Here is a 72,089-nt window from a genome sequence, read left to right on the forward strand (position 1 = left end):
TACAGAGTCACTGTTTATTCAGCAGGGTGAGGATCACTCACTGTGTAACTGTACAGAGTCACTGTTTATTCAGGGTGAGGATCACTCACTGTGTAACTGTACAGAGTCACTGTTTATTCAGAGTGAAGATCACTCACTGTGTAACTGTACAGAGTCACTGTTTATTCAGGGTGAGGATCACTCACAGTGTAACCGTACAGAGTCACTGTTTATTCAGGGTGAGGATTACTCACTGTGTAACTGTACAGAGTCACTGTTTATTCAGCAGGGGGAGGATCACTCACTGTGTAACTGTACAGAGTAACTGTTTATTCAGCAGGGTGAGGATCACTCACTGTGTAACTGTACAGAGTCACTGTTTATTCAGGGTGAGGATCACTCACTGTGTAACTGTACAGAGTCACTGTTTATTCAGGGTGAGGATCACTCACTGTGTAACTGTACAGAGCCACTGTTTATTCAGCAGGGTGAGGATCACTCACTGTGTCACTGTACAGAGTCACTGTTTATTCAGCAGGGTGAGGATCACACACTGTGTAACTGTACAGAGTCACTGTTTATTCAGGGCGAGGGTCACTCACTGTGTAACTGTACAGAGTCACTGTTTATTCAGCAGGGTGAGGATCACTCACCGTGTAACTGTTCAGAGTCACTGTTTATTCAGCAGGGTGAGGATCACTCACTGTGTAACTGTACAGAGTCACTGTTTATTCAGCAGGGTGAGGATCACTCACTGTGTAACTGTACAGAGTCACTGTTTATTCAGCAGGGTGAGGATCACTCACTGTGTAACTGTACAGAGTCACTGTTTATTCAGCAGGGTGAGGATCACTCACTGTGTAACTGTACAGAGTCACTGTTTATTCAGCAGGGTGAGGATCACTCACTGTGTAACTGTACAGAGTCACTGTTTATTCAGGGCGAGGGTCACTCACTGTGTAACTGTACAGAGTCACTGTTTATTCAGCAGGGTGAGGATCACTCACTTTGTAACTGTACAGAGTCACTGTTTATTCAGGGTGAGGATCACTCACTGTGTAACTGTACAGAGTCACTGTTTATTCAGGGTGAGGATCACTCACTGTGTAACTGTACAGAGTCACTGTTTATTCAGGGTGAGGATCACTCACTGTGCAACTGTACAGAGTCACTGTTTATTCAGCAGGGTGAGGATCACTCACTGTGTAACTGTACAGAGTCACTGTTTATTCAGCAGGGTGAGGATCACTCACTTTGTAACTGTACAGAGTCACTGTTTATTCAGGGTGAGGATCACTCACTGTGTAACTGTACAGAGTCACTGTTTATTCAGCAGGGTGAGGATCACTCACTTTGTAACTGTACAGAGTCACTGTTTATTCAGGGTGAGGATCACTCACTGTGTAACTGTACAGAGTCACTGTTTATTCAGGGTGAGGATCACTCACTGTGTAACTGTACAGAGTCACTGTTTATTCAGCAGGGGGAGGATCACTCACTTTGTAACTGTACAGAGTCACTGTTTATTCAGGGTGAGGATCACTCACTGTGTAACTGTACAGAGTCACTGTTTATTCAGCAGGGTGAGGATCACTCACTTTGTAACTGTACAGAGTCACTGTTTATTCAGGGTGAGGATTACTCACTGTGTAACTGTACAGAGTCACTGTTTATTCAGCAGGGGGAGGATCACTCACTGTGTAACTGTACAGAGTCACTGTTTATTCAGCAGGGTGAGGATCACTCACTGTGTAACTGTACAGAGACACTGTTTATTCATGGTGAGGATCACTCACTGTGTAACTGTACAGAGTCACTGTTTATTCAGGGTGAGGATCACTCACTGTAACTGTACAGAGTCACTGTTTATTCAGCAGGGTGAGGATCACTCACTTTGTAACTGTACAGAGTCACTGTTTATTCAGGGTGAGGATCACTCACTGTGTAACTGTACAGAGTCACTGTTTATTCAGGGTGAGGATCACTCACTGTGTAACTGTACAGAGTCACTGTTTATTCAGCAGGGTGAGGGTCACTCTGTGTAACTGTGCAGAGTCACTGTTTATTCAGGGTGAGGATCACTCACTGTGTAACTGTACAGAGTCACTGTTTATTCAGGGTGAGGATCACTCACTGTGTAACTGTACAGAGTCTCTGTTTATTCAGGGTGAGGATCACTCACTGTGTAACTGTACAGAGTCACTGTTTGTTCAGCAGGGTGAGGATCACTCACTGTGTAACTGTACAGAGTCACTGTTTATTCAGGGTGAGGATCACTCACTGTGTAACTGTACAGAGTCACTGTTTATTCAGGGTGAGGATCACTCACTGTGTAACTGTGCAGAGTCACTGTTTATTCAGCAGGGTGAGGATCACTCACTGTAACTGTACAGAGTCACTGTTTATTCAGCAGGGTGAGGATCACTCACTGTGTAACTGTACAGAGACACTGTTTATTCAGAGTGAGGATCACTCACTGTGTAACTGTACAGAGTCACTGTTTATTCAGCAGGGTGAGGATCACTCACTGTGTAACTGTACAGAGTCACTGTTTATTCAGAGTGAGGATCACTCACTGTGTAACTGTGCTGAGTCACTGTTTATTCAGCAGGGTGAGGATCACTCACTGTGTAACTGTACAGAGTCATGTTTATTCAGCAGGGTGAGGATCACTCACTGTGTAACTGTACAGAGTCACTGTTTATTCAGGGTGAGGATTACTCACTGTGTAACTGTACAGAGTCACTGTTTATTCAGCAGGGTGAGGATCACTCACTGTGTAACTGTACAGTCACTGTTTATTCAGCAGGGTGAGGATCACTCACTGTGTAACTGTACAGAGTCACTGTTTATTCAGGGTGAGGATCACTCATTGTGTAACTGTACAGAGTCACTGTTTATTCAGCAGGGTGAGGATCACTCACTGTGTAACTGTACAGAGTCACTGTTTATTCAGGGTGAGGATCACTCACTAGGTAACTGTACAGAGTCACTGTTTATTCAGCAGGGTGAGGATCACTCACTAGGTAACTGTACAGAGTCACTGTTTATTCAGCAGGGTGAGGATCACTCACTGTGTAACTGTACAGAGTCACTGTTTATTCAGGGTGAGGATCACTCACTAGGTAACTGTACAGAGTCACTGTTTATTCAGCAGGGTGAGGATCACTCACTAGGTAACTGTACAGAGTCACTGTTTATTCAGGGTGAGGATCACTCACTGTGTAACTGTACAGAGTCACTGTTTATTCAGGGTGAGGATCACTCACTGTGTAACTGTACAGAGTCACTGTTTATTCAGCAGGGTGAGGATCACTCACTAGGTAACTGTACAAAGTCACTGTTTATTCAGCAGGGTGAGGATCACTCACTGTGTAACTGTACAGAGTCACTGTTTATTCAGGGCGAGGGTCACTCACTGTGTAACTGTACAGAGTCACTTTTTATTCAGGGTGAGGGTCACTCACTGTGTAACTGTACAGAGTCACTGTTTATTCAGGGTGAGGATCACTCACTGTGTAACTGTACAGAGTCACTGTTTATTCAGCAGGGTGAGGATCACTCACTGTGTAACTGTACAGAGTCACTGTTTATTCAGCAGGGTGAGGATCACTCACTGTGTAACTGTACAGAGTCACTGTTTATTCAGGGCGAGGATCACTCACTGTGTAACTGTACAGAGTCACTGTTTATTCAGGGTGAGGATCACTCACTGTGTAACTGTACAGAGTCACTGTTTATTCAGCAGGGTGAGGATCACTCACTGTGTAACTGTACAGAGTGTTTATTCAGGGTGAGGATCACTCACTGTGTAACTGTACAGAGTCACTGTTTATTCAGCAGGGTGAGGATCACTCACTGTGGAACTGTACAGAGTCACTGTTTATTGAGGGTGAGGATCACTCACTGTGTAACTGTTCAGAGTCACTGTTTATTCAGCATGGTGAGGATCACTCACTGTGTAACTGTACAGAGTCACTGTTTATTCAGGGTGAGGATCACTCACTGTGTAACAGTACAGAGTCACTGTTTATTCAGAGTGAGGATCACTCACTGTGTAACTGTACAGAGTCACTGTTTATTCAGGGTGAGGATCACTCACTGTGTAACTGTTCAGAGTCACTGTTTATTCAGCAGGGTGAGGATCACTCACTGTGTAACTGTACAGAGTCACTGTTTATTCAGGGTGAGTATCACTCACTGTGTAACTGTACAGAGTCACTGTTTATTCAGCAGGGTGAGGATCACTCACTGTGTAACTGTACAGAGTCACTGTTTATTCAGGGTGAGGATCACACACTGTGTAACTGTACAGAGTCACTTTTTATTCAGCAGGGTGAAGATCACTCATTGTGTAACTGTACAGAGTCACTGTTTATTCAGGTTGAGGATCACTCATTGTGAAACTGTACAGAGTCACTCTTTATTCAGGGTGAGGATCACTCACTGTGTAACTGTACAGAGTCACTGTTTATTCAGGGTGAGGATCACTCACTGTGTAACTGTACAGATTCAATGTTTATTCAGGGTGAGGATCACTCACTGTGTAACTCTACAGAGTCACTGTTTATTCAGGGTGAGGATCACTCACTGTGTAACTGTACAGATTCAATGTTTATTCAGGGTGAGGATCACTCACTGTGTAACTGTACAGAGTCACTGTTTATTCAGGGTGAGGATCACTCACTGTGTAACAGTACAGAGTCACTGTTTATTCAGGGTGAGGATCACTCACTGTGTAACTGTACAGTGTCACTGTTTATTCAGGGCGAGGATCACTCACTGTGTAACTGTACAGAGTCACTGATTATTCAGCAGGGTGAGGATCACTCACTGTGTAACTGTACAGAGTCACTGTTTATTCAGGGTGTGGATCACTCACTGTGTAACTGTACAGAGTCACTGTTTATTCAGGGTGAGGATCACTCACTGTGTAACTGTACAGAGTCACTGTTTATTCAGGGTGAGGGTCACTCACTGTGTAACTGTACAGAGTCACTGTTTATTCAGGGTGAGGATCACTCACTTTGTAACTGTACAGAGTCACTGTTTATTCAGGGTGAGGATCACTCACTGTGTAACTGTACAGAGTCACTGTTTATTCAGGGTGAGGATCACTCACTGTGTAACTGTACAGAGTCACTGTTTATTCAGGGTGAGGATCACTCACTGTGCAACTGTACAGAGTCACTGTTTATTCAGCAGGGTGAGGATCACTCACTGTGTAACTGTACAGAGTCACTGTTTATTCAGCAGGGTGAGGATCACTCACTTTGTAACTGTACAGAGTCACTGTTTATTCAGGGTGAGGATCACTCACTGTGTAACTGTACAGAGTCACTGTTTATTCAGCAGGGTGAGGATCACTCACTTTGTAACTGTACAGAGTCACTGTTTATTCAGGGTGAGGATCACTCACTGTGTAACTGTACAGAGTCACTGTTTATTCAGGGTGAGGATCACTCACTGTGTAACTGTACAGAGTCACTGTTTATTCAGCAGGGGGAGGATCACTCACTTTGTAACTGTACAGAGTCACTGTTTATTCAGGGTGAGGATCTCTCACTGTGTAACTGTACAGAGTCACTGTTTATTCAGCAGGGTGAGGATCACTCACTTTGTAACTGTACAGAGTCACTGTTTATTCAGGGTGAGGATTACTCACTGTGTAACTGTACAGAGTCACTGTTTATTCAGCAGGGGGAGGATCACTCACTGTGTAACTGTACAGAGTCACTGTTTATTCAGCAGGGTGAGGATCACTCACTGTGTAACTGTACAGAGACACTGTTTATTCATGGTGAGGATCACTCACTGTGTAACTGTACAGAGTCACTGTTTATTCAGCAGGGTGAGGATCACTCACTGTAACTGTACAGAGTCACTGTTTATTCAGCAGGGTGAGGATCACTCACTTTGTAACTGTACAGAGTCACTGTTTATTCAGGGTGAGGATCACTCACTGTGTAACTGTACAGAGTCACTGTTTATTCAGGGTGAGGATCACTCACTGTGTAACTGTACAGAGTCACTGTTTATTCAGCAGGGTGAGGGTCACTCTGTGTAACTGTGCAGAGTCACTGTTTATTCAGGGTGAGGATCACTCACTGTGTAACTGTACAGAGTCACTGTTTATTCAGGGTGAGGATCACTCACTGTGTAACTGTACAGAGTCTCTGTTTATTCAGGGTGAGGATCACTCACTGTGTAACTGTACAGAGTCACTGTTTGTTCAGCAGGGTGAGGATCACTCACTGTGTAACTGTACAGAGTCACTGTTTATTCAGGGTGAGGATCACTCACTGTGTAACTGTACAGAGTCACTGTTTATTCAGGGTGAGGATCACTCACTGTGTAACTGTGCAGAGTCACTGTTTATTCAGCAGGGTGAGGATCACTCACTGTAACTGTACAGAGTCACTGTTTATTCAGCAGGGTGAGGATCACTCACTGTGTAACTGTACAGAGACACTGTTTATTCAGAGTGAGGATCACTCACTGTGTAACTGTACAGAGTCACTGTTTATTCAGCAGGGTGAGGATCACTCACTGTGTAACTGTACAGAGTCACTGTTTATTCAGAGTGAGGATCACTCACTGTGTAACTGTGCTGAGTCACTGTTTATTCAGCAGGGTGAGGATCACTCACTGTGTAACTGTACAGAGTCATGTTTATTCAGCAGGGTGAGGATCACTCACTGTGTAACTGTACAGAGTCACTGTTTATTCAGGGTGAGGATTACTCACTGTGTAACTGTACAGAGTCACTGTTTATTCAGCAGGGTGAGGATCACTCACTGTGTAACTGTACAGTCACTGTTTATTCAGCAGGGTGAGGATCACTCACTGTGTAACTGTACAGAGTCACTGTTTATTCAGGGTGAGGATCACTCATTGTGTAACTGTACAGAGTCACTGTTTATTCAGCAGGGTGAGGATCACTCACTGTGTAACTGTACAGAGTCACTGTTTATTCAGGGTGAGGATCACTCACTAGGTAACTGTACAGAGTCACTGTTTATTCAGCAGGGTGAGGATCACTCACTAGGTAACTGTACAGAGTCACTGTTTATTCAGCAGGGTGAGGATCACTCACTGTGTAACTGTACAGAGTCACTGTTTATTCAGGGTGAGGATCACTCACTAGGTAACTGTACAGAGTCACTGTTTATTCAGCAGGGTGAGGATCACTCACTAGGTAACTGTACAGAGTCACTGTTGATTCAGGGTGAGGATCACTCACTGTGTAACTGTACAGAGTCACTGTTTATTCAGGGTGAGGATCACTCACTGTGTAACTGTACAGAGTCACTGTTTATTCAGCAGGGTGAGGATCACTCACTAGGTAACTGTACAAAGTCACTGTTTATTCAGCAGGGTGAGGATCACTCACTGTGTAACTGTACAGAGTCACTGTTTATTCAGGGCGAGGGTCACTCACTGTGTAACTGTACAGAGTCACTTTTTATTCAGGGTGAGGGTCACTCACTGTGTAACTGTACAGAGTCACTGTTTATTCAGGGTGAGGATCACTCACTGTGTAACTGTACAGAGTCACTGTTTATTCAGCAGGGTGAGGATCACTCACTGTGTAACTGTACAGAGTCACTGTTTATTCAGCAGGGTGAGGATCACTCACTGTGTAACTGTACAGAGTCACTGTTTATTCAGGGCGAGGATCACTCACTGTGTAACTGTACAGAGTCACTGTTTATTCAGGGTGAGGATCACTCACTGTGTAACTGTACAGAGTCACTGTTTATTCAGCAGGGTGAGGATCACTCACTGTGTAACTGTACAGAGTGTTTAATCAGGGTGAGGATCACTCACTGTGTAACTGTACAGAGTCACTGTTTATTCAGGGTGAGGATCACTCACTGTGTAACTGTACAGAGTCACTGTTTATTGAGGGTGAGGATCACTCACTGTGTAACTGTTCAGAGTCACTGTTTATTCAGCAGGGTGAGGATCACTCACTGTGTAACTGTACAGAGTCACTGTTTATTCAGGGTGAGGATCACTCACTGTGTAACAGTACAGAGTCACTGTTTATTCAGAGTGAGGATCACTCACTGTGTAACTGTACAGAGTCACTGTTTATTCAGGGTGAGGATCACTCACTGTGTAACTGTTCAGAGTCACTGTTTATTCAGCAGGGTGAGGATCACTCACTGTGTAACTGTACAGAGTCACTGTTTATTCAGGGTGAGTATCACTCACTGTGTAACTGTACAGAGTCACTGTTTATTCAGCAGGGTGAGGATCACTCACTGTGTAACTGTACAGAGTCACTGTTTATTCAGGGTGTGGATCACTCACTGTGTAACTGTACAGAGTCGCTGTTTATTCAGGGTGAGGATCACACACTGTGTAACTGTACAGAGTCACTGTTTATTCAGCAGGGTGAGGATCACTCACTGGGTAACTGTACAGAGTCACTGTTTATTCAGCAGGGTGAGGATCACTCACTGTGTAACTGTACAGAGTCACTGTTTATTCAGGGTGAGGATCACACACTGTGTAACTGTACAGAGTCACTTTTTATTCAGCAGGGTGAAGATCACTCATTGTGTAACTGTACAGAGTCACTGTTTATTCAGGTTGAGGATCACTCATTGTGAAACTGTACAGAGTCACTCTTTATTCAGGGTGAGGATCACTCACTGTGTAACTGTACAGAGTCACTGTTTATTCAGGGTGAGGATCACTCACTGTGTAACTGTACAGATTCAATGTTTATTCAGGGTGAGGATCACTCACTGTGTAACTCTACAGAGTCACTGTTTATTCAGGGTGAGGATCACTCACTGTGTAACTGTACAGATTCAATGTTTATTCAGGGTGAGGATCACTCACTGTGTAACTGTACAGAGTCACTGTTTATTCAGGGTGAGGATCACTCACTGTGTAACAGTACAGAGTCACTGTTTATTCAGGGTGAGGATCACTCACTGTGTAACTGTACAGTGTCACTGTTTATTCAGGGCGAGGATCACTCACTGTGTAACTGTACAGAGTCACTGATTATTCAGCAGGGTGAGGATCACTCACTGTGTAACTGTACAGAGTCACTGTTTATTCAGGGTGTGGATCACTCACTGTGTAACTGTACAGAGTCACTGTTTATTCAGGGTGAGGATCACTCACTGTGTAACTGTACAGAGTCACTGTTTATTCAGGGTGAGGGTCACTCACTGTGTAACTGTACAGAGTCACTGTTTATTCAGGGTGAGGATCACTCACTGTGTAACTGCACAGAGTCACTGTTTATTCAGCAGGGTGAGGATCACTCACTGTGTAACTGTACAGAGTCACTGTTTATTCAGGGTGAGGATCACTCACTGTGTAACAGTACAGAGTCACTGTTTATTCAGGGTGAGGATCACTCACTGTGTAACTGTACAGTGTCACTGTTTATTCAGGGCGAGGATCACTCACTGTGTAACTGTACAGAGTCACTGATTATTCAGCAGGGTGAGGATCACTCACTGTGTAACTGTACAGGGTCACTGTTTATTCAGCAGGGTGAAGATCACTCACTGTGTAACTGTACATAGTCACTGTTTATTCAGCAGGGTGAGGATCACTCACTGTGTAACTGTACAGAGTCACTGTTTATTCAGGGTGAGGATCACTCACTGTGTAACTGTACAGAGTCACTGTTTATTCAGGGTGAGGATCACTCACTGTGTAGCTGTACAGAGTCACTGTTTATTCAGCAGGGTGAGGATCACTCACTGTGTAACTGTACAGAGTCACTGTTTATTCAGGGTGAGGATCACTCACTGTGTAACTGTACAGAGTCACTGTTTATTCAGAGTGAAGATCACTCACTGTTTAACTGTACAGAGTCACTGTTTATTCAGGGTGAGGATCACTCACTGTGTAACTGAACAGATTCAATGTTTATTCAGGGTGAGGATCACTCACTGTGTAACTGTACAGAGTCACTGTTTATTCAGGGTGAGGATCACTCACTGTGTAACTGTACAGAGTCACTGTTTATTCAGCAGGGTGAGGATCACTCACTGTGTAACTGTACAGAGTCACTGTTTATTCAGGGTGAGGATCACTCACTGTGTAACTGTACAGTGTCACTGTTTATTCAGAGCGAGGATCACTCACTGTGTAACTGTACAGAGTCACTGTTTATTCAGGGTGAGGATCACTCACAGTGTAACCGTACAGAGTCACTGTTTATTCAGCAGGGTGAGGATCACTCACTGTGTAACTGTACAGAGTCACTGTTTATTCAGGGCGAGGGTCACTCACTGTGTAACTGTACAGAGTCCCTGTTTATTCAGGGTGAGGATCACTCACAGTGTAACCGTACAGAGTCACTGTTTATTCAGCAGGGTGAGGATCACTCACTGTGTAACTGTACAGAGTCACTGTTTATTCAGGGTGAGGATCACTCACTGTGTAACTGGACAGAGTCACTGTTTATTCAGGGTGAGGATCACTCACTGTGTAACTGTACAGAGTCACTGTTTATTCAGGGTGAGGATCACTCACTGTGTAACTGTACAGAGTCACTGTTTATTCAGGGTGAGGATCACTCACTGTGTAACTGTACAGAGTCACTGTTTATTCAGGGTGAGGATCACTCACTGTGTAACTGTACAGAGTCACTGTTTATTCAGCAGGGTGAGGATCTCTCACTGTGTAACTGTACAGAGTCACTGTTTATTCAGCAGGGTGAGGATCTCTCACTGTGTAACTGTACGGAGTCACTGTTTATTCAGGGTGAGGATCACTCACTGTGTAACTGCACAGTCACTGTTTATTCAGGGTGAGGATCACTCACTGTGTAACTGTTCAGAGTCACTGTTTATTCAGCAGGGTGAGGATCACTCACTGTGTAACTGCACAGAGTCACTGTTTATTCAGGGTGAGGATCACTCACTGTGTAACTGTTCAGAGTCACTGTTTATTCAGCAGGGTGAGGATCACTCACTGTGGAACTGTACAGAGTCACTGTTTATTCAGGGTGAGGATCACTCATTGTGAAACTGTACAGAGTCACTCTTTATTCAGGGTGAGGATCACTCACTGTGTAACTGTACAGAGTCACTGTTTATTCAGCAGGGTGAGGGTCACTCACTGTGTAACTGTACAGATTCAATGTTTATTCAGGGTGAGGATCACTCACTGTGTAACTCTACAGAGTCACTGTTTATTCAGGGTGAGGATCACTCACTGTGTAACTGTACAGATTCAATGTTTATTCAGGGTGAGGATCACTCACTGTGTAGCTGTACAGTGTCACTGTTTATTCAGGGTGAGGATCACTCACTGTGTAACTGTACAGAGTCACTGTTTATTCAGGGCGTGGATCACTCACTGTGTAACTGTACAGAGTCACTGTTTATTCAGCAGTGTGAGGATCACTCACTGTGTAACTGTACAGAGTCACTGTTTATTCAGCAGGGTGAGGATCACTCACTGTGTAACTGTACAGAGTCACTGTTTATTCAGGGTGAGGATCACTCACTGTGTAACTGTACAGTGTCACTGTTTATTCAGGGCGAGGATCACTCACTGTGTAACTGTACAGAGTCACTGATTATTCAGCAGGGTGAGGATCACTCACTGTGTAACTGCACAGGGTCACTGTTTATTCAGCAGGGTGAAGATCACTCACTGTGTAACTGTACAGAGTCACTGTTTATTCAGCAGGGTGAGGATCACTCACTGTGTAACTGTACAGAGTCACTGTTTATTCAGGGTGAGGATCACTCACTGTGTAACTGTACAGAGTCACTGTTTATTCAGGGTGAGGATCACTCATTGTGTAACTGTACAGAGTCACTGTTTATTCAGCAGGGTGAGGATCACTCACTGTGTAACTGTACAGAGTCACTGTTTATTCAGGGTGAGGATCACTCACTGTGTAACTGTACAGAGTCACTGTTTATTCAGAGTGAAGATCACTCACTGTGTAACTGTACAGAGTCACTGTTTATTCAGGGTGAGGATCACTCACAGTGTAACCGTACAGAGTCACTGTTTATTCAGGGTGAGGATTACTCACTGTGTAACTGTACAGAGTCACTGTTTATTCAGCAGGGGGAGGATCACTCACTGTGTAACTGTACAGAGTAACTGTTTATTCAGCAGGGTGAGGATCACTCACTGTGTAACTGTACAGAGTCACTGTTTATTCAGGGTGAGGATCACTCACTGTGTAACTGTACAGAGTCACTGTTTATTCAGAGTGAGGATCACTCACTGTGTAACTGTACAGAGTCACTGTTTATTCAGGGTGAGGATCACTCACTGTGTAACTGTACAGAGCCACTGTTTATTCAGCAGGGTGAGGATCACTCACTGTGTCACTGTACAGAGTCACTGTTTATTCAGCAGGGTGAGGATCACTCACTGTGTAACTGTACAGAGTCACTGTTTATTCAGGGCGAGGGTCACTCACTGTGTAACTGTACAGAGTCGCTGTTTATTCCGGGTGAGGATCACTCACTGTGTAACTGTACAGAGTCGCTGTTTATTCCGGGTGAGGATCACTCACTGTGTAACTGTACAGAGTCACTGTTTATTCAGGGTGAGGATCACTCACTGTGTAACTGTTCAGAGTCACTGATTATTCAGCAGGGTGAGGATCACTCACTGTGTAACTGTACAGAGTCACTGTTTATTCAGGGTGAGGATCACTCACTGTGTAACTGTACAGAGTCACTGTTTATTCAGGGTGAGGATCACTCACTGTGTAACTGTACAGAGTCACTGTTTATTCAGCAGGGTGAGGATCACTCACTGTAACTGTACAGAGTCACTGTTTATTCAGCAGGGTGAGGATCACTCACTGTGTAACTGTACAGAGACACTGTTTATTCAGGGTGAGGATCACTCACTGTGTAACTGTACAGAGTCACTGTTTATTCAGGGCGAGGATTACTCACTGTGTAACTGTACAGAGTCACTGTTTATTCAGCAGGGTGAGGATCACTCACTGTGTAACTGTACAGAGTCGCTGTTTATTCAGGGTGAGGATCACTCACTGTGTAACTGTACAGAGTCACTGTTTATTCAGGGTGAGGATCACTCACTGTGTAACTGTTCAGAGTCACTGATTATTCAGCAGGGTGAGGATCACTCACTGTGTAACTGTACAGAGTCACTGTTTATTCAGGGTGAGGATCACTCACTGTGTAACTGTACAGAGTCACTGTTTATTCAGGGTGAGGATCACTCACTGTGTAACTGTACAGAGTCACTGTTTATTCAGCAGGGTGAGGATCACTCACTGTAACTGTACAGAGTCACTGTTTATTCAGCAGGGTGAGGATCACTCACTGTGTAACTGTACAGAGACACTGTTTATTCAGAGTGAGGATCACTCACTGTGTAACTGTACAGAGTCACTGTTTATTCAGGGTGAGGATTACTCACTGTGTAACTGTACAGAGTCACTGTTTATTCAGCAGGGTGAGGATCACTCACTGTGTAACTGTACAGAGTCACTGTTTATTCAGCAGGGTGAGGATCACTCACTGTGTAACTGTACAGAGTCACTGTTTATTCAGGGTGAGGATCACTCATTGTGTACCTGTACAGAGTCACTGTTTATTCAGCAGGGTGAGGATCACTCACTGTGTAACTGTGCAGAGTTACTGTTTATTCAGGGTGAGGATCACTCACTAGGTAACTGTACAGAGTCACTGTTTATTCAGCAGGGTGAGGATCACTCACTAGGTAACTGTACAGAGTCACTGTTTATTCAGCAGGGTGAGGATCACTCACTGTGTAACTGTACAGAGTCACTGTTTATTCAGGGCGAGGGTCACTCACTGTGTAACTGTACAGAGTCACTGTTGATTCAGCAGGGTGAGGATCACTCACTGTGTAACTGTACAGAGTCACTATTTATTCAGGGTGAGGGTCACTCACTGTGTAACTGTACAGAGGCACTGTTTATTCAGGGTGAGGATCACTCACCGTGTAACTGTACAGAGTCACTGTTTGTTCAGCAGGGTGAGGAACACTCACTGTGTAACTGTACAGAGTGTTTATTCAGGGTGAGGATCACTCACTGTGTAACTGTACAGAGTCACTGTTTATTCAGTGTGAGGATCACTCACTGTGTAACTGTACAGAGTCACTGTTTATTGAGGGTGAGGATCACTCACTGTGTAACTGTTCAGAGTCACTGTTTATTCAGCAGGGTGAGGATCACTCACTGTGTAACTGTACAGAGTCACTGTTTATTCAGGGTGAGGATCACTCACTGTGTAACTGTACAGAGTCACTGTTTATTCAGCAGGGTGAGGATCACTCACTGTGTAACTGTACAGAGTCACTGTTTATTCAGCAGAGTGAGGATCACTCACTGTGTAACTGTACAAAGTCACTGTTTATTCAGGGTGAGGATCACTCACTGTGTAACTGTAGGGAGTCACTGCTTATTCAGGGTGAGGATCACTCACTGTGTAACTGTACAGAGTCACTTTTTATTCAGCAGGGTGAGGATCACTCACTGTGTAACTGTACAGTGTCACTGTTTATTCAGGGTGAGGATCACTCACTGTGTAACTGTACAGAGTCACTGTTTACTCAGGGTGTGGATCACTCACTGTGTAACTGTACAGAGTCACTGTTTATTCAGGGTGAGGATCACACACTGTGTAACTGTACAGAGTCACTGTTTATTCAGCAGGGTGAAGATAACTCACTGTGTAACTGTACAGAGTCACTGTTTATTCAGGGTGAGGATCACTCATTGTGAAACTGTACAGAGTCACTCTTTATTCAGGGTGAGGATCACTCTCTGTGTAACTGTACAGAGTCACTGTTTATTAAGAGTGAGGATCACTCACTGTATAACTGTACAGAGTCACTGTTTATTCAGGGTGAGGATCACTCACTGTGTAACTGTACAGATTCAATGTTAATTCAGGGTGAGGATCACTCACTGTGTAACTGTACAGAGTCACTGTTTATTCAGGGTGAGGATCACTCACTGTGTAACTGTACAGAGTCACTGTTTATTCAGAGTGAGGATCACTCACTGTGTAACTGTACAGAGTCACTGTTTATTCAGGCTGAGGATCACTCACTGTGTAACTGTACAGTGTCACTGTTTATTCAGGGTGAGGATCACTCACTGTGTAACTGTACAGAGTCACTGTTTATTCAGGGTGAGGATCACTCACTGTGTAACTGTACAGAGTCACTGTTTATTCAGGGTGAGGATCACTCACTGTGTAACTGTACAGAGTCACTGTTTATTCAGCAGGGTGAGGATCACTCACTGTGTAACTGTACAGAGTCACTGTTTATTCAGAGTGAGGATCACTCACTGTGTAACTGTACAGTGTCACTGTTTATTCAGGGTGAGGATCACTCACTGTGTAACTGTACAGAGTCACTGTTTATTCATGGTGAGGGTCACTCACTGTGTAACTGTACAGAGTCACTGTTTATTCAGGGTGAGGATCACTCACTGTGTAACTGTACAGAGTCACTGTTTATTCATGGTGAGGGTCACTCACTGTGTAACTGTACAGTGTCACTGTTTATTCAGCAGGGTGAGGATCACTCACTGTGTAACTGTACAGTGTCACTGTTTATTCAGGGTGAGGATCACTCACTGTGTAACTGTACAGAGTCACTGTTTATTCAGGGTGAGGGTCACTCACTGTGTAACTGTACAGTGTCACTGTTTATTCAGGGTGAGGATCACTCACTGTGTAACTGTACAGAGTCACTGTTTATTCAGGGTGAGGATCACTCACTGTGTAACTGTACAGAGTCACTGTTTATTCAGCAGGGTGAGGATCACTCACTGTGTAACTGTACAGAGTCACTGTTTATTCAGTGTGAGGATCACTCACTGTGTAACTGTTCAGAGTCACTGTTTATTCAGCAGGGTGAGGATCACTCACTGTGTAACTGTACAGAGTCACTGTTTATTCAGGGTGAGGATCACTCACTGTGTAACTGTACAGAGTCACTGTTTATTCAGCAGGGTGAGGATCACTCACTGTGTAACTGTACAGAGTCACTGTTTATTCAGCAGAGTGAGGATCACTCACTGTTTAACTGTACAAAGTCACTGTTTATTCAGGGTGAGGATCACTCACTGTGTAACTGTAGGGAGTCACTGCTTATTCAGGGTGAGGATCACTCACTGTGTAACTGTACAGAGTCACTTTTTATTCAGCAGGGTGAGGATCACTCACTGTGTAACTGTACAGTGTCACTGTTTATTCAGGGTGAGGATCACTCACTGTGTAACTGTACACAGTCACTGTTTACTCAGGGTGTGGATCACTCACTGTGTAACTGTACAGAGTCACTGTTTATTCAGGGTGAGGATCACACACTGTGTAACTGTACAGAGTCACTGTTTATTCAGCAGGGTGAAGATAACTCACTGTGTAACTGTACAGAGTCACTGTTTATTCAGGGCGAGGGTCACTCACTGTGTAACTGTTCAGAGTCACTGATTATTCAGCAGGGTGAGGATCACTCACTGTGTAACTGTACAGAGTCACTGTTTATTCAGGGTGAGGATCACTCACTGTGTAACTGTACAGAGTCACTGTTTATTCAGGGTGAGGATCACTCACTGTGTAACTGTACAGAGTCACTGTTTATTCAGCAGGGTGAGGATCACTCACTGTAACTGTACAGAGTCACTGTTTATTCAGCAGGGTGAGGATCACTCACTGTGTAACTGTACAGAGACACTGTTTATTCAGGGTGAGGATCACTCACTGTGTAACTGTACAGAGTCACTGTTTATTCAGGGTGAGGATTACTCACTGTGTAACTGTACAGAGTCACTGTTTATTCAGCAGGGTGAGGATCACTCACTGTGTAACTGTACAGAGTCGCTGTTTATTCAGGGTGAGGATCACTCACTGTGTAACTGTACAGAGTCACTGTTTATTCAGGGTGAGGATCACTCACTGTGTAACTGTTCAGAGTCACTGATTATTCAGCAGGGTGAGGATCACTCACTGTGTAACTGTACAGAGTCACTGTTTATTCAGGGTGAGGATCACTCACTGTGTAACTGTACAGAGTCACTGTTTATTCAGGGTGAGGATCACTCACTGTGTAACTGTACAGAGTCACTGTTTATTCAGCAGGGTGAGGATCACTCACTGTAACTGTACAGAGTCACTGTTTAATCAGCAGGGTGAGGATCACTCACTGTGTAACTGTACAGAGACACTGTTTATTCAGAGTGAGGATCACTCACTGTGTAACTGTACAGAGTCACTGTTTATTCAGCAGGGTGAGGATCACTCACTGTGTAACTGTACAGAGTCACTGTTTATTCAGCAGGGTGAGGATCACTCACTGTGTAACTGTACAGAGTCACTGTTTATTCAGGGTGAGGATCACTCATTGTGTACCTGTACAGAGTCACTGTTTATTCAGCAGGGTGAGGATCACTCACTGTGTAACTGTGCAGAGTTACTGTTTATTCAGGGTGAGGATCACTCACTAGGTAACTGTACAGAGTCACTGTTTATTCAGCAGGGTGAGGATCACTCACTAGGTAACTGTACAGAGTCACTGTTTATTCAGCAGGGTGAGGATCACTCACTGTGTAACTGTACAGAGTCACTGTTTATTCAGGGCGAGGGTCACTCACTGTGTAACTGTACAGAGTCACTGTTGATTCAGCAGGGTGAGGATCACTCACTGTGTAACTGTACAGAGTCACTATTTATTCAGGGTGAGGGTCACTCACTGTGTAACTGTACAGAGGCACTGTTTATTCAGGGTGAGGATCACTCACCGTGTAACTGTACAGAGTCACTGTTTGTTCAGCAGGGTGAGGAACACTCACTGTGTAACTGTACAGAGTGTTTATTCAGGGTGAGGATCACTCACTGTGTAACTGTACAGAGTCACTGTTTATTCAGTGTGAGGATCACTCACTGTGTAACTGTACAGAGTCACTGTTTATTGAGGGTGAGGATCACTCACTGTGTAACTGTTCAGAGTCACTGTTTATTCAGCAGGGTGAGGATCACTCACTGTGTAACTGTACAGAGTCACTGTTTATTCAGGGTGAGGATCACTCATTGTGTACCTGTACAGAGTCACTGTTTATTCAGCAGGGTGAGGATCACTCACTGTGTAACTGTGCAGAGTTACTGTTTATTCAGGGTGAGGATCACTCACTAGGTAACTGTACAGAGTCACTGTTTATTCAGCAGGGTGAGGATCACTCACTAGGTAACTGTACAGAGTCACTGTTTATTCAGCAGGGTGAGGATCACTCACTGTGTAACTGTACAGAGTCACTGTTTATTCAGGGCGAGGGTCACTCACTGTGTAACTGTACAGAGTCACTGTTGATTCAGCAGGGTGAGGATCACTCACTGTGTAACTGTACAGAGTCACTATTTATTCAGGGTGAGGGTCACTCACTGTGTAACTGTACAGAGGCACTGTTTATTCAGGGTGAGGATCACTCACCGTGTAACTGTACAGAGTCACTGTTTGTTCAGCAGGGTGAGGAACACTCACTGTGTAACTGTACAGAGTGTTTATTCAGGGTGAGGATCACTCACTGTGTAACTGTACAGAGTCACTGTTTATTCAGTGTGAGGATCACTCACTGTGTAACTGTACAGAGTCACTGTTTATTGAGGGTGAGGATCACTCACTGTGTAACTGTTCAGAGTCACTGTTTATTCAGCAGGGTGAGGATCACTCACTGTGTAACTGTACAGAGTCACTGTTTATTCAGGGTGAGGATCACTCACTGTGTAACTGTACAGAGTCACTGTTTATTCAGCAGGGTGAGGATCACTCACTGTGTAACTGTACAGAGTCACTGTTTATTCAGCAGAGTGAGGATCACTCACTGTGTAACTGTACAAAGTCACTGTTTATTCAGGGTGAGGATCACTCACTGTGTAACTGTAGGGAGTCACTGCTTATTCAGGGTGAGGATCACTCACTGTGTAACTGTACAGAGTCACTTTTTATTCAGCAGGGTGAGGATCACTCACTGTGTAACTGTACAGTGTCACTGTTTATTCAGGGTGAGGATCACTCACTGTGTAACTGTACAGAGTCACCGTTTACTCAGGGTGTGGATCAATCACTGTGTAACTGTACAGAGTCACTGTTTATTCAGGGTGAGGATCACACACTGTGTAACTGTACAGAGTCACTGTTTATTCAGCAGGGTGAAGATAACTCACTGTGTAACTGTACAGAGTCACTGTTTATTCAGGGTGAGGATCACTCATTGTGAAACTGTACAGAGTCACTCTTTATTCAGGGTGAGGATCACTCTCTGTGTAACTGTACAGAGTCACTGTTTATTAAGAGTGAGGATCACTCACTGTATAACTGTACAGAGTCACTGTTTATTCAGGGTGAGGATCACTCACTGTGTAACTGTACAGAGACACTGTTTATTCAGGGTGAGGATCACTCACTGTGTAACTGTACAGAGTCACTGTTTATTCAGGGTGAGGATTACTCACTGTGTAACTGTACAGAGTCACTGTTTATTCAGCAGGGTGAGGATCACTCACTGTGTAACTGTACAGAGTCGCTGTTTATTCAGGGTGAGGATCACTCACTGTGTGACTGTACAGAGTCACTGTTTATTCAGGGTGAGGATCACTCACTGTGTAACTGTTCAGAGTCACTGATTATTCAGCAGGGTGAGGATCACTCACTGTGTAACTGTACAGAGTCACTGTTTATTCAGGGTGAGGATCACTCACTGTGTAACTGTACAGAGTCACTGTTTATTCAGGGTGAGGATCACTCACTGTGTAACTGTACAGAGTCACTGTTTATTCAGCAGGGTGAGGATCACTCACTGTAACTGTACAGAGTCACTGTTTATTCAGCAGGGTGAGGATCACTCACTGTGTAACTGTACAGAGACACTGTTTATTCAGAGTGAGGATCACTCACTGTGTAACTGTACAGAGTCACTGTTTATTCAGGGTGAGGATTACTCACTGTGTAACTGTACAGAGTCACTGTTTATTCAGCAGGGTGAGGATCACTCACTGTGTAACTGTACAGAGTCACTGTTTATTCAGCAGGGTGAGGATCACTCACTGTGTAACTGTACAGAGTCACTGTTTATTCAGGGTGAGGATCACTCATTGTGTACCTGTACAGAGTCACTGTTTATTCAGCAGGGTGAGGATCACTCACTGTGTAACTGTGCAGAGTTACTGTTTATTCAGGGTGAGGATCACTCACTAGGTAACTGTACAGAGTCACTGTTTATTCAGCAGGGTGAGGATCACTCACTAGGTAACTGTACAGAGTCACTGTTTATTCAGCAGGGTGAGGATCACTCACTGTGTAACTGTACAGAGTCACTGTTTATTCAGGGCGAGGGTCACTCACTGTGTAACTGTACAGAGTCACTGTTGATTCAGCAGGGTGAGGATCACTCACTGTGTAACTGTACAGAGTCACTATTTATTCAGGGTGAGGGTCACTCACTGTGTAACTGTACAGAGGCACTGTTTATTCAGGGTGAGGATCACTCACCGTGTAACTGTACAGAGTCACTGTTTGTTCAGCAGGGTGAGGAACACTCACTGTGTAACTGTACAGAGTGTTTATTCAGGGTGAGGATCACTCACTGTGTAACTGTACAGAGTCACTGTTTATTCAGTGTGAGGATCACTCACTGTGTAACTGTACAGAGTCACTGTTTATTGAGGGTGAGGATCACTCACTGTGTAACTGTTCAGAGTCACTGTTTATTCAGCAGGGTGAGGATCACTCACTGTGTAACTGTACAGAGTCACTGTTTATTCAGGGTGAGGATGACTCACTGTGTAACTGTACAGAGTCACTGTTTATTCAGCAGGGTGAGGATCACTCACTGTGTAACTGTACAGAGTCACTGTTTATTCAGCAGAGTGAGGATCACTCACTGTGTAACTGTACAAAGTCACTGTTTATTCAGGGTGAGGATCACTCACTGTGTAACTGTAGGGAGTCACTGCTTATTCAGGGTGAGGATCACTCACTGTGTAACTGTACAGAGTCACTTTTTATTCAGCAGGGTGAGGATCACTCACTGTGTAACTGTACAGTGTCACTGTTTATTCAGGGTGAGGATCACTCACTGTGTAACTGTACAGAGTCACTGTTTACTCAGGGTGTGGATCAATCACTGTGTAACTGTACAGAGTCACTGTTTATTCAGGGTGAGGATCACACACTGTGTAACTGTACAGAGTCACTGTTTATTCAGCAGGGTGAAGATAACTCACTGTGTAACTGTACAGAGTCACTGTTTATTCAGGGTGAGGATCACTCATTGTGAAACTGTACAGAGTCACTCTTTATTCAGGGTGAGGATCACTCTCTGTGTAACTGTACAGAGTCACTGTTTATTAAGAGTGAGGATCACTCACTGTATAACTGTACAGAGTCACTGTTTATTCAGGGTGAGGATCACTCACTGTGTAACTGTACAGATTCAATGTTAATTCAGGGTGAGGATCACTCACTGTGTAACTGTACAGAGTCACTGTTTATTCAGGGTGAGGATCACTCACTGTGTAACTGTACAGAGTCACTGTTTATTCAGAGTGAGGATCACTCACTGTGTAACTGTACAGAGTCACTGTTTATTCAGGCTGAGGATCACTCACTGTGTAACTGTACAGTGTCACTGTTTATTCAGGGTGAGGATCACTCACTGTGTAACTGTACAGAGTCACTGTTTATTCAGGGTGAGGATCACTCACTGTGTAACTGTACAGAGTCACTGTTTATTCAGGGTGAGGATCACTCACTGTGTAACTGTACAGAGTCACTGTTTATTCAGCAGGGTGAGGATCACTCACTGTGTAACTGTACAGAGTCACTGTTTATTCAGAGTGAGGATCACTCACTGTGTAACTGTACAGTGTCACTGTTTATTCAGGGTGAGGATCACTCACTGTGTAACTGTACAGAGTCACTGTTTATTCATGGTGAGGGTCACTCACTGTGTAACTGTACAGAGTCACTGTTTATTCAGGGTGAGGATCACTCACTGTGTAACTGTACAGAGTCACTGTTTATTCATGGTGAGGGTCACTCACTGTGTAACTGTACAGTGTCACTGTTTATTCAGCAGGGTGAGGATCACTAACTGTGTAACTGTACAGTGTCACTGTTTATTCAGGGTGAGGATCACTCACTGTGTAACTGTACAGAGTCACTGTTTATTCAGGGTGAGCGTCACTCACTGTGTAACTGTACAGTGTCACTGTTTATTCAGGGTGAGGATCACTCACTGTGTAACTGTACAGAGTCACTGTTTATTCAGGGTGAGGATCACTCACTGTGTAACTGTACAGAGTCACTGTTTATTCAGCAGGGTGAGGATCACTCACTGTGTAACTGTACAGAGTCACTGTTTATTCAGTGTGAGGATCACTCACTGTGTAACTGTACAGAGTCACTGTTTATTGAGGGTGAGGATCACTCACTGTGTAACTGTTCAGAGTCACTGTTTATTCAGCAGGGTGAGGATCACTCACTCTGTAACTGTACAGAGTCACTGTTTATTCAGGGTGAGGATCACTTACTGTGTAACTGTACAGAGTCACTGTTTATTCAGCAGGGTGAGGATCACTCACTGTGTAACTGTACAGAGTCACTGTTTATTCAGCAGAGTGAGGATCACTCACTGTTTAACTGTACAAAGTCACTGTTTATTCAGGGTGAGGATCACTCACTGTGTAACTGTAGGGAGTCACTGCTTATTCAGGGTGAGGATCACTCACTGTGTAACTGTACAGAGTCACTTTTTATTCAGCAGGGTGAGGATCACTCACTGTGTAACTGTACAGTGTCACTGTTTATTCAGGGTGAGGATCACTCACTGTGTAACTGTACACAGTCACTGTTTACTCAGGGTGTGGATCACTCACTGTGTAACTGTACAGAGTCACTGTTTATTCAGGGTGAGGATCACACACTGTGTAACTGTACAGAGTCACTGTTTATTCAGCAGGGTGAAGATAACTCACTGTGTAACTGTACAGAGTCACTGTTTATTCAGGGTGAGGATCACTCATTGTGAAACTGTACAGAGTCACTCTTTATTCAGGGTGAGGATCACTCTCTGTGTAACTGTACAGAGTCACTGTTTATTAAGAGTGAGGATCACTCACTGTATAACTGTACAGAGTCACTGTTTATTCAGGGTGAGGATCACTCACTGTGTAACTGTACAGATTCAATGTTAATTCAGGGTGAGGATCACTCACTGTGTAACTGTACAGAGTCACTGTTTATTCAGGGTGAGGATCACTCACTGTGTAACTGTACAGAGTCACTGTTTATTCAGAGTGAGGATCACTCACTGTGTAACTGTACAGAGTCACTGTTTATTCAGGCTGAGGATCACTCACTGTGTAACTGTACAGTGTCACTGTTTATTCAGGGTGAGGATCACTCACTGTGTAACTGTACAGAGTCACTGTTTATTCAGGGTGAGGATCACTCACTGTGTAACTGTACAGAGTCACTGTTTATTCAGGGTGAGGATCACTCACTGTGTAACTGTACAGAGTCACTGTTTATTCAGCAGGGTGAGGATCACTCACTGTGTAACTGTACAGAGTCACTGTTTATTCAGCAGGGTGAGGATCACTCACTGTGTAACTGTACAGAGTCACTGTTTATTCAGAGTGAGGATCACTCACTGTGTAACTGTACAGTGTCACTGTTTATTCAGGGTGAGGATCACTCACTGTGTAACTGTACAGAGTCACTGTTTATTCATGGTGAGGGTCACTCACTGTGTAACTGTACAGAGTCACTGTTTATTCAGGGTGAGGATCACTCACTGTGTAACTGTACAGAGTCACTGTTTATTCATGGTGAGGGTCACTCACTGTGTAACTGTACAGTGTCACTGTTTATTCAGCAGGGTGAGGATCACTCACTGTGTAACTGTACAGTGTCACTGTTTATTCAGGGTGAGGATCACTCACTGTGTAACTGTACAGAGTCACTGTTTATTCAGGGTGAGGGTCACTCACTGTGTAACTGTACAGTGTCACTGTTTATTCAGGGTGAGGATCACTCACTGTGTAACTGTACAGAGTCACTGTTTATTCAGGGTGAGGATCACTCACTGTGTAACTGTACAGAGTCACTGTTTATTCAGCAGGGTGAGGATCACTCACTGTGTAACTGTACAGAGTCACTGTTTATTCAGGGTGAGGATCACTCACTGTGTAACTGTACAGAATCACTGTTTATTCAGGGTGAGGATCACTCACTGTGTAACTGTACAGTGTCACTGTTTATTCAGGGTGAGGATCACTCACTGTGTAACTGTACAGAGTCACTGTTTATTCAGGGTGAGGATCACTCACTGTGTAACTGTACAGAGTCACTGTTTATTCAGGGTGAGGATCACTCACTGTGTAACTGTACAGAGTCACTGTTTATTCAGGGTGAGGATCAGTCACTGTGTAACTGTACAGAGTCACTGTTTATTCAGGGTGAGGATCACTCACTGTGTAACTGTACAGAGTCACTGTTTATTCAGCAGGGTGAGGATCACTCACTGTGTAACTGTACAGAGTCACTGTTTATTCAGGGTGAGGATCACTCACTGTGTAACTGTAGGGAGTCACTGCTTATTCAGGGTGAGGATCACTCACTGTGTAACTGTACAGAGTCACTTTTTATTCAGCAGGGTGAGGATCACTCACTGTGTAACTGTACAGTGTCACTGTTTATTCAGGGTGAGGATCACTCACTGTGTAACTGTACAGAGTCACTGTTTACTCAGGGTGTGGATCACTCACTGTGTAACTGTACAGAGTCACTGTTTATTCAGGGTGAGGATCACACACTGTGTAACTGTACAGAGTCACTGTTTATTCAGCAGGGTGAAGATAACTCACTGTGTAACTGTACAGAGTCACTGTTTATTCAGGGTGAGGATCACTCATTGTGAAACTGTACAGAGTCACTCTTTATTCAGGGTGAGGATCACTCTCTGTGTAACTGTACAGAGTCACTGTTTATTAAGAGTGAGGATCACTCACTGTATAACTGTACAGAGTCACTGTTTATTCAGGGTGAGGATCACTCACTGTGTAACTGTACAGATTCAATGTTAATTCAGGGTGAGGATCACTCACTGTGTAACTGTACAGAGTCACTGTTTATTCAGGGTGAGGATCACTCACTGTGTAACTGTACAGAGTCACTGTTTATTCAGAGTGAGGATCACTCACTGTGTAACTGTACAGAGTCACTGTTTATTCAGGCTGAGGATCACTCACTGTGTAACTGTACAGAGTCACTGTTTATTCAGGGTGAGGATCACTCACTGTGTAACTGTTCAGAGTCACTGATTATTCAGCAGGGTGAGGATCACTCACTGTGTAACTGTACAGAGTCACTGTTTATTCAGGGTGAGGATCACTCACTGTGTAACTGTACAGAGTCACTGTTTATTCAGGGTGAGGATCACTCACTGTGTAACTGTACAGAGTCACTGTTTATTCAGCAGGGTGAGGATCACTCACTGTAACTGTACAGAGTCACTGTTTAATCAGCAGGGTGAGGATCACTCACTGTGTAACTGTACAGAGACACTGTTTATTCAGAGTGAGGATCACTCACTGTGTAACTGTACAGAGTCACTGTTTATTCAGGGTGAGGATTACTCACTGTGTAACTGTACAGAGTCACTGTTTATTCAGCAGGGTGAGGATCACTCACTGTGTAACTGTACAGAGTCACTGTTTATTCAGCAGGGTGAGGATCACTCACTGTGTAACTGTACAGAGTCACTGTTTATTCAGGGTGAGGATCACTCATTGTGTACCTGTACAGAGTCACTGTTTATTCAGCAGGTTGAGGATCACTCACTGTGTAACTGTGCAGAGTTACTGTTTATTCAGGGTGAGGATCACTCACTAGGTAACTGTACAGAGTCACTGTTTATTCAGCAGGGTGAGGATCACTCACTAGGTAACTGTACAGAGTCACTGTTTATTCAGCAGGGTGAGGATCACTCACTGTGTAACTGTACAGAGTCACTGTTTATTCAGGGCGAGGGTCACTCACTGTGTAACTGTACAGAGTCACTGTTGATTCAGCAGGGTGAGGATCACTCACTGTGTAACTGTACAGAGTCACTATTTATTCAGGGTGAGGGTCACTCACTGTGTAACTGTACAGAGGCACTGTTTATTCAGGGTGAGGATCACTCACCGTGTAACTGTACAGAGTCACTGTTTGTTCAGCAGGGTGAGGAACACTCACTGTGTAACTGTACAGAGTGTTTATTCAGGGTGAGGATCACTCACTGTGTAACTGTACAGAGTCACTGTTTATTCAGTGTGAGGATCACTCACTGTGTAACTGTACAGAGTCACTGTTTATTGAGGGTGAGGATCACTCACTGTGTAACTGTTCAGAGTCACTGTTTATTCAGCAGGGTGAGGATCACTCACTGTGTAACTGTACAGAGTCACTGTTTATTCAGGGTGAGGATCACTCATTGTGTACCTGTACAGAGTCACTGTTTATTCAGCAGGGTGAGGATCACTCACTGTGTAACTGTGCAGAGTTACTGTTTATTCAGGGTGAGGATCACTCACTAGGTAACTGTACAGAGTCACTGTTTATTCAGCAGGGTGAGGATCACTCACTAGGTAACTGTACAGAGTCACTGTTTATTCAGCAGGGTGAGGATCACTCACTGTGTAACTGTACAGAGTCACTGTTTATTCAGGGCGAGGGTCACTCACTGTGTAACTGTACAGAGACACTGTTTATTCAGAGTGAGGATCACTCACTGTGTAACTGTACAGAGTCACTGTTTATTCAGGGTGAGGATTACTCACTGTGTAACTGTACAGAGTCACTGTTTATTCAGCAGGGTGAGGATCACTCACTGTGTAACTGTACAGAGTCACTGTTTATTCAGCAGGGTGAGGATCACTCACTGTGTAACTGTACAGAGTCACTGTTTATTCAGGGTGAGGATCACTCATTGTGTACCTGTACAGAGTCACTGTTTATTCAGCAGGGTGAGGATCACTCACTGTGTAACTGTGCAGAGTTACTGTTTATTCAGGGTGAGGATCACTCACTAGGTAACTGTACAGAGTCACTGTTTATTCAGCAGGGTGAGGATCACTCACTAGGTAACTGTACAGAGTCACTGTTTATTCAGCAGGGTGAGGATCACTCACTGTGTAACTGTACAGAGTCACTGTTTATTCAGGGCGAGGGTCACTCACTGTGTAACTGTACAGAGTCACTGTTGATTCAGCAGGGTGAGGATCACTCACTGTGTAACTGTACAGAGTCACTATTTATTCAGGGTGAGGGTCACTCACTGTGTAACTGTACAGAGGCACTGTTTATTCAGGGTGAGGATCACTCACCGTGTAACTGTACAGAGTCACTGTTTGTTCAGCAGGGTGAGGAACACTCACTGTGTAACTGTACAGAGTGTTTATTCAGGGTGAGGATCACTCACTGTGTAACTGTACAGAGTCACTGTTTATTCAGTGTGAGGATCACTCACTGTGTAACTGTACAGAGTCACTGTTTATTGAGGGTGAGGATCACTCACTGTGTAACTGTTCAGAGTCACTGTTTATTCAGCAGGGTGAGGATCACTCACTGTGTAACTGTACAGAGTCACTGTTTATTCAGGGTGAGGATCACTCATTGTGTACCTGTACAGAGTCACTGTTTATTCAGCAGGGTGAGGATCACTCACTGTGTAACTGTGCAGAGTTACTGTTTATTCAGGGTGAGGATCACTCACTAGGTAACTGTACAGAGTCACTGTTTATTCAGCAGGGTGAGGATCACTCACTAGGTAACTGTACAGAGTCACTGTTTATTCAGCAGGGTGAGGATCACTCACTGTGTAACTGTACAGAGTCACTGTTTATTCAGGGCGAGGGTCACTCACTGTGTAACTGTACAGAGTCACTGTTGATTCAGCAGGGTGAGGATCACTCACTGTGTAACTGTACAGAGTCACTATTTATTCAGGGTGAGGGTCACTCACTGTGTAACTGTACAGAGGCACTGTTTATTCAGGGTGAGGATCACTCACCGTGTAACTGTACAGAGTCACTGTTTGTTCAGCAGGGTGAGGAACACTCACTGTGTAACTGTACAGAGTGTTTATTCAGGGTGAGGATCACTCACTGTGTAACTGTACAGAGTCACTGTTTATTCAGTGTGAGGATCACTCACTGTGTAACTGTACAGAGTCACTGTTTATTGAGGGTGAGGATCACTCACTGTGTAACTGTTCAGAGTCACTGTTTATTCAGCAGGGTGAGGATCACTCACTGTGTAACTGTACAGAGTCACTGTTTATTCAGGGTGAGGATCACTCACTGTGTAACTGTACAGAGTCACTGTTTATTCAGCAGGGTGAGGATCACTCACTGTGTAACTGTACAGAGTCACTGTTTATTCAGCAGAGTGAGGATCACTCACTGTGTAACTGTACAAAGTCACTGTTTATTCAGGGTGAGGATCACTCACTGTGTAACTGTAGGGAGTCACTGCTTATTCAGGGTGAGGATCACTCACTGTGTAACTGTACAGAGTCACTTTTTATTCAGCAGGGTGAGGATCACTCACTGTGTAACTGTACAGTGTCACTGTTTATTCAGGGTGAGGATCACTCACTGTGTAACTGTACAGAGTCACCGTTTACTCAGGGTGTGGATCAATCACTGTGTAACTGTACAGAGTCACTGTTTATTCAGGGTGAGGATCACACACTGTGTAACTGTACAGAGTCACTGTTTATGCAGCAGGGTGAAGATAACTCACTGTGTAACTGTACAGAGTCACTGTTTATTCAGGGTGAGGATCACTCATTGTGAAACTGTACAGAGTCACTCTTTATTCAGGGTGAGGATCACTCTCTGTGTAACTGTACAGAGTCACTGTTTATTAAGAGTGAGGATCACTCACTGTATAACTGTACAGAGTCACTGTTTATTCAGGGTGAGGATCACTCACTGTGTAACTGTACAGAGACACTGTTTATTCAGGGTGAGGATCACTCACTGTGTAACTGTACAGAGTCACTGTTTATTCAGGGTGAGGATTACTCACTGTGTAACTGTACAGAGTCACTGTTTATTCAGCAGGGTGAGGATCACTCACTGTGTAACTGTACAGAGTCGCTGTTTATTCAGGGTGAGGATCACTCACTGTGTAACTGTACAGAGTCACTGTTTATTCAGGGTGAGGATCACTCACTGTGTAACTGTTCAGAGTCACTGATTATTCAGCAGGGTGAGGATCACTCACTGTGTAACTGTACAGAGTCACTGTTTATTCAGGGTGAGGATCACTCACTGTGTAACTGTACAGAGTCACTGTTTATTCAGGGTGAGGATCACTCACTGTGTAACTGTACAGAGTCACTGTTTATTCAGCAGGGTGAGGATCACTCACTGTAACTGTACAGAGTCACTGTTTATTCAGCAGGGTGAGGATCACTCACTGTGTAACTGTACAGAGACACTGTTTATTCAGAGTGAGGATCACTCACTGTGTAACTGTACAGAGTCACTGTTTATTCAGGGTGAGGATTACTCACTGTGTAACTGTACAGAGTCACTGTTTATTCAGCAGGGTGAGGATCACTCACTGTGTAACTGTACAGAGTCACTGTTTATTCAGCAGGGTGAGGATCACTCACTGTGTAACTGTACAGAGTCACTGTTTATTCAGGGTGAGGATCACTCATTGTGTACCTGTACAGAGTCACTGTTTATTCAGCAGGGTGAGGATCACTCACTGTGTAACTGTGCAGAGTTACTGTTTATTCAGGGTGAGGATCACTCACTAGGTAACTGTACAGAGTCACTGTTTATTCAGCAGGGTGAGGATCACTCACTAGGTAACTGTACAGAGTCACTGTTTATTCAGCAGGGTGAGGATCACTCACTGTGTAACTGTACAGAGTCACTGTTTATTCAGGGCGAGGGTCACTCACTGTGTAACTGTACAGAGTCACTGTTGATTCAGCAGGGTGAGGATCACTCACTGTGTAACTGTACAGAGTCACTATTTATTCAGGGTGAGGGTCACTCACTGTGTAACTGTACAGAGGCACTGTTTATTCAGGGTGAGGATCACTCACCGTGTAACTGTACAGAGTCACTGTTTGTTCAGCAGGGTGAGGAACACTCACTGTGTAACTGTACAGAGTGTTTATTCAGGGTGAGGATCACTCACTGTGTAACTGTACAGAGTCACTGTTTATTCAGTGTGAGGATCACTCACTGTGTAACTGTACAGAGTCACTGTTTATTGAGGGTGAGGATCACTCACTGTGTAACTGTTCAGAGTCACTGTTTATTCAGCAGGGTGAGGATCACTCACTGTGTAACTGTACAGAGTCACTGTTTATTCAGGGTGAGGATGACTCACTGTGTAACTGTACAGAGTCACTGTTTATTCAGCAGGGTGAGGATCACTCACTGTGTAACTGTACAGAGTCACTGTTTATTCAGCAGAGTGAGGATCACTCACTGTGTAACTGTACAAAGTCACTGTTTATTCAGGGTGAGGATCACTCACTGTGTAACTGTAGGGAGTCACTGCTTATTCAGGGTGAGGATCACTCACTGTGTAACTGTACAGAGTCACTTTTTATTCAGCAGGGTGAGGATCACTCACTGTGTAACTGTACAGTGTCACTGTTTATTCAGGGTGAGGATCACTCACTGTGTAACTGTACAGAGTCACTGTTTACTCAGGGTGTGGATCAATCACTGTGTAACTGTACAGAGTCACTGTTTATTCAGGGTGAGGATCACACACTGTGTAACTGTACAGAGTCACTGTTTATTCAGCAGGGTGAAGATAACTCACTGTGTAACTGTACAGAGTCACTGTTTATTCAGGGTGAGGATCACTCATTGTGAAACTGTACAGAGTCACTCTTTATTCAGGGTGAGGATCACTCTCTGTGTAACTGTACAGAGTCACTGTTTATTAAGAGTGAGGATCACTCACTGTATAACTGTACAGAGTCACTGTTTATTCAGGGTGAGGATCACTCACTGTGTAACTGTACAGATTCAATGTTAATTCAGGGTGAGGATCACTCACTGTGTAACTGTACAGAGTCACTGTTTATTCAGGGTGAGGATCACTCACTGTGTAACTGTACAGAGTCACTGTTTATTCAGAGTGAGGATCACTCACTGTGTAACTGTACAGAGTCACTGTTTATTCAGGCTGAGGATCACTCACTGTGTAACTGTACAGTGTCACTGTTTATTCAGGGTGAGGATCACTCACTGTGTAACTGTACAGAGTCACTGTTTATTCAGGGTGAGGATCACTCACTGTGTAACTGTACAGAGTCACTGTTTATTCAGGGTGAGGATCACTCACTGTGTAACTGTACAGAGTCACTGTTTATTCAGCAGGGTGAGGATCACTCACTGTGTAACTGTACAGAGTCACTGTTTATTCAGAGTGAGGATCACTCACTGTGTAACTGTACAGTGTCACTGTTTATTCAGGGTGAGGATCACTCACTGTGTAACTGTACAGAGTCACTGTTTATTCATGGTGAGGGTCACTCACTGTGTAACTGTACAGAGTCACTGTTTATTCAGGGTGAGGATCACTCACTGTGTAACTGTACAGAGTCACTGTTTATTCATGGTGAGGGTCACTCACTGTGTAACTGTACAGTGTCACTGTTTATTCAGCAGGGTGAGGATCACTAACTGTGTAACTGTACAGTGTCACTGTTTATTCAGGGTGAGGATCACTCACTGTGTAACTGTACAGAGTCACTGTTTATTCAGGGTGAGCGTCACTCACTGTGTAACTGTACAGTGTCACTGTTTATTCAGGGTGAGGATCACTCACTGTGTAACTGTACAGAGTCACTGTTTATTCAGGGTGAGGATCACTCACTGTGTAACTGTACAGAGTCACTGTTTATTCAGCAGGGTGAGGATCACTCACTGTGTAACTGTACAGAGTCACTGTTTATTCAGTGTGAGGATCACTCACTGTGTAACTGTACAGAGTCACTGTTTATTGAGGGTGAGGATCACTCACTGTGTAACTGTTCAGAGTCACTGTTTATTCAGCAGGGTGAGGATCACTCACTCTGTAACTGTACAGAGTCACTGTTTATTCAGGGTGAGGATCACTTACTGTGTAACTGTACAGAGTCACTGTTTATTCAGCAGGGTGAGGATCACTCACTGTGTAACTGTACAGAGTCACTGTTTATTCAGCAGAGTGAGGATCACTCACTGTTTAACTGTACAAAGTCACTGTTTATTCAGGGTGAGGATCACTCACTGTGTAACTGTAGGGAGTCACTGCTTATTCAGGGTGAGGATCACTCACTGTGTAACTGTACAGAGTCACTTTTTATTCAGCAGGGTGAGGATCACTCACTGTGTAACTGTACAGTGTCACTGTTTATTCAGGGTGAGGATCACTCACTGTGTAACTGTACACAGTCACTGTTTACTCAGGGTGTGGATCACTCACTGTGTAACTGTACAGAGTCACTGTTTATTCAGGGTGAGGATCACACACTGTGTAACTGTACAGAGTCACTGTTTATTCAGCAGGGTGAAGATAACTCACTGTGTAACTGTACAGAGTCACTGTTTATTCAGGGTGAGGATCACTCATTGTGAAACTGTACAGAGTCACTCTTTATTCAGGGTGAGGATCACTCTCTGTGTAACTGTACAGAGTCACTGTTTATTAAGAGTGAGGATCACTCACTGTATAACTGTACAGAGTCACTGTTTATTCAGGGTGAGGATCACTCACTGTGTAACTGTACAGATTCAATGTTAATTCAGGGTGAGGATCACTCACTGTGTAACTGTACAGAGTCACTGTTTATTCAGGGTGAGGATCACTCACTGTGTAACTGTACAGAGTCACTGTTTATTCAGAGTGAGGATCACTCACTGTGTAACTGTACAGAGTCACTGTTTATTCAGGCTGAGGATCACTCACTGTGTAACTGTACAGTGTCACTGTTTATTCAGGGTGAGGATCACTCACTGTGTAACTGTACAGAGTCACTGTTTATTCAGGGTGAGGATCACTCACTGTGTAACTGTACAGAGTCACTGTTTATTCAGGGTGAGGATCACTCACTGTGTAACTGTACAGAGTCACTGTTTATTCAGCAGGGTGAGGATCACTCACTGTGTAACTGTACAGAGTCACTGTTTATTCAGCAGGGTGAGGATCACTCACTGTGTAACTGTACAGAGTCACTGTTTATTCAGAGTGAGGATCACTCACTGTGTAACTGTACAGTGTCACTGTTTATTCAGGGTGAGGATCACTCACTGTGTAACTGTACAGAGTCACTGTTTATTCATGGTGAGGGTCACTCACTGTGTAACTGTACAGAGTCACTGTTTATTCAGGGTGAGGATCACTCACTGTGTAACTGTACAGAGTCACTGTTTATTCATGGTGAGGGTCACTCACTGTGTAACTGTACAGTGTCACTGTTTATTCAGCAGGGTGAGGATCACTCACTGTGTAACTGTACAGTGTCACTGTTTATTCAGGGTGAGGATCACTCACTGTGTAACTGTACAGAGTCACTGTTTATTCAGGGTGAGGGTCACTCACTGTGTAACTGTACAGTGTCACTGTTTATTCAGGGTGAGGATCACTCACTGTGTAACTGTACAGAGTCACTGTTTATTCAGGGTGAGGATCACTCACTGTGTAACTGTACAGAGTCACTGTTTATTCAGCAGGGTGAGGATCACTCACTGTGTAACTGTACAGAGTCACTGTTTATTCAGGGTGAGGATCACTCACTGTGTAACTGTACAGAATCACTGTTTATTCAGGGTGAGGATCACTCACTGTGTAACTGTACAGTGTCACTGTTTATTCAGGGTGAGGATCACTCACTGTGTAACTGTACAGAGTCACTGTTTATTCAGGGTGAGGATCACTCACTGTGTAACTGTACAGAGTCACTGTTTATTCAGGGTGAGGATCACTCACTGTGTAACTGTACAGAGTCACTGTTTATTCAGGGTGAGGATCAGTCACTGTGTAACTGTACAGAGACACTGTTTATTCAGGGTGAGGATCACTCACTGTGTAACTGTACAGAGTCACTGTTTATTCAGCAGGGTGAGGATCACTCACTGTGTAACTGTACAGAGTCACTGTTTATTCAGGGTGAGGATCACTCACTGTGTAACTGTAGGGAGTCACTGCTTATTCAGGGTGAGGATCACTCACTGTGTAACTGTACAGAGTCACTTTTTATTCAGCAGGGTGAGGATCACTCACTGTGTAACTGTACAGTGTCACTGTTTATTCAGGGTGAGGATCACTCACTGTGTAACTGTACAGAGTCACTGTTTACTCAGGGTGTGGATCACTCACTGTGTAACTGTACAGAGTCACTGTTTATTCAGGGTGAGGATCACACACTGTGTAACTGTACAGAGTCACTGTTTATTCAGCAGGGTGAAGATAACTCACTGTGTAACTGTACAGAGTCACTGTTTATTCAGGGTGAGGATCACTCATTGTGAAACTGTACAGAGTCACTCTTTATTCAGGGTGAGGATCACTCTCTGTGTAACTGTACAGAGTCACTGTTTATTAAGAGTGAGGATCACTCACTGTATAACTGTACAGAGTCACTGTTTATTCAGAGTGAGGATCACTCACTGTGTAACTGTACAGAGTCACTGTTTATTCAGGCTGAGGATCACTCACTGTGTAACTGTACAGTGTCACTGTTTATTCAGGGTGAGGATCACTCACTGTGTAACTGTACAGAGTCACTGTTTATTCAGCAGGGTGAGGATCACTCACTGTGTAACTGTACATTGTCACTGTTTATTCAGGGTGAGGATCACTCACTGTGTAACTGTACAGAGTCACTGTTTATTCAGGGTGAGGGTCACTCACTGTGTAACTGTACAGTGTCACTGTTTATTCAGGGTGAGGATCACTCACTGTGTAACTGTACAGAGTCACTGTTTATTCAGGGTGAGGATCACTCACTGTGTAACTGTACAGAGTCACTGTTTATTCAGGGTGAGGATCACTCACTGTGTAACTGTACAGAGTCACTGTTTGTTCAGCAGGGTGAGGATCACTCACTGTGTCACTGTACAGAGTCACTGTTTATTCAGGGTTAGGATCACTCACTGTGTAACTGTACAGAGTCACTGTTTATTCAGGGTGAGGATCAGTCACTGTGTAACTGTACAGAGTCACTGTTTATTCAGGATGAGGATCAGTCACTGTGTAACTGTACAGAGTCACTGTTTATTCAGGGTGAGGATCAGTCACTGTGTAACTGTACAGAGTCACTGTTTATTCAGGGTGAGGATCACTCACTGTGTAACTGTACAGAGTCACTGTTTATTCAGCAGGGTGAGGATCACTCACTGTGTAACTGTACAGAGTCACTGTTTATTCAGGGCGAGGATCACTCACTGTGTAACTGTACAGAGTCACTGTTTATTCAGGGTGAGGATCACTCACTGTGTAACTGTACAGAGTCACTGTTTATTCAGCAGGGTGAGGATCACTCACTGTGTAGCTGTACAGAGTCACTGTTTATTCAGGGTGAGGATCACTCACTGTGTAACTGTACAGAGTCACTGTTTATTCAGCAGGGTGAGGATCACTCACTGTGTAACTGTACAGAGTCACTGTTTATTCAGGGTGAGCATCACTCACTGTGTAACTGTACAGTGTCACTGTTTATTCAGGGTGAGGATCACTCACTGTGTAACTGTACAGAGTCACTGTTTATTCAGGTGAGGATCACTCACTCTGTAACTGTACAGTGTCACTGTTTATTCAGGGTGAGGATCACTCACTGTGTAACTGTACAGAGTCACTGTTTATTCAGGGTGAGGATCACTCACTGTGTAACTGTACAGAGTCACTGTTTATTCAGCAGGGTGAGGATCACTCACTGTGTAACTGTACAGAGTCACTGTTTATTCAGCAGGGTGAGGATCACTCACTGTGTAACTGTACAGAGTCACTGTTTATTCAGCAGGGTGAGGATCACTCACTGTGTAACTGTACAGAGTCACTGTTTATTCAGGGTGAGGATTACTCACTGTGTAACTGTACAGAGTCACTGTTTATTCAGGGTGAGGATCACTCACTGTAACTGTACAGAGTCACTGTTTATTCAGGGTGAGGATCACTCACCGTGTAACTGTACAGAGTCACTGTTTATTCAGCAGGGTGAGGATCTCTCTCTGTGTAACTGTACAGAGTCACTGTTTATTCAGGGTGAGGATCACTCGCTGTGTAACTGTACAGATTCACTGTTTATTCTGCAGGGTGAGGATCACTCACTGTGTAACTGTACAGAGACACTGTTTATTCAGAGTGAGGATCACTCACTGTGTAACTGTACAGAGTCACTCTTTATTCAGGGTGAGGATCACTCACTGTGTAACTGTACAGAGTCACTGTTTATTCAGGGTGAGGATCACTCACTGTGTAACTGTACAGATTCAATGTTTATTCAGGGTGAGGATCACTCACTGTGTAACTGTACAGTGTCACTGTTTATTCAGGGTGAGGATCACTCACTGTGTAACTGTACAGATTCAATGTTTATTCAGGGTGAGGATCACTCACTGTGTAGCTGTACAGTGTCACTGTTTATTCAGGGTGAGGATCACTCACTGTGTAACTGTACAGAGTCACTGTTTATTCAGCAGGGTGAGGATCACTCACTGTGTAACTGTACAGAGTCACTGTTTATTCAGGGTGAGGATCACTCACTGTGTAACTGTACAGTGTCACTGTTTATTCAGGGCGAGGATCACTCACTGTGTAACTGTACAGAGTCACTGTTTATTCAGCAGGGTGAGGATCACTCACTGTGTAACTGTACAGAGTCACTGTTTATTCAGGGTGAGGATCACTCACTGTGTAACTGTACAGTGTCACTGTTTATTCAGGGCGAGGATCACTCACTGTGTAACTGTACAGAGTCACTGATTATTCAGCAGGGTGAGGATCACTCACTGTGTAACTGCACAGGGTCACTGTTTATTCAGCAGGGTGAAGATCACTCACTGTGTAACTGTACAGAGTCACTGTTTATTCAGCAGGGTGAGGATCACTCACTGTGTAACTGTACAGAGTCACTGTTTATTCAGGGTGAGGATCACTCACTGTGTAACTGTACAGAATCACTGTTTATTCAGCAGGGTGAGGAACACTCACTGTGTAACTGTACAGAGTGTTTATTCAGGGTGAGGATCACTCACTGTGTAACTGTACAGAGTCACTGTTTGTTCAGCAGGGTGAGGAACACTCACTGTGTAACTGTACAGAGTCACTGTTTATTCAGGGTGAGGATCACTCACTGTGTAACTGTACAGAGTCACTGTTTATTGAGGGTGAGGATCACTCACTGTGTAACTGTTCAGAGTCACTGTTTATTCAGCAGGGTGAGGATCACTCACTGTGTAACTGTACAGAGTCACTGTTTATTCAGGGTGAGGATCACTCACTGTGTAACTGTACAGAGTCACTGTTTATTCAGGGTGAGGATCACTCACTGTGTAACTGTACAGAGTCACTGTTTATTCAGGGTGAGGATCACTCACTGTGTAACTGTACAGAGTCACTGTTTATTCAGCAGGGTGAGGATCACTGACTGTGTAACTGTACAGAGTCACTGTTTATTCAGCAGGGTGAGGATCACTCACTGTGTAACTGTACAGAGTCACTGTTTATTCAGCAGAGTGAGGATCACTCACTGTGTAACTGTACAAAGTCACTGTTTATTCAGGGTGAGGATCACTCACTGTGAAACTGTAGGGAGTCACTGTTTATTCAGCGTGAGGATCACTCACTGTGTAACTGTACAGAGTCACTTTTTATTCAGCAGGGTGAGGATCACTCACTGTGTAACTGTACAGTGTCACTGTTTATTCAGGGTGAGGATCACTCACTGTGTAACTGTACAGAGTCACTGTTTACTCAGGGTGTGGATCACTCACTGTGTAACTGTACAGAGTCACTGTTTATTCAGGGTGAGGATCACACACTGTGTAACTGTACAGAGTCACTGTTTATTCAGCAGGGTGAAGATAACTCACTGTGTAACTGTACAGAGTCACTGTTTATTCAGGGTGAGGATCACTCATTGTGAAACTGTACAGAGTCACTCTTTATTCAGGGTGAGGATCACTCTCTGTGTAACTGTACAGAGTCACTGTTTATTAAGAGTGAGGATCACTCACTGTATAACTGTACAGAGTCACTGTTTATTCAGGGTGAGGATCACTCACTGTGTAACTGTACAGATTCAATGTTAATTCAGGGTGAGGATCACTCACTGTGTAACTGTACAGAGTCATTGTTTATTCAGGGTGAGGATCACTCACTGTGTAACTGTACAGAGTCACTGTTTATTCAGAGTGAGGATCACTCACTGTGTAACTGTACAGAGTCACTGTTTATTCAGGCTGAGGATCACTCACTGTGTAACTGTACAGTGTCACTGTTTATTCAGGGTGAGGATCACTCACTGTGTAACTGTACAGAGTCACTGTTTATTCAGGGTGAGGATCACTCACTGTGTAACTGTACAGAGTCACTGTTTATTCAGCAGGGTGAGGATCACTCGCTGTGTAGCTGTACAGAGTCACTGTTTGTTCAGCAGGGTGAGGATCACTCACTGTGTAACTGTACAGAGTCACTGTTTATTCAGGGTGAGGATCACTCACTGTGTAACTGTACAGAGTCACTGTTTATTCAGCAGGGTGAGGATCACTCACTGTGTAGCTGTACAGAGTCACTGTTTATTCAGGGTGAGGATCACTCACTGTGTAACTGTACAGAGTCACTGTTTATTCAGGGTGAGGATCACTCACTGTGTAACTGTACAGTGTCACTGTTTATTCAGGGTGAGGATCACTCACTGTGCAACTGTACAGAGTCACTGTTTATTCAGCAGGGTGAGGATCACTCACTGTGTAACTGTACAGAGTCACTGTTTATTCAGGGTGAGGATCACTCACTGTGTAACTGTACAGAGTCACTGTTTATTCAGCAGGGTGAGGATCACTCACTGTGTAGCTGTACAGAGTCACTGTTTATTCAGGGTGAGGATCACTCACTGTGTAACTGTACAGAGTCACTGTTTATTCAGGGTGAGGATCACTCACTGTGTAACTGTACAGTGTCACTGTTTATTCAGGGTGAGGATCACTCACTGTGCAACTGTACAGAGTCACTGTTTATTCAGCAGGGTGAGGATCACTCACTGTGTAACTGTACAGAGTCACTGTTTATTCAGCAGCGTGAGGATCACTCACTGCGTAACTGTACAGAGTCACTGTTTATTCAGGGTGAGGATCACTCACTGTGTAACTGTACAGAGTCACTGTTTATTCAGCAGGGTGAGGATCACTCACTGTAACTGTACAGAGTCACTGTTTATTCAGCAGGGTGAGGATCACTCACTGTGTAACTGTACAGAGACACTGTTTATTCAGAGTGAGGATCACTCACTGTGTAACTGTACAGAGTCGCTGTTTATTCAGGGTGAGGATCACTCACTGTGTAACTGTACAGATTCAATGTTTATTCAGGGTGAGGATCACTCACTGTGTAACTCTACAGAGTCACTGTTTATTCAGGGTGAGGATCACTCACTGTGTAACTGTACAGAGTCACTGTTTATTCAGCAGGGTGAGGATCACTCACTGTAACTGTACAGATTCAATGTTTATTCAGGGTGAGGATCACTCACTGTGTAGCTGTACAGTGTCACTGTTTATTCAGGGTGAGGATCACTCACTGTGTAACTGTACAGAGTCACTGTTTATTCAGGGTGAGGGTCACTCACTGTGTAACTGTACAGAGTCACTGTTTATTCAGCAGGGTGAGGATCACTCACTGTGTAACTGTACAGTGTCACTGTTTATTCAGGGTGAGGATCACTCACTGTGTAACTGTACAGTGTCACTGTTTATTCAGGGTGAGGATCACTCACTGTGTAACTGTACAGAGTCACTGTTTATTCAGCAGGGTGAGGATCACTCACTGTGTAACTGTACAGAGTCACTGTTTATTCAGCAGGGTGAGGATCACTCACTGTGTAACTGTACAGAGTCACTGTTTATTCAGCAGGGTGAGGATCACTCACTGTGTAACTGTACAGTGTCACTGTTTATTCAGGGTGAGGATCACTCACTGTGTAACTGTACAGAGTCACTGTTTATTCAGCAGGGTGAAGATCACTCACTGTGTAACTGTACAGAGTCACTGTTTATTCAGGGTGAGGATCACTCACTGTGTAACTGTACAGAGTCACTGTTTATTCAGGGTGAGGATCACTCACTGTGTAACTGTACAGAGTCACTGTTTGTTCAGCAGGGTGAGGATCACTCACTGTGTAACTGTACAGAGTCACTGTTTATTCAGGGTGAGGATCACTCACTGTGTAACTGTACAGTGTCACTGTTTATTCAGGGCGAGGATCACTCGCTGTGTAACTGTACAGAGTCACTGATTATTCAGCAGGGTGAGGATCACTCACTGTGTAACTGTACAGAGTCACTGTTTATTCAGGGTGAGGATCACTCACTGTGTAACTGCACAGGGTCACTGTTTATTCAGCAGGGTGAAGATCACTCACTGTGTAACTGTACAGAGTCACTGTTTATTCAGCAGGGTGAGGATCACTCACTGTGTAACTGTACAGAGTCACTGTTTATTCAGGGTGAGGATCACTCACTGTGTAACTGTACAGAGTCACTGTTTATTCAGGGTGAGGATCACTCATTGTGTAACTGTACAGAGTCACTGTTTATTCAGCAGGGTGAGGATCACTCACTGTGTAACTGTACAGAGTCACTGTTTATTCAGGGTGAGGATCACTCACTGTGTAACTGTACAGAGTCACTGTTTATTCAGAGTGAAGATCACTCACTGTGTAACTGTACAGAGTCACTGTTTATTCAGGGTGAGGATCACTCACAGTGTAACCGTACAGAGTCACTGTTTATTCAGGGTGAGGATTACTCACTGTGTAACTGTACAGAGTCACTGTTTATTCAGCAGGGGGAGGATCACTCACTGTGTAACTGTACAGAGTCACTGTTTATTCAGCAGGGTGAGGATCACTCACTGTGTCACTGTACAGAGTCACTGTTTATTCAGCAGGGTGAGGATCACTCACTGTGTAACTGTACAGAGTCACTGTTTATTCAGGGTGAGGATCACTCACTGTGTAACTGTACAGAGCCACTGTTTATTCAGCAGGGTGAGGATCACTCACTGTGTCACTGTACAGAGTCACTGTTTATTCAGCAGGGTGAGGATCACTCACTGTGTAACTGTACAGAGTCACTGTTTATTCAGGGTGAGGATCACTCACTGTGTAACTGTGTAACTGTACAGAGTCACTGTTTATTCAGGGCGAGTGTCACTCACTGTGTAACTGTACAGAGTCACTGTTTATTCAGCAGCGTGAGGATCACTCACTGTGTAACTATACAGAGTCACTGTTTATTCAGCAGGGTGAGGATCACTCACTGTGTAACTGTACAGAGTCACTGTTGATTCAGGGTGAGGATCACTCACCGTGTAACTGTACAGAGTCACTGTTTGTTCAGCAGGGTGAGGATCACTCACTGTGTAACTGTACAGTGTCACGGTTTATTCAGGGTGAGGATCACTCACTGTGTAACTGTACAGAGTCACTGTTTATTCAGGGTGAGGATCACTCACTGTGTAACTGTACAGAGTCACTGTTTATTCAGAGTGAGGATTACTCACTGTGTAACTGTACAGAGTCACTGTTTATTCAGCAGGGTGAGGATCACTCACTGTGTAACTGTACAGAGTCACTGTTTATTCAGGGTGAGGATCACTCACTGTGTAACTGTACAGAGTCACTGTTTATTCAGGGTGAGGTTCACTCACTGTGTAACTGTACAGAGTCACTGATTATTCAGCAGGGTGAGGATCACTCACTGTGTAACTGTACAGAGTCACTGTTTATTCAGAGTGAGGATCACTCACTGTGTAACTGTACAGAGTCACTGTTTATTCAGAGTGAGGATCACTCACTGTGTAACTGTACAGAGTCACTGTTTATTCAGGGTGAGGATCACTCACTGTGTAACTGTACAGAGTCACTGTTTATTCAGGGTGAGGATCACTCACTGTGTAACTGTACAGAGTCACTGTTTATTCAGGGTGAGGTTCACTCACTGTGTAACTGTACAGAGTCACTGTTGATTCAGGGTGAGGATCACTCACCGTGTAACTGTACAGTGTCACTGTTTATTCAGGGTGAGGATCACTCACTGTGTAACTGTACAGAGTCACTGTTTATTCAGGGTGAGGATCACTCACTGTGTAACTGTACAGAGTCACTGTTTATTCAGGGTGAGGATCACTCACTGTGTAACTGTACAGAGTCACTGTTTATTCAGCAGGGTGAGGATCACTCACTGGGTAACTGTACAGAGTCACTGTTTATTCAGGGTGAGGGTCACTCACTGTGTAACTGTACAGAGTCACTGTTGATTCAGGGTGAGGATCACTCACTGTGTAACTGTACAGTGTCACTGTTTATTCAGGGTGAGGATCACTCACTGTGTAACTGTACAGAGTCACTGTTTATTCAGCAGGGTGAGGATCACTCACTGTGTAACTGTACAGAGTCACTGTTTATTCAGGGTGAGGATCACTCACTGTGTAGCTGTACAGAGTCACTGTTTATTCAGGGTGAGGATCACTCACTGTGTAGCTGTACAGAGTCACTGTTTATTCAGCAGGGTGAGGGTCACTCACTGTGTAACTGTACAGAGTCACTGTTTATTCAGGGTGAGGATCACTCACTGTGTAACTGTACAGAGTCACTGTTTATTCAGCAGGGTGAGGATCACTCACTGTGTAACTGTACAGAGACACTGTTTATTCAGGGTGAGGGTCACTCACTGTGTAACTGTACAGAGTCACTGTTTATTCAGGGTGAGGATTACTCACTGTGTAACTGCACAGAGTCACTGTTTATTCAGCAGGGTGAGGATCGCTCACTGTGTAACTGTACAGAGTCACTGTTTATTCAGCAGGGTGAGGATCACTCACTGTGTAACTGTACAGAGTCACTGTTTATTCAGGGTGAGGATCACTCATTGTGTACCTGTACAGAGTCACTGTTTATTCAGCAGGGTGAGGATCACTCACTGTGTAACTGTACAGAGTCACTGTTTATTCAGGGTGAGGATCACTCACTAGGTAACTGTACAGAGTCACTGTTTATTCAGCAGGGTGAGGATCACTCACTAGGTAACTGTACAGAGTCACTGTTTATTCAGCAGGGTGAGGATCACTCACTGTGTAACTGTACAGAGTCACTGTTTATTCAGCAGGGTGAGGATCACTCACTGTGTAACTGTACAGAGTCACTGTTTATTCAGGGCGAGGGTCACTCACTGTGTAACTGTACAGAGTGACTGTTGATTCAGCAGGGTGAGGATCACTCACTGTGTAACTGTACAGAGTCACTGTTTATTCAGGGTGAGGATCACTCACTGTGTAACTGTACAGAGTCACTGTTTATTGAGGGTGAGGATCACTCACTGTGTAACTGTTCAGAGTCACTGTTTATTCAGCAGGGTGAGGATCACTCACTGTGTAACTGTACAGAGTCACTGTTTATTCAGGGTGAGGATCACTCACTGTGTAACTGTACAGAGTCACTGTTTATTCAGGGTGAGGATCACTCACTGTGTAACTGTACAGAGTCACTGTTTATTCAGAGTGAGGATCACTCACTGTGTAACTGTACAGAGTCACTGTTTATTCAGGCTGAGGATCACTCACTGTGTAACTGTACAGTGTCACTGTTTATTCAGGGTGAGGATCACTCACTGTGTAACTGTACAGAGTCACTGTTTATTCAGCAGGGTGAGGATCACTCACTGTGTAACTGTACAGAGTCACTGTTTATTCAGGGTGAGGATCACTCACTGTGTAACTGTACAGAGTCACTGTTTATTCAGCAGGGTGAGGATCACTCACTGTGTAGCTGTACAGAGTCACTGTTTATTCAGGGTGAGGATCACTCACTGTGTAACTGTACAGAGTCACTGTTTATTCAGGGTGAGGATCACTCACTGTGTAACTGTACAGAGTCACTGTTTATTCAGCAGGGTGAGGATCACTCACTGTGTAACTGTACAGAGTCACTGTTTATTCAGGGTGAGCATCACTCACTGTGTAACTGTACAGAGTCACTGTTTATTCAGGGTGAGGATCACTCACTTTGTAACTGTACAGAGTCACTGTTTATTCAGGGTGAGGATCACTCACTGTGTAACTGTACAGAGTCACTGTTTATTCAGCAGGGTGAGGATCACTCACTGTAACTGTACAGAGTCACTGTTTATTCAGCAGGGTGAGGATCACTCACTGTGTAACTGTACAGAGACACTGTTTATTCAGAGTGAGGATCACTCACTGTGTAACTGTACAGAGTCACTGTTTATTCAGGGTGAGGATTACTCACTGTGTAACTGTACAGAGTCACTGTTTATTCAGCAGGGTGAGGATCACTCACTGTGTAACTGTGCAGAGTCACTGTTTATTCAGCAGGGTGAGGATCACTCACTGTGTAACTGTACAGAGTCACTGTTTATTCAGGGTGAGGATCACTCATTGTGTAACTGTACAGAGTCACTGTTTATTCAGCAGGGTGAGGATCACTCACTGTGTAACTGTACAGTGTCACTGTTTATTCAGCAGGGTGAGGATCACTCACTGTGTAACTGTACAGAGTCACTGTTTATTCAGTGTGAGGATCACTGACTAGGTAACTGTACAGAGTCACTGTTTATTCAGCAGGGTGAGGATCACTCACTAGGTAACTGTACAGAGTCACTGTTTATTCAGCAGGGTGAGGATCACTCACTGTGTAACTGTACAGAGTCACTGTTTATTCAGCAGGGTGAGGATCACTCACTGTGTAACTGTACAGAGTCACTGTTTATTCAGGGCGAGGGTCACTCACTGTGTAACTGTACAGAGTCACTGTTGATTCAGCAGGGTGAGGATCACTCACTGTGTAACTGTACAGAGTCACTATTTATTCAGGGTGAGGGTCACTCACTGTGTAACTGTACAGAGGCACTGTTTATTCAGGGTGAGGATCACTCACCGTGTAACTGTACAGAGTCACTGTTTGTTCAGCAGGGTGAGGAACACTCACTGTGTAACTGTACAGAGTCACTGTTTATTCAGGGTGAGGATCACTCACTGTGTAACTGTACAGAGTCACTGTTTATTCAGCAGGGTGAGGATCACTCACTGTGTAACTGTACAGAGTCACTGTTTATTCAGGGTGAGGATCACTCACTGTGTAACTGTACAGAGTCACTGTTTATTCAGGGTGAGGATCACTCACTGTGTAACTGTACAGAGTCACTGTTTATTGAGGGTGAGGATCACTCACTGTGTAACTGTTCAGAGTCACTGTTTATTCAGCAGGGTGAGGATCACTCACTGTGTAACTGTACAGAGTCACTGTTTATTCAGGGTGAGGATCACTCACTGTGTAACTGTACAGAGTCACTGTTTATTCAGCAGGGTGAGGATCACTCACTGTGTAACTGTACAGAGTCACTGTTTATTCAGCAGAGTGAGGATCACTCACTGTGTAACTGTACAAAGTCACTGTTTATTCAGGGTGAGGATCCATCACTGTGTAACTGTAGGGAGTCACTGCTTATTCAGGGTGAGGATCACTCACTGTGTAACTGTACAGAGTCACTTTTTATTCAGCAGGGTGAGGATCACTCACTGTGTAACTGTACAGTGTCACTGTTTATTCAGGGTGAGGATCACTCACTGTGTAACTGTACAGAGTCACTGTTTACTCAGGGTGTGGATCACTCACTGTGTAACTGTACAGAGTCACTGTTTATTCAGGGTGAGGATCACACACTGTGTAACCATACAGAGTCACTGTTTATTCAGCAGGGTGAAGATAACTCACTGTGTAACTGTACAGAGTCACTGTTTATTCAGGGTGAGGATCACTCATTGTGAAACTGTACAGAGTCACTCTTTATTCAGGGTGAGGATCACTCTCTGTGTAACTGCACAGAGTCACTGTTTATTCAGAGTGAGGATCACTCACTGTGCAACTGTACAGAGTCACTGTTTATTCAGGGTGAGGATCACTCATTGTGTAACTGTACAGATTCAATGTTAATTCAGGGTGAGGATCACTCACTGTGTAACTGTACAGAGTCACTGTTTATTCAGGGTGAGGATCACTCACTGTGTAACTGTACAGAGTCACTGTTTATTCAGCAGGGTGAGGATCACTCACTGTGTAACTGTGCAGTGTCACTGTTTATTCAGGGTGAGGGTCACTCACTGTGTAACTGTACAGAGTCACTGTTTATTCAGAGTGAGGATCACTCACTGTGTAACTGTACAGAGTCACTGTTTATTCAGGGTGAGGATCACTCACTGTGTAACTGTACAGAGTCACTGTTTATTCAGAGTGAGGATCACTCACTTTGTAACTGTACAGAGTCACTGTTTATTCAGGCTGAGGATCACTCACTGTGTAACTGTACAGTGTCACTGTTTATTCAGGGTGAGGATCACTCACTGTGTAACTGTACAGAGTCACTGTTTGTTCAGCAGGGTGAGGATCACTCACTGTGTAACTGTACAGAGTCACTGTTTATTCAGGGTGAGGATCGCTTACTGTGTAACTGTACAGAGTCACTGTTTATTCAGCAGGGTGAGGATCACTCACTGTGCAGCTGTACAGAGTCACTGTTTATTCAGGGTGAGGATCACTCACTGTGTAACTGTACAGAGTCACTGTTTATTCAGGGTGAAGATCACTCACTGTGTAACTGTACAGAGTCACTGTTTATTCAGGGTGAGGATCACTCACTGTGTAACTGTACAGAGTCACTGTTTATTCAGCAGGGTGAGGATCACTCACTGTGTAACTGTACAGAGTCACTGTTTATTCAGGGTGAGGATCACTCACTGTGTAACTGTACAGAACCACTGTTTATTCAGCAGGGTGAGGATCACTCACTGTGTAACTGTACAGAGTCACTGTTTATTCAGCAGGGTGAGGATCACTCACTGTTTAACTGTACAGGGTCACTGATTATTCAGCATGGTGAGGATCACTCACGGTGTAACTGTACAGGGTCACTGTTTATTCAGCAGGGTGAAGATCACTCACTGTGTAACTGTACAGAGCCACTGTTTATTCAGCAGGGTGAGGATCACTCACTGTGTAACTGTACAGAGTCACTGTTTATTCAGGGTGAGGATCACTCACTGTGTAACTGTACAGAGTCACTGTTTATTCAGGGTGAGGATCACTCACTGTGTAACTGTACAGAGTCACTGTTTATTCAGGTGAGGATCGCTCACTGTGTATCTGTACAGAGTCACTGTTTATTCAGGGTGAGGATCACTCACTGTGTAACTGTACAGAGTCACTGTTTATTCAGGGTGAGGATCACTCATTGTGTAATTGTACAGGGTCACTGTTTATTCAGCAGGGTGAGGATCACTCACTGTGTAACTGTACAGAGTCACTGTTTATTCAGGGTGAGGATCACTCACTGTGTAACTGTACAGAGTCACTGTTTATTCAGGTGAGGATCACTCACTGTGTAACTGTACAGAGTCACTGTTTATTCAGGGTGAGGATCACTCACTGTGTAACTGTACAGAGTCACTGTTTATTCAGCACGGTGAGGATCACTCACTGTGTAACTGTACAGAGTCACTGTTTATTCAGGTGAGGATCACTCACTGTGTAACTGTACAGAGTCACTCTTTATTCAGCAGGGTGAGGATCACTCACTGTGTAACTGTACAGAGTCACTGTTTATTCAGGGTGAGGGTCAATCACTGTGTAACTGTACAGAGTCACTGTTTATTCAGGGTGAGGATCACTCACTGTGTAACTGTACAGAGCCACTGTTTATTCAGCAGGGTGAGGATCACTCACTGTGTAACTGTACAGAGTCACTGTTTATTCAGCAGGGTGAGGATCACTCACTGTGTAACTGTACAGGGTCACTGATTATTCAGCATGGTGAGGATCACTCACTGTGTAACTCTACAGGGTCACTGTTTATTCAGCAGGGTGAAGATCACTCACTGTGTAACTGTACAGAGTCACTGTTTATTCAGCAGGGTGAGGATCACTCACTGTGTAACTGTACAGAGTCACTGTTTATTCAGGGTGAGGATCACTCACTGTGTAACTGTACAGAGTCACTGTTTATTCAGGGTGAGGATCACTCACTGTGTAACTGTACAGAGTCACTGTTTATTCAGGTGAGGATCGCTCACTGTGTAACTGTACAGAGTCACTGTTTATTCAGGGTGAGGATCACTCACTGTGTAACTGTACAGAGTCACTGTTTATTCAGGGTGAGGATCACTCACTGTAACTGTACAGGGTCACTGTTTATTCAGCAGGGTGAGGATCACTCACTGTGTAACTGTACAGAGTCACTGTTTATTCAGGGTGAGGATCACTCACTGTGTAACTGTACAGAGTCACTGTTTATTCAGGTGAGGATCACTCACTGTGTAACTGTACAGAATCACTGTTTATTCAACAGGGTGAGGATCACTCACTGTGTAACTGTACAGAATCACTGTTTATTCAGGGTGAGGATCACTCACTGTGTAACAGTACAGATTCAATGTTAATTCAGGGTGAGGATCACTCACTGTGTAACTGTACAGAGTCACTGTTTATTCAGGGTGAGGATCACTGACTGTGTAACTGTACAGAGTCACTGTTTATTCAGCAGGGTGAGGATCACTCACTGTGTAACTGTACAGAGTCACTGTTTATTCAGGTGAGGATCATTCACTGTGTAACTGTACAGAGTCACTCTTTATTCAGCAGGGTGAGGATCACTCACTGTGTAACTGTACAGAGTCACTGTTTATTCAGGGTGAGGATCACTCACTGTGTAACAGTACAGAGTCGCTGTTTATTCAGCAGGGTGAGGATCACTCACTGTGTAACTGTACAGAGTCACTGTTTATTCAGGTGAGGATCACTCACTGTGTAACTGTACAGAGTCACTCTTTATTCAGCAGGGTGAGGATCACTCACTGTGTAACTGTACAGAGTCACTGTTTATTCAGGGTGAGGGTCAATCACTGTGTAACTGTACAGAGTCACTGTTTATTCAGGGTGAGGATCACTCACTGTGTAACTGTACAGAGCCACTGTTTATTCAGCAGGGTGAGGATCACTCACTGTGTAACTGTACAGAGTCACTGTTTATTCAGCAGGGTGAGGATCACTCACCGTGTAACTGTACAGGGTCACTGATTATTCAGCATGGTCAGGATCACTCACTGTGTAACTGTACAGGGTCACTGTTTATTCAGCAGGGTGAAGATCACTCACTGTGTAACTGTACAGAGTCACTGTTTATTCAGCAGGGTGAGGATCACTCACTGTGTAACTGTACAGAGTCACTGTTTATTCAGGGTGAGGATCACTCACTGTGTAACAGTACAGATTCAATGTTAATTCAGGGTGAGGATCACTCACTGTGTAACTGTACAGTCACTGTTTATTCAGGGTGAGGATCACTCACTGTGTAACTGTACAGAGTCACTGTTTATTCAGCAGGGTGAGGATCACTCACTGTGTAACTGTACAAAGTCACTGTTTATTCAGGTGAGGATCACTCACTGTGTAACTGTACAGAGTCACTCTTTATTCAGCAGGGTGAGGATCACTCACTGTGTAACTGTACAGAGTCCCTGTTTATTCAGGATGAGGATCACTCACTGTGTAACAGTACAGATTCAATGTTAATTCAGGGTGAGGATCACTCCCTGTGTAACTGTACAGAGTCACTGTTTATTCAGGGTGAGGATCACTCACTGTGTAACCGTACAGAGTCACTGTTTATTCAGCAGGGTGAGCATCACTCACTGTGTAACTGTACAGAGTCACTGTTTATTCAGCAGAGTGAGGATCACTCACTGTGTAACTGTACAGAGTCACTGTTTATTCAGCAGAGTGAGGATCACTCACTGTGTAACTGTACAAAGTTACTGTTTATTCAGGGTGAGGATCACTCACTTTGTAACTGTAGGGAGTCACTGCTTATTCAGGGTGAGGATCACTCACTGTGTAACTGTACAGAGTCACTTTTTATTCAGCAGGGTGAGGATCACTCACTGTGTAACTGTACAGAGTCACTGTTTATTCAGGTTGAGGATCAGTCACTGTGTAACTGTACAGAGCCAATGTTTATTCAGGGTGAGGATCACTCACTGTGTAGCTGTACAGAGTCACTGTTTATTCAGTATGCTGAGGATCACTCACTGTGTAACTGTACAGAGTCACTGTTTATTCAGGGTGAGGATCACTCATTGTGTAACTGTACAGACTCACTGTTTATTCAGGGTGAGGATCACTCACTGTGTAACTGTGCAGAGTCACTGCTTATTCAGGGTGAGGATCACTCACTGTAACTGTACAGAGTCACTTTTTATTCAGCAGGGTGAGGATCACTCACTGTGTAACTGTACAGAGTCACTGTTTACTCAGGGTGTGGATCAGTCACTGTGTAACTGTACAGAGTCACTGTTTATTCAGGGTGAGGATCACACACTGTGTAACTGTACAGAGTCACTGTTTATTCAGCAGGGTGAGGATCACTCACTGTGTAACTGCACAGAGTCACTGTTTATTCAGGGTGAGGATCACTCACTGTGTAACTGTTCAGAGTCACTGTTTATTCAGCAGGGTGAGGATCACTCACTGTGGAACTGTACAGAGTCACTGTTTATTCAGGGTGAGGATCACTCATTGTGAAACTGTACAGAGTCACTCTTTATTCAGGGTGAGGATCACTCACTGTGTAACTGTACAGAGTCACTGTTTATTCAGGGTGAGGATCACTCACTGTGTAACTGTACAGATTCAATGTTTATTCAGGGTGAGGATCACTCACTGTGTAACTCTACAGAGTCACTGTTTATTCAGGGTGAGGATCACTCACTGTGTAACTGTACAGATTCAATGTTTATTCAGGGTGAGGATCACTCACTGTGTAGCTGTACAGTGTCACTGTTTATTCAGGGTGAGGATCACTCACTGTGTAACTGTACAGAGTCACTGTTTATTCAGGGCGAGGATCACTCACTGTGTAACTGTACAGAGTCACTGTTTATTCAGCAGTGTGAGGATCACTCACTGTGTAACTGTACAGAGTCACTGTTTATTCAGCAGGGTGAGGATCACTCACTGTGTAACTGTACAGAGTCACTGTTTATTCAGGGTGAGGATCACTCACTGTGTAACTGTACAGTGTCACTGTTTATTCAGGGCGAGGATCACTCACTGTGTAACTGTACAGAGTCACTAATTATTCAGCAGGGTGAGGATCACTCACTGTGTAACTGCACAGGGTCACTGTTTATTCAGCAGGGTGAAGATCACTCACTGTGTAACTGTACAGAGTCACTGTTTATTCAGCAGGGTGAGGATCACTCACTGTGTAACTGTACAGAGTCACTGTTTATTCAGGGTGAGGATCACTCACTGTGTAACTGTACAGAGTCACTGTTTATTCAGGGTGAGGATCACTCATTGTGTAACTGTACAGAGTCACTGTTTATTCAGCAGGGTGAGGATCACTCACTGTGTAACTGTACAGAGTCACTGTTTATTCAGGGTGAGGATCACTCACTGTGTAACTGTACAGAGTCACTGTTTATTCAGAGTGAAGATCACTCACTGTGTAACTGTACAGAGTCACTGTTTATTCAGGGTGAGGATCACTCACAGTGTAACCGTACAGAGTCACTGTTTATTCAGGGTGAGGATTACTCACTGTGTAACTGTACAGAGTCACTGTTTATTCAGCAGGGGGAGGATCACTCACTGTGTAACTGTACAGAGTAACTGTTTATTCAGCAGGGTGAGGATCACTCACTGTGTAACTGTACAGAGTCACTGTTTATTCAGGGTGAGGATCACTCACTGTGTAACTGTACAGAGTCACTGTTTATTCAGAGTGAGGATCACTCACTGTGTAACTGTACAGAGTCACTGTTTATTCAGGGTGAGGATCACTCACTGTGTAACTGTACAGAGCCACTGTTTATTCAGCAGGGTGAGGATCACTCACTGTGTCACTGTACAGAGTCACTGTTTATTCAGCAGGGTGAGGATCACTCACTGTGTAACTGTACAGAGTCACTGTTTATTCAGGGCGAGGGTCACTCACTGTGTAACTGTACAGAGTCACTGTTGATTCAGGGTGAGGATCACTCACCGTGTAACTGTACAGAGTCACTGTTTGTTCAGCAGGGTGAGGATCACTCACTGTGTAACTGTACAGAGTCGCTGTTTATTCAGGGTGAGGATCACTCACTGTGCAACTGTACAGAGTCACTGTTTATTCAGGGTGAGGATCACTCACTGTGTAACTGTTCAGAGTCACTGATTATTCAGCAGGGTGAGGATCACTCACTGTGTAACTGTACAGATTCACTGTTTGTTCAGCAGGGTGAGGAACACTCACTGTGTAACTGTACAGAGTGTTTATTCAGGGTGAGGATCACTCACTGTGTAACTGTACAGAGTCACTGTTTATTCAGTGTGAGGATCACTCACTGTGTAACTGTACAGAGTCACTGTTTATTGAGGGTGAGGATCACTCACTGTGTAACTGTTCAGAGTCACTGTTTATTCAGCAGGGTGAGGATCACTCACTGTGTAACTGTACAGAGTCACTGTTTATTCAGGGTGAGGATCACTCACTGTGTAACTGTACAGAGTCACTGTTTATTCAGCAGGGTGAGGATCACTCACTGTGTAACTGTACAGAGTCACTGTTTATTCAGCAGAGTGAGGATCACTCACTGTGTAACTGTACAAAGTCACTGTTTATTCAGGGTGAGGATCACTCACTGTGTAACTGTAGGGAGTCACTGCTTATTCAGGGTGAGGATCACTCACTGTGTAACTGTACAGAGTCACTTTTTATTCAGCAGGGTGAGGATCACTCACTGTGTAACTGTACTGTGTCACTGTTTATTCAGGGTGAGGATCACTCACTGTGTAACTGTACAGAGTCACTGTTTACTCAGGGTGTGGATCACTCACTGTGTAACTGTACAGAGTCACTGTTTATTCAGGGTGAGGATCACACACTGTGTAACTGTACAGAGTCACTGTTTATTCAGCAGGGTGAAGATAACTCACTGTGTAACTGTACAGAGTCACTGTTTATTCAGGGTGAGGATCACTCATTGTGAAACTGTACAGAGTCACTCTTTATTCAGGGTGAGGATCACTCTCTGTGTAACTGTACAGAGTCACTGTTTATTAAGAGTGAGGATCACTCACTGTATAACTGTACAGAGTCACTGTTTATTCAGGGTGAGGATCACTCACTGTGTAACTGTACAGATTCAATGTTAATTCAGGGTGAGGATCACTCACTGTGTAACTGTACAGAGTCACTGTTTATTCAGGGTGAGGATCACTCACTGTGTAACTGTACAGAGTCACTGTTTATTCAGAGTGAGGATCACTCACTGTGTAACTGTACAGAGTCACTGTTTATTCAGGCTGAGGATCACTCACTGTGTAACTGTACAGTGTCACTGTTTATTCAGGGTGAGGATCACTCACTGTGTAACTGTACAGAGTCACTGTTTATTCAGGGTGAGGATCACTCACTGTGTAACTGTACAGAGTCACTGTTTATTCAGGGTGAGGATCACTCACTGTGTAACTGTACAGAGTCACTGTTTATTCAGCAGGGTGAGGATCACTCACTGTGTAACTGTACAGAGTCACTGTTTATTCAGCAGGGTGAGGATCACTCACTGTGTAACTGTACAGAGTCACTGTTTATTCAGGGTGAGGATCACTCACTGTGTAACTGTACAGAGTCACTGTTTATTCAGCAGGGTGAGGATCACTCACTGTGTAACTGTACAGAGTCATTATTTATTCAGGGTGAGGATCACTCACTGTGTAACTGTACAGAGTCACTGTTTATTCAGGGTGAGGATCACTCACTGTGTAACTGTACAGAGTCACTGTTTATTCAGGGTGAGGATCACTCACTGTGTAACTGTACAGAGTCACTGTTTATTCAGGGTGAGGATCACTCACTGTATAACTGTACAGAGTCCCTGTTTATTCAGGGTGAGGATCACTCACTGTGTAACTGTACAGAGTCACTGTTTATTCAGCAGGGTGAGGATCACTCACTGTGTAACTGTACAGAGTCACTGTTTATTCAGCAGAGTGAGGATCACGCACTGTGTAACTGTGCTGAATCACTGTTTATTCAGGGTGAGATTCACTCACTGTGTAATTGTCCAGAGTCACTGTTTATTCAGGGTGAGGATCACTCACTGTGTAACTGTACAGAGTCACTGTTTACTCAGCAGGGTGAGGATCACTCACTGTGTAACTGTACAGAGTCACTGTTTATTCAGCAGGGAGAGGATCACTCACTGTGTAACTGTACAGAGTCACTGTTTATTCAGCAGGGTGAGGATCACTCACTATGTAACTGTGCTGAGTCACTGTTTATTCAGGGTGAGATTCACTCACTGTGTAACTGTACAGAGTCACTGTTTATTCAGCAGGGAGAGGATCAATCACTGTGTAACTGTACAGAGTCACTGTTTATTCAGGGTGAGGATCACTCACTGTGTAACTGTACTGAGTCACTGTTTATTCAGCAGGGTGAGGATCGCTCACTGTGTAACTGTACAGAGTCACTGTTTATTCAGGGTGAGGATCACTCACTGTGTAACTGTACAGAGTCACTGTTTATTCAGCAGGGTGAGGATCACTCACTGTGTAACTGTACAGAGTCACTGTTTATTCAGGGTGAGGATCACTCACTTTGTAACTACACAGAGTCACTGTTTATTCAACAGGGTGAGGATCACTCACTGTGTAACTGTACTGAGTCACTGTTTATTCACGGTGAGGGTCACTCACTGTGTAACTACAGAGTCACTGTTTATTCAGCAGGGTGAGGATCTCTCACTGTGTAACTGTACAGAGTCACTGTTTATTCAGGGTGTGGATCACTCACTGTGTAACTGTACAGAGTCACTGTTTATTCAGGGTGAGGATCACTCACTGTGTAACTGTACAGAGTCACTGTTTATTCACGGTGAGGGTCACTCACTGTGTAACTACAGAGTCACTGTTTATTCAGCAGGGTGAGGATCACTCACTGTGTAACTGTCCAGAGTCACTGTTTATTCAGGGTGAGGATCACTCACTGTGTAACTGTACAGAGTCACTGTTTATTCAGGGTGAGGATCACTCACTGGGTAACTGTACAGAGTCACTGTTTATTCAGGGTGAGGATCACTCACTGGGTAACTGTACAGAGTCACTGTTTATTCAGGTTGAGGATCACTCACTGTGTAACTGTACTGAGTCACTGTTTATTCAGGGTGAGGATCACTCACTGTGTAACTGTACAGAGTCACTGTTTATTCCGGGTGAGGATCACTCACTCTATGACTGTACAGAGTCACTGTTTATTCAGGGTGAGGATCACTCACTGAGTAACTGTACTGAGTCACTGTTTATTCAGGGTGAGGATCGCTCACTGTGTGACTGTACAGACTCACTGTTTATTCAGGGTGAGGATCACTCACTGTGTAACTGTACTGAGTCACTGTTTATTCAGTATGGTGAGGATCACTCACTGTGTAACTGTACAGAGTCACTGTTTATTCAGCAGGGTGAGGATCACTCACTGTGTAACTGTACAGAGTCACTGTTTATTCAGCAGGGTGAGGAACACTCTCTGTGTAGCTGTACAAAGTCACTGTCTATTCAGAGTGAGGATCACTCACTGTGTAACTGTACAGAGTAATTGTTTATTCAGCAGGGTGAGGATCACTCACTGTGTAACTGTACATCGTCGCTGTTTATTCAGAGTGAGGGTCACTCACTGTGTAGCTGTACAGAGTCACTGTTTATTCAGTAGGGTGAGGATCACTCACTGTGTAACTGTACAGAGTCACTGTTTATTCAGCAGGGTGAGGATCACTCACTGTGTAACTGTACAGAGTCACTGTTTATTCAGGGTGAGGATCACTCACTGTGTAACTGTACAGAGTCACTGTTTATTCAGCAGGGTGAGGATCACTCACTGTGTAACTGTACAGAGTCACTGTTTATTCAGGTGAGGATCACTCACTGTGTAACTGTACAGTCGCTCTTTATTCAGGGTGAGGATCACTCACTGTGTAACTGTACAGAGTCACTGTTTATTCAGGTGAGGATCACTCACTGTGTAACTGTACAGAGTCACTGTTTATTCAGCAGGGTGAGGATCACTCACTGTGTAACTGTACAGAGTCACTGTGTATTCAGCAAGGTAGGATCGTTCACTGGGTAACTGTACAGAGTCACTGTTAATTCAGGGTTAGGATCACTCAGTGGGTAATTGTACAGAGTCACTGTGTATTCAGGGTGAGGATCATTCACTGTGTAACTGTACAGAGTCACTGTTTATTCAGCAGGGTAAGGATCACTCACTGTGTAACTGTCCAGAGTCACTGTTTATTCAGCAGGGTGAGGATCACTCTCTGTGTATGTAACTGTACAGAGTCACTGTTTATTCAGGGTGAGGATCACTCACTGTATAACAGTACAGAGTCACTGTTTGTTCAGGGTGAGGATCACTCACTGTGTAACTGTACAGTGTCACTGTTTATTCAGGGTGAGGATCACTCACTGTGTAACTGTACAGTCACTGTGTATTCTGGGTGAGGATCACTCACTGTAACTGTACAGAGTCACTGTTTATCCAGGGTGAGGATCACTCACTGTGTAACTGTACAGAGTCACTGTTTATTCAGGGTGAGGATCACTCACTGTGTAACTGTACAGAGTCACTGTGTATTCAGAGTGAGGATCACTCACTGTGTAACTGTACAGAGTCACTGTTTATTCAGGGTGAGGATCACTCACGGTGTAACTCTACATAGTCACTGTTTATTCAGGGTGAGGATCACTCACTGTGTAACTGTACAGAGTTACTGTTTATTCAGGGTGGGGATCACTCACTGTGTAACTGTCCAGAGTCACTGTTTATTCAGCAGGGTGAGGATCACTCACTGTGTAACTGTAGAGAGTCACTGAGTATTCAGCAAGGTGAGGATCGTTCACTGGGTAACTGTACTGAGTCACTGTTTATTCAGGGTGAGGAACACTCACTGGGTAACTGTACTGAGTCACTGTTTATTCAGGGTTAGGATCACTCACTGTGTAACTGTACAGAGTCACTTATTATTCAGGGTGAGGATCACTCACTCTATAACTGTACAGAGTCACTGTTTATTCAGGGTGAGGATCACTCACTGTGTAACTGTACTGAGTCACTGTTTATTCAGAGTGAGGATCGCTCACTGTGTGACTGTACAGAGTCACTGTTTATTCAGGATGAGGATCACTCACTGTGTAGCTGTACAGAGTCACTGTTTATTCAGTATGCTGAGGATCACTCACTGTGTAACTGTACAGAGTCACTGTTTATTCAGGGTGAGGATCACTCACTCTATAACTGTACAGAGTCACTGTTTATTCAGGGTGAGGATCACACACTGTGTAACTGTACTGAGTCACTGTTTATTCAGGGTGAGGATCACTCACTGTGTAACTGTACAGAGTCACTGTTTATTCAAGGTGAGGTTCACTCACTCTATAACTGTACTGAGTCACTGTTTATTCAGGGTGAGGATCACTCACTGTGTGACTGTACAGAGTCACTGTTTATTCAGGGTGAGGATCACTCGCTGTGTAACTGTACAGAGTCACTGTTTATTCAGTAGGGTGAGGATCACTCACTGTTTAACTGTACAGAGTCACTGTTTATTCAGCAGGGTGAGGATCACTCACTCTATAACTGTACAGAGTCACTGTTTATTCAGCAGGTTGAGGATCACTCACTGTGTAACTGTACAGAGTCACTGTTTATTCAGGGTGAGGATCACTCACTGTGTAACTGTACAGAGTCACTGTGTATTCAGGGTGAAGATCATTCACTGTAACTGTACAGAGTCACTGTTTATTCAGCAGGGTGAGGATCACTCTCTGTGTAACTGTACAGAGTCATTGTTTATTCAGCAGGGTGAGGATCACTCACTGTGTAACTGTACAGAGTCACTGTTTATTCAGGGTGAGGATCACTCACTGTGTAACTGTACAGAGTTACTGTTTATTCAGCAGGGTGAGGATCACTCACTGTGGAACTGTACCGCGTCACTGTTTATTCAGGGTGAGGATCACTCACTGTGTAACTGTACATAGTCACTGTTTATTCAGGGTGGGGGTCACTCACTGTGTAACTGTACAGAGTCACTGTGTATTCAGAGTGAGGATCACTCACTGTGTAACTGTACAGAGTCACTGTTTATTCAGGGTGAGGATCACTCACTGTGTAACTGTACAGAGTCACTGTTTATTCAGCAGGGTGAGGATCACTCACTGTCTCACTGTAGAGAGTCACTGTTTATTCAGGGTGAGGATCTCTCACTGTGTAACTGTACAGAGTCACTGTTTATTAAGGGTGAGATTCACTCACTGTGGAACTGTACAGAGTTACTGTTTAGTCAGGGGGAGGATCACTCACTGTGTAACTGTACAAAGTTACTGTTTATTCAGGGTGAGGATCACTCACTGTGTAACTGCACAGAGTCACTGTTTATTCAGCAGGGTGAGGATCACTCACTGTGTAACTGTACAGAGTCACTGTTTATTCAGGGTGAGGATCACACTGTTTAACTGTACAGAGTCACTGTTTATTCAGCAGGGTGAGGATCACTCACTGTGTAACTGTACAGTCACTGTGTATTCTGGGTGAGGATCACTCACTGTAACTGTACAGAGTCACTGTTTATTCAGGGTGAGGATCACTCACTGTGTAACTGTACAGAGTCACTGTTTGTTCAAGGTGAGGATCACTCACTGTGTAACTGTACAGAGGCATTATTTATTCAGCAGGGTGAGGATCACACACTGTGTAACTGTACAGAGTCACTGTTTATTCAGCAGGGTGAGGGTCACTCACTGTGTAACAGTACAGAGGCATTATTTATTCAGCAGGGTGAGGATCAAACACTGTGTAACTGTACAGAGTCACTGTTTATTCAGCAGGGTGAGGGTCACTCACTGTGTAACTGTGCAGAGTCACTGTTTATTCAGTAGGGTGAGGATCACTCACTGTGTAACTGTACAGAGTCACTGTTTATTCAGCAGGGTGAGGGTCACTCACTGTGTAACTGTGCAGAGTCACTGTTTATTCAGCAGGGTGAGGATCACTCACTGTGTAACAGTACAGAGGCATTATTTATTCAGCAGGGTGAGGATCACACACTGTGTAACTGTACAGAGTCACTGTTTATTCAGCAGGGAGAGGATCACTCACTGTGTAACTGTACAGAGTCACTGTTTATTTAGCAGGGTGAGGATCACTCACTGTGTAACTGTGCTGAGTCACTGTTTATTCAGGGTGAGATTCACTCACTGTGTAATTGTCCAGAGTCACTGTTTATTCAGCAGGGAGAGGATCACTCACTGTGTAACTGTACAGAGTCACTGTTTATTCAGCAGGGTGAGGATCATTCACTGTGTAACTGTACAGAGTCACTGTTTATTCAGGGTGAGGATCACTCACTTTGTAACTACACAGAGTCACTGTTTATTCAACAGGGTGAGGATCACTCACTGTGTAACTGTACTGAGTCACTGTTTATTCAGGGTGGGGATCACTCACTGTGTAACTGTACAGAGTCACTGTTTATTCACGGTGAGGGTCACTCACTGTGTAACTACAGAGTCACTGTTTATTCAGCAGGGTGAGGATCGTTCACTGGGTAACTGTACAGAGTCACTGTTTATTCAGGGTGACGATCACTCACTGGGTAACTGTACAGAGTCACTGTTTATTCAGGGTGAGGATCACTCACTGTGTAACTGTACAGAGTCACTGTTTATTCAGGGTGAGGATCACTCACTGTGTAACTGTACTGAGTCACTGTTTATTCAGGGTGAGGATCACTCACTGTGTAACTGTACAGAGTCACTGTTTATTCAGGGTGAGGATCACTCACTCTATGACTGTACAGAGTCACTGTTTATTCAGGGTGAGGATCACTCACTGTGTAACTGTACTGAGTCACAGTTTATTCAGGGTGAGGATCGCTCACTGTGTGACTGTACAGACTCACTGTTTATTCAGGGTGAGGATCACTCACTGTGTAGCTCTACAGAGTCACTGTTTATTCAGCAGGGTGAGGATCACTCACTGTGTAACTGTACAGAGTCACTGTTTATTCAGCAGGGTGAGGATCACTCACTGTGTAGCTGTACAAAGTCACTGTCTATTCAGAGTGAGGATCACTCACTGTGTAACTGTACAGAGTAATTGTTTATTCAGCAGGGTGAGGATCTCTCACTGTGTAACTGTACAGCGTCACTGTTTATTCAGAGTGACGGTCACTCACTGTGTAGCTGTACTGAGTCACTGTTTATTCAGTAGGGTGAGGATCACTCACTGTGTAACTGTACAGAGTCACTGTTTATTCAGCAGGGTGAGGATCACTCACTGTGTAACTGTACAGAGTCACTGTTTATTCAGGGTGACGATCACTCACTGTGTAACTGTACAGTCGCTCTTTATTCAGAGTGAGGATCACTCACTGTGTAACTGTACAGAGTCACTGTTTATTCAGCAGGGTGAGGATCACTCACTGTGTAACTGTACAGAGTTACTGTTTATTCAGGTGAGTTTCACTCACTGTGTAACTGTACAGAGTCACTGTTTATTCAGCAGGGTGAGGATCACTCACTGTGTAACTGTACAGAGTCACTGTGTATTCAGCAAGGTAGGATCGTTCACTGGGTAACTGTGCAGAGTCACTGTTTATTCTGGGTTAGGATCACTCAGTGGGTAATTGTACAGAGTCACTGTGTATTCAGGGTGAGGATCATTCACTGTGTAACTGTACAGAGTCACTGTTTATTCAGGGTGAGGATCACTCACTTTGTAACTGTACAGAGTCACTGTTTATTCAGGGTGAGGATCACTCACTCTATGACTGTACAGAGTCACTGTTTATTCAGGGTGAGGATCACTCACTGTGTAACTGTACTGAGTCACTGTTTATTCAGGGTGAGGATCGCTCACTTTGTGACTGTACAGACTCACTGTTTATTCAGGGTGAGGATCACTCACTGTGTAGCTGTACAGAGTCACTGTTTATTCAGCAGGGTGAGGATCACTCACTGTGTAACTGTACAGAGTCACTGTTTATTCAGCAGGGTGAGGATCACTCACTGTGTAGCTGTACAAAGTCACTGTCTATTCAGAGTGAGGATCACTCACTGTGTAACTGTACAGAGTAATTGTTTATTCAGCAGGGTGAGGATCTCTCACTGTGTAACTGTACAGCGTCACTGTTTATTCAGAGTGACGGTCACTCACTGTGTAGCTGTACAGAGTCACTGTTTATTCAGTTGGGTGAGGATCACTCACTGTGTAACTGTACAGAGTCACTGTTTATTCAGCAGGGTGAGGATCACTCACTGTGTAACTGTACAGAGTCACTGTTTATTCAGGGTGAGGATCACTCACTGTGTAACTGTACAGTCGCTCTTTATTCAGAGTGAGGATCACTCACTGTGTAACTGTACAGAGTCACTGTTTATTCAGGTGAGGATCACTCACTGTGTAACTGTACAGAGTCACTGTTTATTCAGCAGGGTGAGGATCACTCACTGTGTAACTGTACAGAGTCACTGTGTATTCAGCAAGGTAGGATCGTTCACTGGGTAACTGCAGAGTCACTGTTTATTCTGGGTTAGGATCGCTCAGTGGGTAATTGTACAGAGTCACTGTGTATTCAGGGTGAGGATCATTCACTGTGTAACTGTACAGAGTCACTGTTTATTCAGCAGGGTGAGGATCACTCTCTGTGTTTGTAACTGTACAGAGTCACTGTTTATTCAGGGTGAGGATCACTCGCTGTGTAACTGTACAGAGTCACTGTTTATTCAGGGTGAGGATCACTCACTGTGTAACTGTACAGAGTCACTGTTTATTCAGGGTGAGGATCACTCACTGTGTAACTGTACAGAGTCACTGTTTATTCAGGGTGAGGATCACTCACTGTGTAACTGTACAGAGTCACTGTTTATTCAGGGTGAGGATCTCTCACTGTGTAACTGTACAGAGTCACTGTTTATTCAGGTGAGGATCACTCACTGTGTAACTGTACAGAGTCACTGTTTATTCAGCAGGGTGAGGATCACTCACTGTGTAACTGTACAGAGTCACTGTGTATTCAGCAAGGTAGGATCGTTCACTGGGTAACTGCAGAGTCACTGTTTATTCTGGGTTAGGATCGCTCAGTGGGTAATTGTACAGAGTCACTGTGTATTCAGGGTGAGGATCATTCACTGTGTAACTGTACAGAGTCACTGTTTATTCAGCAGGGTGAGGATCACTCTCTGTGTTTGTAACTGTACAGAGTCACTGTTTATTCAGGGTGAGGATCACTCGCTGTGTAACTGTACAGAGTCACTGTTTATTCAGGGTGAGGATCACTCACTGTGTAACTGTACAGAGTCACTGTTTATTCAGGGTGAGGATCACTCACTGTGTAACTGTACAGAGTCACTGTTTATTCAGGGTGAGGATCACTCACTGTATAACAGTACAGAGTCACTGTTTATTCAGGGCGAGGATCACTCACTGTGTAACTGTACAGTCACTGTGTATTCTGGGTGAGGATCACTCACTGTAACTGTACAGAGTCACTGTTTATTCAGGGTGAGGATCACTCACTGTGTAACTGTACAGAGTCACTGTTTATTCAGGATGAGGGTCACTCACTGTGTAACTGTACAGAGTCACTGTGTATTCAGAGTGAGGATCACTTACTGTGTAACTGTACAGAGTCACTGTTTATTCAGGGTGAGGATCACTCACGGTGTAACTCTACATAGTCACTGTTTATTCAGGGTGAGGATCACTCACTGTGTAACTGTACAGAGTTACTGTTTATTCAGGGTGGGGATCACTCACTGTGTAACTGTACAGAGTCACTCTTTATTCACGGTGAGGGTCACTCACTGTGTAACTACACAGAGTCACTGTTTATTCAGCAGGGTGAGGATCGTTCACTGGGTAACTGTACTGAGTCACTGTTTATTCAGGGTTAGGATCACTCACTGTGTAACTGTACAGAGTCACTTATTATTCAGGGTGAGGATCACTCACTCTATAACTGTACAGAGTCACTGTTTATTCAGGGTGAGGATCACTCACTGTGTAACTGTACTGAGTCACTGTTTATTCAGAGTGAGGATCGCTCACTGTGTGACTGTACAGAGTCACTGTTTATTCAGGATGAGGATCACTCACTGTGTAGCTGTACAGAGTCACTGTTTATTCAGTATGCTGAGGATCACTCACTGTGTAACTGTACAGAGTCACTGTTTATTCAGGGTGAGGATCACTCACTGTGTAACTGTACTGAGTCACTGTTTATTCAGGGTGAGGATCACTCACTGTGTAACTGTACAGAGTCACTGTTTATTCAAGGTGAGGTTCACTCACTCTATAACTGTACTGAGTCACTGTTTATTCAGGGTGAGGATCACTCACTGTGTGACTGTACAGAGTCACTGTTTATTCAGGGTGAGGATCACTCGCTGTGTAACTGTACAGAGTCACTGTTTATTCAGTAGGGTGAGGATCACTCACTGTGTAACTGTACAGAGTCACTGTTTATTCAGCAGTGTGAGGATCACTCACTCTGTAACTGTACAGAGTCACTGTTTATTCAGCAGGTTGAGGAACACTCACTGTGTAACTGTACAGAGTCACTGTTTATTCAGGGTGACGATCACTCACTGTGTAACTGTACAGAGTCACTGTGTATTCAGGGTGAAGATCATTCACTGTAACTGTACAGTGTCACTGTTTATTCAGCAGGGTGAGGATCACTCTCTGTGTAACTGTACAGAGTCATTGTTTATTCAGCAGGGTGAGGGTCATTCACTGTGTAACTGTACAGAGTTACTGTTTATTCAGCAGGGTGAGGATCACTCACTGTGGAACTGTACCGCGTCACTGTTTATTCAGGGTGAGGATCACTCACTGTGTAACTGTACAGAGTCACTGTTTATTCAGGGTGAGGGTCACTCACTGTGTAACTGTACAGAGTCACTGTGTATTCAGAGTGAGGATCACTCACTGTGTAACTGTACAGAGTCACTGTTTATTCAGGGTGAGGGTCACTCACTGTGTAACTGTACAGAGTCACTGTGTATTCAGAGTGAGGATCACTCACTGGGTAACTGTACAGAGTCACTGTTTATTCAGCAGGGTGAGGATCACTCACTGTGTAACTGTACAGAGTCACTGTTTATTCAGCAGGGTGAGGATCACTCACTGTGTAACTGTACAGAGTCACTGTTTATTCAGGGTGAGGATCACTCACTCTATAACTGTACAGAGTCACTGTTTATTCAGGGTGAGGATCACTCACTGTGTAACTGTACTGAGTCACTGTTTATTCAGGGTGAGGATCACTCACTGTGTAACTGTACAGAGTCACTGTTTATTCATGGTGAGGGTCACTCACTGTGTAACTACAGAGTCACTGTTTATTCAGGGTGAGGATCACTCACTGTGTAACTGTACAGAGTCACTGTTTATTCAGCAGGGTGAGGATCACTCACTGTGTAACTGTACAGAGTCACTGTTTATTCAGCAGGGTGAGGATCGTTCACTGGGTAACTGTACAGAGTCACTGTTTATTCAGGGTGACGATCACTCACTGGGTAACTGTACAGAGTCACTGTTTATTCAGGGTGAGGATCACTCACTCTATAACTGTACAGAGTCACTGTTTATTCAGGGTGAGGATCACTCACTGTGTAACTGTACTGAGTCACTGTTTATTCAGGGTGAGGATCACTCACTGTGTAACTGTACAGAGTCACTGTTTATTCAGGGTGAGGATCACTCACTCTGTGACTGTACAGAGTCACTGTTTATTCAGGGTGAGGATCACTCACTGTGTAACTGTACTGAGTCACTGTTTATTCAGGGTGAGGATCGCTCACTGTGTGACTGTACAGACTCACTGTTTATTCAGGGTGAGGATCACTCACTGTGTAGCTGTACAGAGTCACTGTTTATTCAGCAGGGTGAGGATCACTCACTGTGTAACTGTACAGAGTAATTGTTTATTCAGCAGGGTGAGGATCTCTCACTGTGTAACTGTACAGCGTCACTGTTTATTCAGAGTGACGGTCACTCACTGTGTAGCTGTACAGAGTCACTGTTTATTCAGTTGGGTGAGGATCACTCACTGTGTAACTGTACAGAGTCACTGTTTATTCAGCAGGGTGAGGATCACTCACTGTGTAACTGTACAGAGTCACTGTTTATTCAGGTGAGGATCACTCACTGTGTAACTGTACAGAGTCACTGTTTATTCAGGTGAGGATCACTCACTGTGAAACTGTACAGAGTCACTGTTTATTCAGCAGGGTGAGGATCACTCACTGTGTAACTGTACAGAGTCACTGTGTATTCAGCAAGGTAGGATCGTTCACTGGGTAACTGTGCAGAGTCACTGTTTATTCTGGGTTAGGATCACTCAGTGGGTAATTGTACAGAGTCACTGTGTATTCAGGGTGAGGATCATTCACTGTGTAACTGTACAGAGTCACTGTTTATTCAGCAGGGTAAGGATCACTCACTGTGTAAATGTCCAGAGTCACTGTTCATTCAGCAGGGTGAGGATCACTCTCTGTGTATGTAACTGTACAGAGTCACTGTTTATTCAGGGTGAGGATCACTCGCTGTGTAACTGTACAGAGTCACTGTTTATTCAGGGTGAGGATCACTCACTGTGTAACTGTACAGAGTCACTGTTTATTCAGGGTGAGGATCACTCACTGTGTAACTGTACAGAGTCACTGTTTATTCAGGGTGAGGATCACTCACTGTATAACAGTACAGAGTCACTGTTTATTCAGGGCGAGGATCACTCACTGTGTAACTGTACAGTCACTGTGTATTCTGGGTGAGGATCACTCACTGTAACTGTACAGAGTCACTGTTTATTCAGGGTGAGGATCACTCACTGTGTAACTGTACAGAGTCACTGTTTATTCAGGGTGAGGGTCACTCACTGTGTAACTGTACAGAGTCACTGTGTATTCAGAGTGAGGATCACTTACTGTGTAACTGTACAGAGTCACTGTTTATTCAGGGTGAGGATCACTCACGGTGTAACTCTACATAGTCACTGTTTATTCAGGGTGAGGATCACTCACTGTGTAACTGTACAGAGTTACTGTTTATTCAGGGTGGGGATCACTCACTGTGTAACTGTACAGAGTCACTGTTTATTCACGGTGAGGGTCACTCACTGTGTAACTACACAGAGTCACTGTTTATTCAGCAGGGTGAGGATCGTTCACTGGGTAACTGTACTGAGTCACTGTTTATTCAGGGTGAGGAACACTCACTGGGTAACTGTACTGAGTCACTGTTTATTCAGGGTTAGGATCACTCACTGTGTAACTGTACAGAGTCACTTATTATTCAGGGTGAGGATCACTCACTCTATAACTGTACAGAGTCACTGTTTATTCAGGGTGAGGATCACTCACTGTGTAACTGTACTGAGTCACTGTTTATTCAGAGTGAGGATCGCTCACTGTGTGACTGTACAGAGTCACTGTTTATTCAGGATGAGGATCACTCACTGTGTAGCTGTACAGAGTCACTGTTTATTCAGTATGCTGAGGATCACTCACTGTGTAACTGTACAGAGTCACTGTTTATTCAGGGTGAGGATCACTCACTGTGTAACTGTACTGAGTCACTGTTTATTCAGGGTGAGGATCACTCACTGTGTAACTGTACAGAGTCACTGTTTATTCAAGGTGAGGTTCACTCACTCTATAACTGTACTGAGTCACTGTTTATTCAGGGTGAGGATCACTCACTGTGTGACTGTACAGAGTCACTGTTTATTCAGGGTGAGGATCACTCGCTGTGTAACTGTACAGAGTCACTGTTTATTCAGTAGGGTGAGGATCACTCACTGTGTAACTGTACAGAGTCACTGTTTATTCAGCAGGGTGAGGATCACTCACTCTATAACTGTACAGAGTCACTGTTTATTCAGCAGGGTGAGGATCACTCACTCTGTAACTGTACAGAGTCACTGTTTATTCAGCAGGTTGAGGAACACTCACTGTGTAACTGTACAGAGTCACTGTTTATTCAGGGTGACGATCACTCACTGTGTAACTGTACAGAGTCACTGTGTATTCAGGGTGAAGATCATTCACTGTAACTGTACAGTGTCACTGTTTATTCAGCAGGGTGAGGATCACTCTCTGTGTAACTGTACAGAGTCATTGTTTATTCAGCAGGGTGAGGGTCATTCACTGTGTAACTGTACAGAGTTACTGTTTATTCAGCAGGGTGAGGATCACTCACTGTGGAACTGTACCGCGTCACTGTTTATTCAGGGTGAGGATCACTCACTGTGTAACTGTACAGAGTCACTGTTTATTCAGGGTGAGGGTCACTCACTGTGTAACTGTACAGAGTCACTGTTTATTCAGAGTGAGAGTCACTCACTGTGTAACTGTACAGAGTCACTGTTTATTCAGAGTGAGAGTCACTCACTGTGTAACTGTACAGAGTCACTGTTTATTCAGCAGGGTGAGGGTCACTCACTGTGTAACTGTACAGAGTCACTGTTTATTCAGGGTGAGGATCACTCACTGTGTAACAGTACAGAGGCACTGTTTATTCAGAGTGAGAGTCACTCACTGTGTAACTGTACAGAGTCACTGTTTATTCAGCAGGGTGAGGATCACTCACTGTGTAACTGTACAGAGTCACTGTTTATTCAGGGTGAGGATCACTCACTGTGTAACAGTACAGAGGCACTGTTTATTCAGAGTGAGAGTCACTCACTGTGTAACTGTACAGAGTCACTGTTTATTCAGGGTGAGGATCACTCACTGTGTAACTGTACAGAGTCACTGTTTATTCAGCAGGGTGAGGATCACTCACTGTGTAACTGTACAGAGTCACTGTTTATTCAGCAGGGTGAGGATCACTCACTGTGTAACTGTACTGAGTCACTGTTTATTCAGGGTGGGGATCACTCACTGTGTAACTGTACAGAGTCACTATTTATTCACGGTGAGGGTCACTCACTGTGTAACTACAGAGTCACTGTTTATTGAGCAGGGTGAGGATCGTTCACTGGGTAACTGTACAGAGTCACTGTTTATTCAGGGTGACGATCACTCACTGGGTAACTGTACAGAGTCACTGTTTATTCAGGGTGAGGATCACTCACTCTATAACTGTACAGAGTCACTGTTTATTCAGGGTGAGGATCACTCACTGTGTAACTGTACTGAGTCACTGTTTATTCAGATTGAGGATCACTCACTGTGTAACTGTACAGAGTCACTGTTTATTCAGGGTGAGGAACACTCACTCTATGACTGTACAGAGTCACTGTTTATTCAGGGTGAGGATCACTCACTGTAACTGTACTGAGTCACTGTTTATTCAGGGTGAGGATCACTCACTGTGTAACTGTACAGAGTCACTGTTTATTCAGGGTGAGGATCACTCACTGTGTAACTGTACAGTGTCATTGTTTATTCAGGATGAGGATCACTCAATGTGTAACTGTACAGAGTCACTGTTTATTCAGTATGCTGAGGATCACTCACTGTGTAACTGTACAGAGTCACTGTTTATTCAGCAGGGTGAGGATCACTCACTGTGTAACTGTACAGAGTCACTGTTTATTCAGCAGGGTGAGGATCACTCACTCTGTAACTGTACAGATTCACTGTTTATTCAGCAGGGTGAGAATCAATCACTGTGTAACTGTACAGAGTCACTGTTTATTCAGGGTGAGGATCACTCACTGTGTAGCTGTACAGAGTCACTGTTTATTCAGAGTGAGGGTCACTCACTGTGTAACTGTACAGAGTCACTGTTTATTCAGCAGGGTGAGGATCACTCACTGTGTAACTGTACAGAGTCACTGTTTTTTCAACAGCGTGAGGATCACTCACTGTGTAACTGTACAGAGTCACTGTTTATTCAGGGTGAGGATCACTCACTGTGTAACTGTACAGAGTCACTGTGTATTCAGGGTGAAGATCATTCACTGTAACTGTACAGAGTCACTGTTTATTCAGCAGGGTGAGGATCACTCTCTGTGTAACTGTACAGAGTCATTGTTTATTCAGGGTGAGGATCATTCACTGTGTAACTGTACAGAGTCACTGTTTATTCAGCAGGGTGAGGATCACTCACTGTATAACATTACAGAGTCACTGTTTATTCAGCAGGGTGAGGATCTCTCACTGTGTAACTGTACAGAGTCACTGTTTATTCAGCAGGGTGAGGATCACTCACTGTGTAACTGTACAGAGTCACTGTTTATTCAGGGTGAGGATCACTCACTGTGTAACTGTACAGAGTCACTGTTTATTCAGCAGGGTGAGGATCACTCACTGTGTAACTGTACAGAGTCACTGTTTATTCAGCAGGGTGAGGATCACTCACTGTGTAACTGTACAGAGTCACTGTTTATTCAGGGTGAGGATCACTCACTGTGTAACTGTACAGAGTCACTGTTTATTCAGGGTGAGGATCACTCACTGTGTAACTGTACAGAGTCACTGTTTATTCAGGGTGAGGATCACTCACTCTATAACTGTTCAGAGTCACTGTTTATTCAGGGTGAGGATCACTCACTGTGTAACTGTACTGAGTCACTGTTTATTCAGGGTGAGGATCACTCACTGTGTAACTGTACAGAGTCACTGTTTATTCAGAATGAGGATCACTCACTGTGTAACTGTACTGAGTCACTGCTTATTCAGGGTGAGGATCACTCACTGTGTTACTGTACAGAGTCACTGTTTATTCAGGGTGAGGATCACTCACTGTGTAACTGTACAGAGTCCCTGTTTATTCAGTAGGGTGAGGATCACTCACTGTGTAACTGTACAGAGTCACTGTTTATTCAGCAGGGTGAGGATCACTCACTGTGTAACTGTACAGAGTGACTGTTTATTCAGCAGGGTGAGGATCACTCACTGTGTAGCTGTACAAAGTCACTGTCTATTCAGAGTGAGGATCACTCACTGTGTAACTGTACAGAGTAACTGTTTATTCAGCAGGGTGAGGATCACTCACTATGTAACTGTACAGAGTCACTGTTTATTCAGGGTGAGGGTCACTCACTGTGTAACTGTACAGAGTCACTGTTTATTCAGGGTGAGGATCACTCACTGTGTAACTGTACTGAGTCACTGTTTATTCAGGGTGAGGATCACTCACTGTGTAACTGTACAGAGTCACTGTTTATTCAGCAGGGTGAGGATCACTCACTGTGTAACTGTACAGAGTCATTGTTTATTCAGGGTGAGGATCACTCACTGTGTAACTGTACAGAGTCACTGTTTATTCAGCAGGGTGTGGATCACTCACTGTGTAACTTTACAGAGTCACTGTTTATTCAGGGTGAGGATCACTCACTGTGTAACTGTACTGAGTCACTGTTTATTCAGGGTGAGGATCACTCACTGTGTAACTGTACAGAATCACTGTTTATTCAGGGTGAGATTCACTCACTGTGTAACTGTACAGAGTCACTGTTTATTCAGGGTGATGATCACTCACTGTGTAACTGTACAGAATCACTGTTTATTCAGGGTGAGGATCACTCACTGTGTAACTGTACAGAGTCACTGTTTATTCAGGGTGAGGATCACTCACTGTGTAACTGTACAGTGTCACTGTTTATTCAGTAGGGTGAGGATCACTCACTGTGTTACTGTACAGAGTCACTGTTTATTCAGGGTGAGGATCACTCACTGTGTAACTGTACAGTGTCACTGTTTATTCAGGGTGAGGATCACTCACTGTGTAACTGTACAGAGTCACTGTTTATTCAGGGTGAGGATCACTCACTGTGTAACTGTACAGAGTCACTGTTTATTCAGCAGTGTGAGGATTACTCACTGTGTAATTGTCCAGAGTCACTGTTTATTCAGGGTGAGGATCACTCACTGTGTAATTGTACAGAGTCACTGTTAATTCAGGGTGAGGATCACTCACTGTGTAACTGTACAGAGTCTCTGTTTATTCAGGGTGAGGATCACTCACTGTGTAACTGTACGGAGTCACTGTTTATTCAGGGTGAGGATCACTCACTGTGTAACTGTACAGAGTCTCTGTTTATTCAGGGTGAGGATCACTCACTGTGTAACTGTACAGAGTCACTGTTTATTCAGGGTGAGGATCAGTCACTGTGTAACTGTACAGAGTCACTGTTTATTCAGGGTGAGGATCACTCACTGTGTAACTGTACAGCGTCACTGTTTATTCAGGGTGAGGATCACTCACTGTGTAACTGTTCAGAGTCACTGTTTATTGAGGGTGAGGATCACTCACTGTGTAACTGTACAGAGTCACTGTTTATTCAGGGTGAGGATCATTCACTGTAACTGTACAGAGTCACTGTTTATTCAGCAGGGTGAGGATCACTCACTGTGTTACTGTACAGAGTCACTGTTTATTCAGCAGGGTGAGGATCACTCACTGTGTAACTGTACAGAGTCACTGTTTATTCAGGGTGAGGATCACTCACTGTGTAACTGTACAGAGTCACTGTTTATTCAGGGTGAGCATCACTCACTGTGTAACTGTACAGAATCACTGTTTATTCAGCAGGGTGAGGATCACTCCCTGTGTAACTGTACAGAGTCACTGTTTATTCAGGGTGAGGATCACTCACTGTGTAACTGTACAGAGTCACTGTTTATTCAGGGTCACGGTCACTCACTGTGTAACTGTACAGAGTCACTGTTTATTCAGGGTGTGGATCACTCCCTGTGTAACTGTACAGAGTCACTGTTTATTCAGCAGGGTGAG

This window comes from Scyliorhinus torazame, chromosome 26 (genome assembly GCF_047496885.1).
Source record: "Scyliorhinus torazame isolate Kashiwa2021f chromosome 26, sScyTor2.1, whole genome shotgun sequence".
In the NCBI taxonomy this organism is placed as follows: domain Eukaryota; kingdom Metazoa; phylum Chordata; class Chondrichthyes; order Carcharhiniformes; family Scyliorhinidae; genus Scyliorhinus; species Scyliorhinus torazame.